The sequence below is a fragment of the Polypterus senegalus genome, chromosome 5, assembly GCF_016835505.1.
Source record: "Polypterus senegalus isolate Bchr_013 chromosome 5, ASM1683550v1, whole genome shotgun sequence".
Lineage (NCBI taxonomy): Eukaryota > Metazoa > Chordata > Cladistia > Polypteriformes > Polypteridae > Polypterus > Polypterus senegalus.
In genome coordinates this window covers 137,236,934-137,309,022 of record NC_053158.1, presented here as the reverse complement: position 1 = coordinate 137,309,022, position 72,089 = coordinate 137,236,934, and the positions used below count along the sequence as shown (strand labels likewise).

The window sequence follows — 72,089 nt, the reverse complement described above, 5'->3', positions numbered from 1 at the left end:
AGCCCGCCAATGTCAGTAAGGTAGCTTATGCACGGTGGATGGCCACGTCCATTGCAGACACTGCATGGCCGCCTCGTGCTCATGACACAAGCATTTAACTTTTGCGAAATTTGTCGCTGCGTTTTTAGCTGTGTTGTTATTTTCTCTTTCTGTTTTATATTCAATATATATTGGCGTAGCCGTCACTGCAGTCAGTGCTTTTCTTTCCCCAAGTAACCGATCGCCACACAATCAGCTCTGTAATAGAAGTTAAGCCATCTGTAAGCTTAGCGCAGATTCTTTAAAACGTTTAAGGAACATTGAAATATCTTCGTAGTACATGTTTAATTATTCTATCCTTAACGACACTCCCAGTGAAGAATATAGATTATTTAAATGAAGTTAAAGTTTTATCTGTATAATTTAATAAACATATTTTGCTAAATTTCACCTTAAAATGATATCGTCATCATATGTAAATACGCGCTTTATAAAGTGGCTCAGGTTGTGCGATATTATAAATGTAGTGCAAGTTTACAGTGGGGTGATTGTACTTATAAGTACAAACAGTTCTACAAGGTGCAATTGATTAAATGCATTTAAAGTTCTTGGGATGAAACTGTTTCTGAACCGCGAGGTCCGTACAGGAAAGGCTTTAAAACATTTTGCAGTGGCTGAGACAGCGTGCCCTTGAAGCTGTATACCGATAATTCTCTTTCCGATCAGCTGCTGCTGTGATTCACACTCAGATACAGTGATATAAATACTCCGAGTGGTGCAGTGAGAGAAATATGGAAAAAGATGATCCGCTGTGGCAACTCCTAACAGGAGGAGCTGAAAGAAGAAGAAGAAGAGGAAGAAGAAGAAGAAGAAGTGAGAGTAACAACGCTAAAGCAGTTATGGTATTTGGAATACTATGGCTGTTCCCTGGACCATTATATTGTTACGAGTTAATTACAATCAGATGCATTACACTAATAAACAATATGCGGTTAGTTTCGGTGTATTTATAAAGCCGCGTCAGGAAAATAATGAGTAACCACACAGGAACAGTAGCACTGCTTTGACGCTGGGTGCCGCCAGTCTGCAAAACCGAGCGGAGAACTTGCGTACAACAAGGTATGAGGTACCGTGGAAAAGTGCGTGGCTTTACGCCAAGTGTAGGTTTTATACATCACGATTTGAGCGTGGAAAAGTTCTTATGCAACGTTTCTGTACGTACACACCGTTTATACATGAGGCCCCAGGACAGTAACTGATGTAGTCCGATGTAGTCTTCAGACTCTTTCAGATGACTGAACCAAAATTAGTCTTGTATATTGGTTCATATCCTGATGCATCATTTCAGACACAAACTGGTTTCTGTCCTGATGCATCATTTCAGACACCCAAACTCGTAGTTTACGCTTCTGGCTCTAAATCCTGCTTTCACTGGAACAGCATTATGGTTATATTTGAGAAAGGTGTTATTTAAATGAAAACTACAACATCATTATTAGACTTCCTGCAACCATGTATTTCAAATAAATTGGTTCTTAAAATGGATACATGCATTATTATCAGATATGCTTAATATATATTGCAATCATTATGTGTTGCCGTGGCCAGAAACGTAAAACGTAAAATCATCTTTTCTTCACTTCTAATACCTATTGGGCTAAAATATATCCAAGGAGTATTTGGTGCAATGAAGGAACCAAATTTAAATGGGCACATTCGCATTCACCAGCCAGTACAGAGTTTTCAATTATCTTAACAAGCACATCTTTGGGATATGTAAGGAATAATGAAATACCCATAGAAATTAGACTTTATAATTCCTATGCTCTTGTCAGTGGTCTGATGTTTCTTGCAAGTATTCTTGGGTCCAAGAATAATAATGGAGGTTATTCATTAAGATGAGCCTTTTTAGGTGGGATATATTTGTTAGTCTAACCTAAAGTGATCTTGCATGAGTAAGTGAGGAAAAGTGCTTGAATGGGCCATGCAGTGGACTGGCACTGCATTCATGGCTGATTCCCACTTTGAGGCGAATGCTCTCAGAAAAGTAGGCAATCTTTCTGCTGTCCTAAAACTGAAATATGGGTGTACTGTACGGTGATTAAAACTTAAAGTTAGTGTTTAAATGATCTAAAAGTGCAGGGTCTAAGCCAAAATGCATTGACCAGAATTTTACAGAACACATTCTTGAGTAATCATGTCTGAGTATCACCTTGCCGACTTCAATCAACTGTTACCACCCTGGTGCGAGATGGGGTGCCAACACTAAATTGTCTTAGCTCAGAAAAGACAGCTCAGGAAACCAATTGACCACATTCCCATCATTCCCACGTATCCCACCCCTTCTGGGCTAAAGCTTATAAAAAGGCCCGTCCCTGGAAAGTGGCATCACACTTGTGACGTGGGGCCTCATGTATAAATGTTGTGTACACCCATTTCCACTCTCACATCATGATGTATAAAAATTAGACTTGGCGTAAAGCCACGCATATTTTCACGCTAGTTCTATCCTTGGCGTACACAAGTTCTCCGCTCGGTTTTGCAAACTGGCGCCACCCAGCATCAAAGCAGCGCTACTTTGCTGTGTGGTTTCCCTTTATTTTTTAGATTCACATCCCTGACGCAGCTTTATCAAATGCACTGAAATTAACCGCATATCATTTATTATTTTAAGGCATCTGATTGTAATCAACCTGTAACCATATAATGGTGCATAGAATGGCCAAACTATTCCAAATAGTATAGCTGCTTTAGCGCTGTTACTGTCAGTGCACCACTCAGAGTATTTAACCCACTGTACATGCATACATTACAGTACGGCAAAAGCTTCAGCACCTTTCCTGTATGGACCTCGCGGTTCAGAAACAGTTTCATCCCAAGAACTATAAACTCACTCAATCAGTTCATCAATTGCTCCTTGCAGAACTGTTTGTACTTATAAGTACAATCACCGCACTGTAAACTTGCACTACAGTTATAATATTGCACAACCTGAGCCATTTTATAAAATGCGTATTTGCATATGATGACGATATCATTTTTAAGATGAAATGCAGCCAAATATGTTTAGTATATTATACAAATAAAACTTTAACTTCATTTAAATAATCTATATTGTTAATAATTAAACATGCTAGGACACGGTGCTGCAGCACTAGCAAGGAGCTTGCGCTCCGTTCACGGATTGTTCCTGCCTCGCGACACTGGAATGATAGATGGATAGAATAGTTAAACACGTACTACAAAGATATTTCAATGTTCCTTAAAAGTTTTGAAGAATCGTTGTTCTAAGCTTACAGATGGCTTAACGTCTATTACAGAGCTGATTGTGTGGCGATTGGGCATTTGGAGAAAGAAAAGTAAGGACAGGAATTAGGGGTTAGTACGTTTGAAAGAGACAGTACTACTACAATAAAGTATTTCATCAAAAGTTGCGCATGGCACAGCAAGCAATTCTTCTATTTTCCCCCATACTTTTCCCATTGTCTTTTCACAGAACACTGAGCTTAAGGGCTATTTATATTGATTTGCATATTCAAAGAGGCATAATTGTGGGAGGACTTGGGACGGGACAGTAGGTGCGTGCACGTGCGTTACTTTTCACGCTGACCGGGATTTATGTAGCGGAAGTTTTTGTACACACAGATTTATGTATCTGGAATATTTTTGTGCGTATGCACATTTCCGCTTTTGTTCGTATGCCATGTTATAGTGTGAATTCTACGCATGGCGTTATACATGAGGCCCCAGGTACGGGATTTGCACCATTGATGCTGGATCTGTGAGTCAGCGTCATTGCCCATTGCCTACATTTTTACTGGGTATGAGTGAATATTGGCCATGAGTAAAATATGATCTTTATTTTAAAACATTAAAAGAAAAAGTACTTTCTTTGGCTTTGCATGCAATTTTAAACCAAACAAAAAAAGAGCTAGTCTTTCTTATATGTTAAAGTCAAATTAGTCTTTTAATGTCCTTTGTAATGAAGATCAAAAAAGCAATACTGCAATCAAAACAAGAGGGGTTTTCTACATCAAAGTGTAACTCCCAAAAAAGTATGTTTACAATCAACCTTTCATTCATGCAAATCGGCTAAAGCCTGGATGGCATACATGCTGTATATAAAAGTTAAGTTACCAAAGTAAACACATCAATTTGTACATTTAGAAAAGCAACTTTAATGTGGATTAAATTTCAATAAATATAGGTTTAAACTGCCAATGCAAGAAAAGAGAATGCCCTGCAGGTCTTGTGTTTTCTTCTAGCTAACATCAAAAACATTTTTTTTTTTCCTACAATTCATGGTTTAAAAAAGGAGCACTTTGTTTGTATTGAGAATAAAGATTCTGATAAATTAAAGCACCACAAATTTATTTCATTACCCAAACGGGATGCTGAATAAACTATGGTAATGTGAGGGAAGTGTACAAACATGACAAAAAATGAAAAATAAACAGTTTTTTAATTTTATTTTATTACAAATGAATGTCTACACCCACTTGTATCTGGTCAGTTTAGAGTCACCAATTAGTCTAACATGCACATCTTTAGGATGTGGGAGAAAAAACAAAACACTTGGAGGAAGCCCACAAAAACACATTGGGAGACTTGAAAATCCCATACACATGGTGACTGGGCTGGGAACTAAACTCATTTCCCTGGAGGTATGAGACAGCCCCTTTAAATGCTGTTCCATGATGCCACTCCAAACCTCAACCATTACAGCATACATGCCTTTGTGGTCAGCCTACAATCAATGTTTATCACACCACTGAGCATGAGTCAAAGTGATGGTAGAGCAGATCAGCTCAGCACACATCTTTTGCCTATAAAACCTTAGCACAAGGAAGATGGTAGCAAAGAGATGCTCCCGGCAATGACCCAGAATGGATTCCATCAGAACCACATTGAAGTGCAGCCTCAGCTACCTAAAGCTCAATTTTAGTAACCTTAAGAAACATCAAGCCTCAATAATACAACAGAAGGCTGGAAAGTTGCACATATATCCTAGAACTTGCCCAAGCCAGGATTCTGGTTCATCACAGGCACTGTCATAAACTGGGAACCATAAAAATCGCAAGCAAAGTTACCTAGCAGCCATCCAGATGGTATAAAGTAAAAAATTTTGCAGTGTAGCTCTCAAGTTCACTAGACAGATGGTATGGACTTTTTAGTTAATACAGTAATCCCTCCTCGATTGCGGGGGTTGCGTTCCAGAACCCCCCGTGATAGATGAAAATCCGCAAAGTAGAAACCATATGTTTGTATGGTTATTTTTATATATTCTAAGCCCTTATAAACTCTCCCACAATGTTAACATTATTAGAGCCCTCTAGACGTGAAATAACACCCTTTAGTCAAAAGTTTAAACTGTGCTCCATGACAAGACAGAGATGACAGTTCTTTCTCACAATTAAAAGAATGCAAACATACCTTCCTCTTCAAAGGATCACGTCAGGAGCAGAGAATGTCAGAGAGAGAGAGCGAGAGTGAGAGAAAAGCAAACAATCAAAAAATCAATACCTGCTTTTGGGCTTTTAAGTATGCCAAAGCACCACGATAAAGCGGCATTTTTTAGAGGAGCATCTGTATCCTCTAGGCAAACAGCCTCTGTGCAAACAGCCCCTCTGCTCACACCCCTCCGTGAGGCGCAGAGAATGTCAGAGAGAGAGAAACAGAGAAAAGCAAACAATCAAGCACCGCGCGATGTGCATATCGTATATCATTGAGGAGTTTTATTTAATACGTAATATATGCTCTGATTGGGTAGCTTCTAAGCCATCTGCCAATAGCGTCCCTTGTATGAAATCAACTGGGCAAACAAACTGAGGAAGCATGTACCATAAATTAAAAGACCCATTGTCCGCAGAAATCCATGAACCAGCGAAAAATCCATGATATATATTTAGATATGCTTACATTTAAAATCCACGATGGAGTGAAGCCACGAAAGTCGAAGCGCAATATAGCGAGGGATTATTGTATATATTTCTCAATCTATTACAAGTATATATTTAAATGATGTTGTAAGAATGAATTATTGAAACATAAGGAAAGAATTAAATGTAACTAAAGGGTTTACCAAATGTGGTTTTCAGCCTAGGTTTTTTGCCTCATCTTGGAGGAGTCACCAAAGGAATTACTAAGGTTAAAATGAAGTAAATGAGTAATGAACACCCCTTTAAAAAGCATGGACAAACTACTGAGAAAGCCCAAACACCCCTTTTATGAAGCAGTGATAAGATCAATGGGAAAACTCATAGGACACCCCTATTAACAAAGCAATGTTTGGAATATATCGGAAGTATCGACATGTATACAAAATTACTGGAGGCTGTAGTCAATTGGTTAAGATGATTGTGCATATCTATGTGCAAATAAAGAATCATTCTGCATCCTCATCTGGTCTCCGTGAGTGACTTCTTTGAAAATGGAGGAAAGTTTTAACTACAACGATAGATAGATAGATAGATAGATAGATAGATAGATAGATAGATAGATAGATAGATAGATACTCATGTTTAAGTTCTCCTGTGGATAAGTCGGGGCTTGATTTTACCATATAAAATTACATTATTTTATAATGTCGGGTGTATAAGTAGATTGCGGAAAACTCACACAATTGGTCCAAGAGATTATAATATGCTAAAGCCCACCTGAGAGAGTAACCATGGAGCACACTGCCTTTTGTTTCTATGTATTATACCTAAGTGACCACATGGTAATATCTAAATTATTCTGAAGCGACGTTTGCCTGTTTTGTGTTTTTTGTACCTCACACCCTCATACACCTTTATCGTAAGAGCATCCCTTATCTACGATGAAGCGTTTGATCAGAAGAAAATATGAAGCTTGGTTTAAATTAAAAGTCGTTGAGGTGGCAAAAGAAATTGGTAACTGCGCTGCTGCAACAAAATTTGATGTGTCTGAGAATATACGGCAGATTGTGCGCTGAATTACTTTAATTTTAATACGCTTGAAAGAAGAATTCCAAAAACACTAAACGCAGGTGCAGAAACATCAACCTACAAAAATATTTAATATTTTTTATAGAAGACAACAACAAAAACAATTTATAGTATTTCTTGTATAGCTCAAGATCACAAAAAGGAATGACTCAGTGAGCTTTAACATGCCCTGTTTTTTGGCAACCCCCCCAGCCTTGACACCCCAAGAAGACAAGAAGAAACTCCAAAAGAAAAAACAAACCTTTGTGGGGGAAAAAATCAATGCTGGTAGGTTGTTGGTGTCAAAAAAATACAGTAAATACAACACACAAAACAGAACAGAAGAGCTAGATGGCCAATTTATCACTGCCACCTCAAAAATACAATTCAAAATTACAAAATACTTTGTTCTTGCACAATGTTCATTATCAAGGCATAATGCAAGAAAAGATTCTACAACTCACTAAATACAGAACTGTCACATATGAGGATACAGATTTGTTCAAATATATCAAAAACAAATTACAAACTAATTAGCATAAATTAAAAACAACATCTGCCCAATTGTAGAACCATGGCCAGATTTTAGAAAACGAGACAGGGGCAGCCAAACACAGTCAAAGTCTTTGAGTCTTTGACCAAAAAGCTGCCTCCCACCCTATTGGCCATACTACAGCTGAGTCAGTACTGGACCTGCTAGACTGATGAAAGGGCCCTTTTACTTGATGATTCTAGTGCTCTTTTATCTGAGAAGACTTTTCCACATGCAAGCAAATAACTTGGAAATAGAGCAGTGGCACCAAGTGCCACATGAAGAAACCTAGAAGAGAAACAGAATAGGGGAGGATTAGTAACACTAATCAGCAGCTCTACTTAGGGTATGCTTAACTGAAGTAGTGAGTCTTCAGCCTGGTTTTAAAAGCTGAGACTGAAGGGGCATCGCTTATAGTAGCAGGCAGACCAGTCAGGGAGCTGTGACTAAAAGCTGGACCTCCCACTGTTATTTTGTTAATCATTGGAATCATGAGTGAACTGGCATCTTCAGACTTTAATGTGCACTCAGGTTTGTAAGTAATGATACGTTCAGATAAGTAAGAAGGGCTTTGACCATTTAAGGCTTTATATATTAAAAGGAAGATTTTGAAATCTGCCCTAAACTTAATTGAGAGCCAGTGTAAGGACTTAAGAACAGGAGTTCTTTGTTGTTCCTGTAATAATTTTTGCAGCAGCATTTTAAGTTAACTGAAAGTCGTATATAAAACAATTTGAACAGCCAATGAACTCCGCATTACAGTAGCCAATCATACTACAGTAGATATAAATGCACAAATTAATTTCTCATTCTGCATATTTAGAAAATGTTTTAATTTTCCAACATTTTTAATACAGAAAAAAACATGCTTTGGACAGTTTTGTAAAGTTTGCTTTAAATAACATGCTACTTTCAAAGCTAATGCCTAGATTACAGGCTGATTCGATAAAACTAATGGTGATTCCAACTGAATTAAATAATGACAAAATACTGTTGCAATCAGCATCATTCCCTCCGATAATTAACAATTATGCTTTATCTGTGTTCCAAGACAAGTAGTTCTTATCCATCCACTGCTTTAATTCACTAACACATTTTATTAAGGACAATATTGGAGAAATGTCATTTGATCTTAAAGAAAGGTGTAACTGGGTGTCACCTGCATATGAGTGAAAATTAACGTTATGTTTTCTAATGATAGACCCCAGTGGAAGAATGCAAACTGAAAACAGTGAAGGTCCCAGTACTGAGCCCTGCGGGACACCATATTTCACTTCTGTGTATAATGATGGAGTACTATCAGCACATTTTTGTACATACTGTAATCAGTTTGATAAATAAGAACTAAACCAGACAAGGACATTCCCTGTAAGCCCAATTTTAGTTTTCAGCCTGTGAAGTAAAATAGAATGGTCGGTGGTGTCAAATGCTGCGCTTAAATCTAACGACATAATTACAGTGGAATTTCCTTCATCAGAGGATATCGGAAAGACCTCAGCTATTTTTTTCCTCTAGAATGCCCAATCACTATAAAAAGACACTACAAATATATCAGCATGGTGATGAGGGATGCACGTGAGCAGGAGGACAACTTCATTATATCTCACCCAGTGATGTTCTCTTGCTTTTTGACTACAATGTAATTTGATGCCACACAGTTTCAAACAATCATGTAAACTTTTCATTTCATTTGCATGGCAAATCAACTGTTCTTCATTTGCATGGCAAACCAACAGTTCTGCGCACTTAAAACTAACACTTTCCTTAGCCAAAGCAAGTTCTTCAAATGTCAGGTTCAGCATTTTTCAACTCAAAGCTCATTTTTCATAAGCATGGTATATATCAGCTTGCTAAATAAAACTGCATTCTAAAGTGAATTATTTTTAAGATATTTTAAAACATACCTAGTCTGTTTTTATGTTTTAAAATGGAGGTGAAGGGGTCAGTGAGTGAGTTTGTATGAACTTGACTAATGGATGAGGGGAAGAGGTGGGTGCTCAATTTGAAAGCACGTCTCTGTTTGTGGGCTACTTTTGTTTTCCAGAGTTATTTTTTCCCTTTTATTAAATTTACTAAAAGCATATAACTTTCTATACAATCAAGTCAAACTTAACAAAACTAAATTCAATTCAACCACCAGAAAGAGAGGAAGGCCAACAGCCAAAGTAAAACTTTTGAGAGTAGTAAAGAGGGAAAGAAGTCCTTCTCCACAATATAAGTGCTTATTCTAAAATATTATTGAAGAGATCCTGCCAGGTTTTAAAAAATTCTGTACAGATCCTCTAAGTGAGAATTACATTTTTTCCAATTTCAAATAGTATATAACATCATTTACTCACTGAGTTCACAGTGGTGGGTTAGGATTCTTCCAGTTGAGCAAGATAAGCCTATGTGCTAATAGTGAAGTAAAGGCAATTACAGTTTGTTTCTCCATCTCCACTTAAAGCCCATCTGGGAATACACCAAGCAGAGCTGTTAATGGATTAGGAGGGACTGTGACACCAAGGCTGTCTAATAGGCATTAAAAACTTTGTCCAAAATGATGTTAATATGGCACATGCCCAAAACATGTGCCCTAGTGAAGCTGGAGATTGATTGCAACGCTCACAGGTGGATCTTGCCCTGGAAACATTTTGGACAATTTTAAACGAGATAGATGTGCTCGATAAAAAGTTGAATAATTGAATGCTTTGCGCATATAGAACTCGAGTGAATTCTGTGCGTGGCTGCCTTCCACTCCTTTTCTGAAATGTTGAGTAAGAGATTCTTTTCCCACTGTACCTTGGGATCTTTAAAAGGAAGGGACTTTAAAATGCTTTTATATATTATAGAAATGTTGTCCGAGTCTTCACAACTGATCAATATCTCTTCTGGTGAGGAAAATTTTGTAGATTTTGTTTAGCAGTTTCTAATTTGGAGACGAATACAAAAATTATGTTGATGGGAAACTAAACGAGTGCAATTGTTCATAGGATGCAAACACATTATTTATATACAAATCTCTAAATGATTAATCCCATATGTTTTCCAAACATTAAAAACAGTGTAACTTTGAGAGGGTGAAAAAAGGTGGTTGTCATGTAGAGGTGCCACAGATAAAATATTCTCTAACTTGAAATCTCTACATTGCTTTCATATTCTGAGTGAATGAAAGACAATTGGGTTGTTAGTATATTGTCGATATCTTGTATTTACTGGTGTGCAAAACAAGGAATATAAAGAAGTGCTGCAGTATTTCATTTCTATTGTAGACCAAGCTAGTGTGTGTTCAACTATTTGTGTCAATGTCCAGGTTTTTACACCTAGAATGTTTGCCGCCCAGTAATGAAATTGAAAATTAGGTAGTGTCATGCCGCCTTCTGATTTAGATCATTATATAGTCGCCCTTTGAATGTGTGGATATTTTGAATTCCAAATAAATGAGGTTATAATTGAATCTAATTTCTTAAAAAAATATTTGTTTATGTATATAGGGATGTTTTGAAATAGAAACAAGAGCTTAGGGAGGATATTCATCTTGATAATGTTAATTCTCCCTGCTAAAGTAAGATGGAGGGTAGACCACCTATGCACATCTTGTTTAATTTTGTCCATGCAAACAACAAACTTTTCTTGAAAAAGAGTTTTATATTTACTTATAAAGTTTTCCCCTAGATATTTACACTGATTTGCGATGATAAAAGGGAAGGTGTTCAAGTTAATACTGTTCGCAAGAGAATTCACAAGAAAAAGCACACTTTTGTTCAAATTAATTTTTAGTCCAGATATCTTTTGAAATTCTGCTAGTGCAGTTAGGGCTGCAGGCACTGAACTTTGTGGATCTGATATATACAGTATCATATCATCTGCATATAGAGATATGTTCTGTTCAAGTCCTTCTCTGAAAATCCCTTTTATGTCTTAAGTGCATTTTTCAAAAGTGAACAGCTAATTTGATTGCAAATAGTAGTGGTGACAAGAGGCATCCGTGTTTAGAACCGCAATTTAGTTTGAAGTAGTCTAAAATAGTGTTGTTAATATAAACTGAAGCTTTTGGACTGGTATACAGTAGTTTCGCATATTTGCACATATGTTTGGGCCAAACAAAAATTTATGCAAAGTGGCGAATAGGTAATCCCATTCCTCCATATCAAATGCTTTTTCTGCATCCAAAGATAATAAGAGCTCTGAAGTGTTAGACTTTATGGGTTAATATATTACATTAAATAGGCATTGAAGATTAGAAGTCAAAAGTCTACCTTTAATAAATCTGGCTTGGTCTTGTGATATTACTGAGGGGAGCACTTTCTCAATCCTTCAGGATAGGACTTTGGAGAGTACCTTAACATCTAGCTTGTCTCTAGCTTCTCTAAATGTTGCTAATTAAAGGGGAGCTAACTTAAATTAATTTTTTTTATACAATTCAGCAGGGCAGCCATCAGGGCCTGCTGCTTTCCCATTCTGAAGTGAGTTTACAGCATCTAGTAATTCTGAGAGTGTCAGAAGTTTATGCAGTTCCTCTGCACTGAGAACATCTAGCTGTGGTATCTGTAATGAATCAAAATACACATTAGATTGTGTCTTGTATTCTTTATACTGAATAGAATATAAGGACTTATAGCAGTCTTTAAATGTGTGCATTACATTTTTATGGTCAATGATTCAATCTCTGTCTGTGTTGGTGATATTGTATTGTGAACTTCCTACTGTAGATTTTTTATTTTTTTTGCACATAAGGCCTTTTGTGCTACTGAAACTCTAGCAAAATTGGGAAATGTCCATTTACGTCCTAGTGTGAAGTGCCCAAGACAAGAGAAACCATGAAAGAAAGTATTATGTTGACCTTTCTGAAGCAAAGGGTTACTTGAGTAGTAATCCTGGTCAGTTTTTGTGTTTACTGTATTAAGTTTAAAGGTTGTATTGCAATAACTAGGTTGTTAGCTGTAATACTTCCGCTTAATCAAATCATAAAAAATACTCACTCCTTCATTTAGACAGCAAAGAATAAACCCAGGGTATGATGTTAAACATTACCCATGGAGATTCAGATAAAGTAGGATAGTACAATCCTAATACAATAAACCAGGGGTGTGAGGTTAAACAGTCCCATTTGGAAAACAAAAAAAAAAGTATACATATATATTGTGAAGGATTAGACTGGACACACTTTAAAAGGTTTGAGGCAGCCACCCATATATTATCCCTGGCTGCAAAGCATTGATTTGGTAGACAGAAGTGTCTTGGTTGGAGTCCAGACATGAACTGAGTTAGGTTTGAGAAGATGGCGGATTTAAGGAGAAAAACCTTTAGAGGCGTTGGGGAACCAGACGTGACCCTCTTGTGACACATCATTTCAGGTGCCGGAACCGGAAGTGACCTCAGCCTAGGCGCCAGAACTGGAAATGACATCATCTTAGGCGCTGGAGCTGGAAGTTATGTCTTCAAAGATGGGTCAGACATGTTTTCCCATGGCTGGTCTGCTAAGACAACAGAAGAAGGTTTAGTGCAACCCGCCACACCCTGGCCTGACGTGGAATTACCTTCACTTGGTCTATACAACATCCTCCTACTCGCACGTGCATTACAATATATATAATATATGTATATACATATACATATGCACACACACACATGTAAATATATATACGCATATACATACACACACATACAAATAGAATTAAAAGTAATTAAAATGGTAAAGTAGCAGGGAAGAAAAATAAAATGTATTATTATGGCAAAAGTCTCACTGCAGATAAGCCAAATTGCAGGTACAGTCTTTGCCTTGTAAAGACATGATGTGACTCACAATAGTATTTAAAAAGAGTCAGGATCAATTTTTTAGCTATTTTTTTTTTTGCTTCATCCGGAGAACTAAAAATGTAGGACTTGCCTTGAATATCCACTCTTATATTTGCAGCATAGAAGAAGCTATACATAAATTCGGCTTTGTGTAAGCGCTGTTTAATGCTGTAAAAGGCAGCACGTTTAGCAGCTTTTGAAGGTGAAATATCAGAGAAAATGTGAATGCGGTTATTTTCAAATATAATCTTTTGTTTCATTCTTAGAAGAGACATCAGATTCATTTTAGATTGTAATTCATTGAAATGTACAAAAAGGTCTCTAGGTTTCGAGGCGTTCAATCCAGGTATGTGGTAAACTGCTGATATCCCGGTGTCTGATTAGAAGTCCTCTCCAATTATTTGACAGAATAGTTCAGCAATGAATTCCACTGGGTTTGGGCTTTCACGTTTTCAGGGAGACCTTCAATTCTGATATTATTTCTTTTATATCCTTCTTCCAGCACAGTTAGTCTGTCTCCATGCATTTTGTATTCGGATTTAGTAGCAATTTTTTTTCATCAACAGTGGAAGCCAACTGTTCAACTATTTCAACTTGAATTGTGAACATTTGCTTAAGCATCAAGTGCTCTAAATTTATTTTCAAAACTACTCGGATTTTTCTGTATTTTTTCATCAATTTTTTTGAGTATATCTTTAAAGGTTGCCTCAAAGCGATTATTTAAGTGTTTCTGCAAGTATTTAATATCCTTAAACAGCTTCAAATATATCATGTTTATGTCCTTTATATCTTTCCTTATATCATTTGTGATCTTCTTCATGTTCTTTATCTCATTTATGTCCTCCCTGAGTGTGGTAGTTATTGCAGTGATCATTGCGGTGATTGCTACCTTCAGCTCATACTGTTCATTTCAGTTTTCTCCGAGCTCCACAGGTGGAGAACAAGTCCAGTTGGAGTCAGTGCTTCTGGCTTGCGGTGGAGAGTTGACAGCATGGAAAGTAAGGCCATCTTCAGTTTCAATGAACCTTCTGGAATCAACGAGGTCTCCTGGCCCGACTTACTTGCACTTTCGCACCCACTTCCATTCTCAGCTGGAGGCAACGCTGCAGTGTCAGGTGCTGGGAGATCCATTCTTTCACCTATATGTTCCAGGTCAGTCTCTGCCAGGCTGTATCTTAAACTTGAACTTGAGGCCTCTTTAGACTTAGATGAAGCTTTATCTGTCTTTTCTGTTTCCTTATGAGCTTTTTTCTGCCATTCATGCTTATATACTGTATACTTGCATATGCTGTAATCAAAATCCCTCAGGTTGAGTAAATACAGGACACCTCGGGATGATAAAAAAGGTAAAATAACACAGCTTCTAACAGAGTTCTGTCTCAGACGTTCATCTCCCAAAACAGATGAGACCAATACCAATATTTGACAATATTTTAGTAGAAACTATTTACATTTTTTATGCTGTTAGCATATGACTGGATGACATGATTATGCAACACTAGTAACATGCGCGTTTTGTTTGTGGATATTTTTATATTGCATTCTACTGTACAGCTTTGGTCACCATTGGCTCCCCTTTTATCTGAAATGTTGTTATGTCCACTCTCCACAAAAACATCACTACATAGTACATGGGGTAAAAAAAACATGAAAAATCTATCACTTTTAAGTAGAGTATTTCTTTAAGCTAAGAGGAGTGAATCTTAAAACTAAAAGGCTTAATGGAGATTAGCTTCTCTGCCCAAAAAAAGCACTTTTTCCCTAGAGGGTGGAACAGCTTCATTCTCCAAAGACAAAGAAGAGGTACCTATAAGGGAAGATGTACACTCTGGTGATTGGTTCAAGATTCGTTAAAGTTAAAGAACCAGTGCCTGTGTATAAGTGAAAAGGGGTCATCTTGTGGTTACAAACTTGAAATGAATTGTCCTTTTATAGCCTTTTTGTCAAAAGAAGTCTCCGCAGACATGTCAACTCATCCTTGATTAATACCTCTTATTATCACAGAAAGCAGACTGATCAAATGTTGATAAGAGCTATAAGATTGTTCAGCAACTTAAAAAGAACGCAGGTGGGAACAAGGAATGGCTTTTCTGTAACTCTGTTAAGGCTGTTCTTTTTCTTTGCACATAAGGCCTTTTGTGCTACTGAAACTCTAGCAAAATGGGGCAATGTCCACTTACTTCCTAGTGTGATGTGCCCAAGGCAAGAGAAACCATGAAAGAAAGTACTATGTTGACCTTTGTGAAGCAAAGGGTTACTTTAGTAGTAATCCTGGTCAGTTTTTGTGTTTATTGTATTAAGTTTAAAGATTGTATTACAATAACTAGGTTGTTAACTGTAATACAGCTTATTCAGATAATAAAAAATACACACTCTCATTTAGATAAAGAAGAAAAGAAAGAAAATTAAGCAATCAAACAAAAATGCTGAAAAAGCCAAAGAGTTAGCAATTCATTGAGGACAATCTTTATACATTCCTGCCTAATTCTAAGATGATCTTTTCTTTCTAATTTAAAATATAATGGGACAACTATTTCCAAATTGTACTGTGGTAGTTGGGTAAGCTGAGCTGAGCAAAATAAGGTGACATGCTGGCAGCACAGTGTACATTATCCCAGTAGATTGTACATTAATCAGTAATGTCCCATCTAGTATTACCAATGTTGTTAGAGGATTAGAGATTGTTATAAATCCAAAACTGATAAACAAAGAGTTTACTTTGACAGTGTCTAAATTATGAGTAAGATGATCAGTTATACCGGATGAAATTCTTCTAGCAGTATGAATTTCAAAAACAAGTTTGATTAGTATGCAGAAAGTACTTCAAATCTTGTAAGCACATTTAAATTTAAAACGGATTAAATCAAAAAACATACCGAATGCACAAGCAAAAGAAAATGTAAAGTGTGTTACCCCTTTAAGAGTATCACCCAAAGTGATGTGCACTCGAACCCGATTGGTGAGCTGATGCTCACTCCAGTCCTCAGTGATTCTGCATTGGATTCAGCAGATTTGATGTGTGTATGTGTGTATGTAATTATGTATGCATGTTTAAAATCTGTGGTTTGAAGCACGGATAAGAGACAGTAAAATACTGCATCTTGTCCCTTGTTTGTTCAGTGGTAGTACAAGTGAGTGTGAATGTATGAGAAAGAAGCTATACTTTTATCAGAACAAGCTCGAGCATTGAATACCCGTTATAATATGTTTTTAAGTAGCAAAGTATTAACAAGTGTTTCTTTGGATATGTGTTTTAATAATCATTATTTGTGAAAAGAAGTTCCAGTCAGAAAAATACATAAAAATACATTATACCAGTATATAGTTTTTAATTACACCTTGATATGGATTTTTGGCCATACAGCCCACACCTAGTATTTTATGCTAGAAAGAAAGGATTATAATATGAGATCTCACACACTATTAATGCAGTACAGATGGCCATTGCAATATACATTGCAACCTAGAGAAAAGAACATAAAGTGTACTTTCCTCCCAAATGTACCAAAGAAATCTCACTCTGGGACCTTAATCTTTCAGGGCAATGACTAAATATCATTACTGTGTTGTACTTATTGTTCAGAGACTACTGCAGTATGTAACCTCAAAGCAAATGTATTAGTAGGTGTTATTTGTAGACAGTGCTGTAACTTAATCTGTGTCGGCTAGATCTTTAGTCTTTCTAAGTTCTTCATTTTCCAAAACTAATATTAAAGGTAAGCTTATAAAATGAAAAGCTCCTTCAAATATAACTTACAACTGACAAACAGACTTCACCTCTCAGCTGTCTGTGTTACCAGACACATGGACTTTGAGAGGAAGAAGGCCGCCACTGCCTATAAAAAAATGAAGAACTGTAGAACCTATCAGTCAAGGCAAAGCTTTACTCCTGTTACTGTCTAACAGAATAGATATTTTATAACAACATTTAAAACTCAAAATCAGGAACTATATTTTCTGTTAATATCACACTATGTTATACAATAATAATACAGGAAGCCCTCATATTTGTCAGAGTATATGAAAAGTCCCTATCCTCTCAGATCTGCCTGAACTCACATAACAGTTTTCACAAATCTGTATTTCTCCAGACTTAAAAATGCTGATTTTCAGGGCACATCAGGGAAAGATTTTTGAAAGAACACTGAACTATTTGTTGTCTTCCTCTACAGAAGGGACAACCTTTAAGTTCACCTCTAAGCTGCCAATAACGTCACCTCTTACAGTCTCTGGGATATTAAGTCCAGGTTACTGAAGACAATAGAGGCATACCAATGTTGCCAAACCACAATCTGTTTCCTCGATTGTTGTTAACCTTACCACAATGACAACACGCAAGGTAAACCTTTCTGTAAAACCTGGCTTTTCTATGTCTTCTTTCATTCTTTTCACACGATGCTTTTCTAAATGACAGACACACTAAATTATTGTTTGACCAAAAGTTCTACGAATGTCTATAAAGTGCCCAAAACCAATCACACAGTCATGCCAGTTTGCATCACACTATACTTTGTCTTATATTTTGACTATACTTTATTCTTACATCTTTGATAATAAAAGTATCCTTTACATATCTTTTACCCACGTTGGTGTTCTCTGAAGGTGGATTCAAATGCATTAAGCCCAAAAAAAGTGACAGTGGCAGAATTCCAACACTACATGGAATTTACATACATACTGCTGATTTATGCAAAAGGAAATGGTTAACACACACAGTAGCCAAGCTTGCTTCAAAGAGAAGACAATAAAACAACATGAGATCAAGGATAGACTGGCATAATATTAACCACTTTAGTATAACCCCTATGATTGATTAAGATTGAGGCAGGCAGCTGGGGGCAGTACCCAACCAGGATGCCTGGAAGGCCCGGGAGAGGGACTACCCCTCCTCCGGACCATGAGAGGGCAGCCACCCTGGTTGGTATGGGGGCCATGGGAATGGAGCTTGGAAGCTCAACCCTATAGGGGCCTGTGGTCACTGCCAGGGGGCGCCCAAATGCCAAAAAAGCCCTGGACGTCAGCACTTCCACCACACCCGGAGGTGCTGGCGGAAGGATTAGCTGGGACACCCGGAGTGCTTAAAAGGGGCTGCCTCCCTCCATTCAGTAGCTGGTGTCGGGTGGAAGAGGACGTTGCTCGGAGGAGAGGAGGGGAGGCGGTGAAGAGAGGACAGGAGCTTAAGAGGCCTGGACTAAGGATGTGTGGTGTTGGGCACTGGATTATGTGCGGAATACTTTATTGTAAATATCTATATATATAATTCACTAAGGGCACGCAAGACAGTGAGCGCAAACAAGACAGTGAGCGCAAGCAAGAAAGAGAGCGCACGCAAGACAGACAGCCACGCCCGCCAACTCTAAGACCATGAGATATGCTTGACAGAGCCCCACCCGCCAACTCTAACTAAGGGCAAGCAAGACAGAGAGCGCACGCAAGACAGAGAGAGCACGCAAGACAGAGAGCCCCGCCCACCACCTCTAAGACCATGGGATACGCACGACGCCTGCCATCTCTAATCCTACTTCCGCGTCCACAGTCACTCTCGATCAAACAGCAATAATTAGCAAACAAACAAAGATAACTGGCAGTAACAGTGCAAAATTCACAATTGGTATGCCAGTTTGAAAAGATAAGTTTTGAGGGTAGTTTTAAAATGTGTTATTGAATCAATTGAATATTGAGAAGACAGGGGGGCGAGCGGTCCCGTATGATGTTTCAATTTGGGGGGCATGGAAGCCTCGGAGGGGGTTCCGAAGTGGCAAATGCTGGGGTGCCGGTTGGAGGAGGAATCGTTGCCTGTGTGCGACACGGAAGGACACCAGATGGTGGTGTCCAGGCAGAGTCCCCGCCCCTGTCTCTGCTTTCTGTGTTACAAGACCGGAACCTGGAGGTGCGCAAATAGGACCCGCTTCGTGGCAGACCTGTCCTCGTGGGACGGGCCGCTGGCTCCTATGGGTCTCAGCTGGTGATTGGGCAGTGTGGCAGGCGGCTGGGGTCTGTACCCAGTCAGGACACCTGGAAGGACCAGTAGAGGGACTACACCTCCTCCAGACCACAAGAGGGCAGCTGTCCTGGTTGGTATGGGGGGCCACAGGAATGGAGCATGGAAGCTCAACCATATAGGGGCCCGTGGTCACCGACAGGGGGCGCCCGAACTCCGAAAAAGCCCTGAACGTCAGCACTTCCGCCACATCTGGAGGCGCTGCCGAAAGGATTACCAGGGACACCTGGAGTGCTTCCGGGTGCTCGTGCGGCACTTTCGCCACACCAGGAAGTGCCGCCGGAAGCTCGCCAGGAGGCAGCTGGAGCACAGCCAAATGGCCTTAAAAGGGGCCACCTCCCTCCATTCAGTAGCTGGAGTTGGGTGCAAGAGGACAAAGCTCAGAGGAGAGAAGTGGAGGCGGTGAAGAGAGGACAGGAGCTTACATGTATGGTGAACTGAGAACGATGTCTGTCTGTCTGTCTGTGTTGAGGCTGGCTCCCACAAGATATTTCATTCTGAGCAAGCCTCCTTTTGCGTTTGTCTTACATTGAGAAGAGCTGCAGCAGAAACACAGAACTAAACAGTAGTAAAATTAAATGTATAGTATATATTTCATTGCCTATCATGTGTTTGTTCTATAAAGTACTAGTAGTTGAGGTTAGGGTTTGTTCCTGCCTCACTCCTGGTTCTACAAGATTGGGTGCAGTTTGGATTAAGTAGATTCAAAAATTAATGAATGGATATTATTGTCTGCAAGGTCAGTAGAAGGCAAGAGCTCAAGTTCCACCATGAGACACTAATGACACAAAAGGCAAAAATGCAGAAATTATGACCAAAAAAAAAAAAATCTGAGCTTCAAAGTCAACTAAGAACCAGAACCAGAGTCACATTAAGTGTTTCTGAGCATCAACATTTCTGGTGACCCCATCCCCACACATCTATATAGTCACATAAGTCATGGGTTGGCTGCCATCCCACTGAGATGAATGGCTAGTTACTTGGCTAGAAGGCCTTGAAAATGAAAGGGTGGAAAGAATTTGCCTCCCAGGGCCATGTGTTCCCCTGGTACTATAAGGTGGCAACAACTCTTTGCCAGGTCTCCCATCTACACTCCTGCAGGACTGCATGGGATGTGTTGTTCCAATAGGTGTCCGTGTTGCACCAGGGAGAGCTGGTGAGAGAAGCTGTCCTCAGTTTAGGGAGGTTCTTCCTAACCTAGATTGTTTCTGGGATGCAGTGTGGTGGCACTGGAAAAACTTCTCAGTCTGATATAAAGGAGACTGATCACTTAACCTGGTTGAGCTGGAGTTGTGTATGAAGGAAGAACAAAACTTGCAGAGTGGAGTGGATGGGAGAAGTTTGAAGAGAAAGTTTATTGTAACATGTAGTGGAGAAGGAAGAAACCTTATAATGCCTTTATTAATTATTTATATTATTTATTTGGGTATCACACCTTTTAATTGATTTAACTGAAAAATATTAAAAACAAAAAAAAAAAAAATGCTATATTTGCCAGGATTTTTTGCTTTCTCTATCATGTATCAGTTCTTCTCCCTCCAGCTGGTCTTTCAGATCGAATGCCCTCTGGAGCTAAACTTATAGCAGTTGGCCCTGAATAGGACGGGGCTTTCAGAGCCCAGGGCATGGTCAGAAACCCTCCAGGTTTTGCCCTTCAGAGCTACAACCATAATGGGACAAGTGGTTAGTGACAACGTCACCCCTTGTCTTGGAATAGAATTTCTCACTTCTACAGAGGTTTGAACATGTCCCTTAAGTGCACATGAATGTATATATGTCATCAATTGACATTGATGATGCAAAGTTGTATGGCGGATGGGACTACACCCTAAAAGGTCCTCACCATGGCACTGATGGTGTTTCACTGTCATTTTATTGATACATTTTAAATATTCTTCTGTAAAATAAAGAATAAAATGCTATGCATTTTCCTCAGACATATTTCGGTGCAAGTTCTGGTTTACGTACAAAATCAGCTTATGAACATCTGCAGAAATAGTACTGGTTCATAACCTGAGAAATTCAGGATCATGAGGGTCCAGAGACCACCCCAGCAGCATCTTCTTGCAAGGCAAGAACAAACTGTAGATGTAGCAGCAATATATCGCAGGGCCTACTCGCACACACATACAATCTCACTCACACAGGACCATTACAGATTCACAAGTTTATAGTACTTGAATGGGTTTCGTTAGGAAGTGGGAATAACACAAGAGAAAAACTCATGCAACATAGACAGCAACTGGGTGCAGTCATCAATAAATATTTTTAATGAAAAAGGCCTATTGAATTCTTTAGTTTGTGTGCAATTTAAATTTAAAAATATATATTCATAAAATAAAGAAATATGACAAAATAAAACTTGGGTCGGATGGATATTAATGAATGAAACTTAACTACATAATCTAACTATGTTGAAAGAAACCAAAGTTGCTGTTATTTTATGACAAATACTAGCAGATGTTAGGTAAAGATTAAAAAGAATAAGGTAGCCTTCTATAAAATATTTTTTTTTACAGAACCTGAACAGAACTTTGGAAATGTATTTACTCAGTATTTTATGTGGAGAGTACATCATTGGAAAATTTCATAACCAAAACACAAGCTATCTTTGATCACTTTTACTCTTTGTAAACAAAATTTGCAATAAAATTACATTTTTGGTCTGTTACATATTTACTGTCTTTGTAAGCATTTCCTAAGTTTCTATTGTTGAACAGGATGTTTTCATATTTCTAAGAAAAATGAACAAGAGAAAACTTTAAAGCTTCACAGACATCTGTGATTTGTCATAAGCGTATGGGTGAAGCTCATTTGCAAAAATGTCCTTACTTCGGTAATATGAAAAATAGTTTCTCTTCCATTCACTAAAACAACTGTAAGGAAAATATCAATGAATTAGAGGAGCTATGATCATCCAATGATTTGGATCTAGTCAAATTCAACAGCCACTGAAAATGAATATAAGACCTTGCTCTGTTTGAAGATAAATAATATTAATGCACAACAGTGTTACTATTCATCTTTATCCCATATATCCTAGATGCTCTTAAAGCTACATTGAAAATATTAAAAAACATATATATTAAACATATATATACTGGGTATATACTGCTCTAAAAAATTAAGGAAACACTTAATCATCACAGTTCAACATCAAGTCAATTAAGCTTCAGGGATATCAAGCTGTCCAGTTAGGAAGAACAAGCGATTGTCAATCAACATCACCTGCTTTGGTGCAAATGAAAGTGAAAACGGGTGCACTGGAGAGGCAAAAGCAAGAAAACCCCCAAAACGTTAATGGTAATGCATGTGGTGACCACAGACAATTGTTCTCTCCTCTTTGCTCTTTTGGTAAAAGGCAAGCAGACCTTTTAAGGATAGAGAGTCACCTCAAAGAGCCATATAAAGAGCAGAGCATCGATCCGTTGTTGCACTTGGTGCCAACACTACACTAGCTGGACAGACTGATATCCTTGAAGCTTAACTAACGTGGTGTTAGACTGTGACGATCAGGTGTTCCCTTAATTATTTGAGCAACAGATAAAGAATTTATTAATAGGTTGAATCACGTTTACCTTATAAAATAGACAGACATTAAATGAAGTGGTGCTCATTTATCCAAATACTCCGCTTGATAAAAATAATACTGCAGATACATAAGTTATGCTAGTAGCAGATTTTGTGAATGGTTGGCCTTATGATGTTTGGAGGGCAAAGACAAAGCAAGTGTTTTTTTTTTTTTTTGTTTGTGTTTCTATTGAATCATCTCTCAGTGAGTCATGGCTGGTAAACCCACCATGGGAGATATGTAGGGCTCATTCTTACTGCTAACCAATTCATTTCTTTCAATCCTGAAAATCAGTAAGCAGTGGTCCTACTCTGATGTTCTTGCATGTTGATAAACTTCTCAACCCAGCATGGAACATCATATCAAATAATTAAACTTGTAATCTTATTCTGTCAGCCACCACCCAGTGTTGTGACCATGAGTAGGAATGAGGATATAGACTGACCACTATATCTTGAGACCTCTACCACCATGCAAAACTAAAGGGGTATGTTAACAAAAAACTGTCCCACAATATCCGCTGCTTTCAGAACTTCTCGTCAAGTATTATCCTTGTTATTACAGAGCTTTTCAATTGTTACTGTCACCTAGCTATAGAAATTGACCTAATCAAAGCTTGTGGCATTGCCTCCTCAGAGTGGGGTATGGCCTCCAGATTTAAGAGCTCCTCAAAGTAATCTGTCCATCTCTTGACAACATCTCCAGTTGTTGTCATACTTTTTGTGCCTTTGCCAAGAATGGCCTCATTCTGTTTAAGATAGAAAATGTGGGGACAAACAAGTGAAAAGGAGACTAGAAGATGTAACATGGTCATAAAATGGGCCAAAAGTCCAAAACTGAGAGATCAATTCTGCTTAAGACAAAATGCTCAGTTAAATCACAGTCAAAAATCAAAAACAAATAGGATAGAGAACAAGAAACTAATTATGAAAGCACAATAAACATTTTTGGCAGAACATATCCACAATCTTGGACATTGGGGAAGTGCACAACGCTTTATACCAAAACAAAGGTAACATTACACATTGTTTACTTCTGGTCACACCTACTTGGTAAAGCATAGCAACGATAATCAAATTGGAAAACAAAATATCAGCACCCACAGAAAAAAACAGTGTCATGTAAGACATTAAAAACATATATTTCAAAACAAACACAAAAGTAAAGTTATGTAACAAACATTCTGCTTTATGAAAAACCCTAAAAGGGAAGGAAAATATAAAAAGCAGAGTTGGGCAAGTTAACACATTATCATTGCATCAATTAATTAACACCGGCAATTATTTTATCACACATTAATGCAGTTTGTTTTTATTTTGAAAGCCTCAGTCTCACTAGCGATCAACAAAGATCAGTGATCTTCTTGTTACAGCGTCTTTCAATACACTTTTGCTAGAAGGAAAGTTAGCTTTGTTGATTTGACTTCAATTCCGTGTGCGTGCATGAGTAGCAAAGAGCAAGCAGTTTCTAAAATGGCACGTGGAGAGATACTGTACCAAAGTGAATGCTCAAAGCATAATAATCCGTGGATGACTTATTTTTGTATTATTGCTAAATCAGACTCCGATTTGTCGGACTCTGATTTTGATGCAAGTGATCTGGAGATACAAATCGAAAATGTAAGTGAGATACCAGCATCAGCTGATCGTGGTGCTGAACACTTTTGTGTAACTGATGCACCTATGTCAATGTTCGCTTGGGTGCACAGACACTTAGCATGACAGGAGGTACAATCATATTACGTCTCACTGCAACTGCCACCCCCACGCACCTGCCCACCGTGCACTCCTGCTGGCCTTCGAGCCACCCCCTGCGCAGCCGCAAACTGCAAACAGGCGCAGACAGTAGGCACAAAAGGCAGCAAGAGACGTTTTATGTTGATTTATGTGTGAAACCATTGCTGTGTGCTTTTCAGAAAACTGAGCTTTTTGGAAAAAATATTAGCCCTCAAAGAGTTGCTGGTATCTGTTCAGATAAAAAAGAAAACAGATTTAGAAATGTTAACTTGCTGTTGTTCGAAAGTTGCCTGTTATGATCGTGGCTCTGGTCTTTGAGGATAATTTGTTTTTCTATAACAATCTAGATAAAACTTTAATGCCCTGGCAGTGGCAAATAGCTTTTATAAGTTTTATATTTGATTTGATTACATTAATATTAAAGTTGTGATTTACAAGAAATATCTTAACTGCTACTATGTAAATGGATTACTGCTGTTAAAAAGCACCTTATTTGTTTAAAGTGTTTGCAAACCAAATACACGCAATACACTAATTTTGCGTTCATTATTGAATTTTGCGCAGAACAATGTGATTGTTGTGATTGCGATTAATTGCAGACAATCATGCTATTAACCGCAATTAAAAATTTTAATTGTTGCCCAGAATTAGTAAAGAGTAACAGAGTCCAGTAAAAATTTAAAATGAAATCAGATCATAACAAGCCTGCAAAATGTCCCATTTATCCCTTCGAAGTCATTGAAAGATGTGTCAGAACATTTTAGGGAGCCATTGGTCATATCCTCACCATACGTCTCCACATAATAGCCTTAGTTCTGGTCCCTGGTGCAGGTGCTGCTATGTGAACACTTAAGTCTCTCAGTGGATCGTACCATTATGGAATGGTCTGCTTGCTACTATAAGAAATACCCCTTCTGTCTCAGCTTTCAAATCCAGGTTGAAGACTTGCTACTTCAGTTTAGCATCTCCTGAGCAGGGAGCTGATTAAATGTGCATACTGAATCTTTGTTTTTAGTCATCCTTCTGGCAGTGCCTGGGCATTACCCAGGAGGAACTGGAAACAGTTGCCAAGTGTAGTGTGGCCTGGTCTGTCCAAATTTGCAAGTTGCAACCACAATACACACCAGGAAAAACGGATCAAAACTGAGGTGTCAAACCAGGTAAGTGGCTTACCTAAGGTCAAACTGTTAGTCACTTTGCAACCTTGTGGTGTCAATCCATCGTCGTTCCTTAGCTACCCTTCCTGCCAGAAAACTGCCCTGGCATTATCTAAACAAGACTTACTCATCTGGTATGCCATTTCTCACCATTTCGCTGCCACATTTTAAACAATAATGTGTATGCTTGTGTGGTAATGTTACAATTGTTTTTTTGTAAATAAAGATTACAATTTGTCAGCATAACTTAAGCAATTATTTTATTTATATAATTTAAGGGACTGCAGATATTCAAGTTTACTACTAATAAATTCTACACTGATCAATGGTCCTTTAACTTTTACACACAGAATTCCATGGGGCATTTACTACTGATTTGCACCATCACCCAATGAAATCTATGACATGACCTCACTTAAGTAATTTATAACTTCTTCCAAAAGTATCATATGTACCATGTACAATCTGTGGCATACATTAGGGTAAGCTGATTAAGAAAATTTTGATCTACATACATATTGGTGCTGTACTTGGCTTAATGATCTCTATTGTAAGTTAAATATCACCCCAAATATTGTACTTGGCACCACAGTAGGAACATTAATGTTACCACCTCAGAACCCTCGATCTTCTGGAAAACATCATTTGAGCTAGTTTGATGTATGAAAATGTTCCATATAAATAAATGCTGTTATTTGCAGCAAAGCTATATTTATATGACAAGACACGTGTCCCTATCAGGTGTCAATACTGTTACATTTTCAGTACATGATAACTATTTTATACATACTGAACCTTCTGTTCCCATGTAATTGGCAGCTCAGTGACTGACAATGTCATACCTAGATATTCTTATACCATATACACAGAAAATACTTTTTAAAACAGGGAATAATTGATTCTTGGTGATTCTAAATTGGCCCTAGTGTGATAGATAGATAGATAGATAGATAGATAGATAGATAGATAGATAGATAGATAGATATTTTATTAATCCCAAGGGGAAATTGTGTGCTTGGTGTGTGGGTGTGTTTGTGTGTGTCCTGCGGTGGGTTGGCACCCTGCCTGGGATTGGTTCCTGCTTTGTGCCCTGTGTTGGCTGGGATTGGCTTCAGCAGACCCCCGTGACCCTGTGTTCAGATTCAGCGGGTTGGAAAATGGATGGATGGATGAAAACTAAAATCAAAACTAAAACTATTGTTAAAAGATCATTTTTGTTAACTGAAATAAAATAATTAACAAAACCAAAATGAAAGACTAAAACTAAATGAAACTATTAAAGAAGCTGGAAAGACTAACTGAAATAAAATAATAATTTACTAAAATAATTTTAGTTTTCATTTTTGAATGAAATTTCTTGCTGTTAGTTTTTAACCCTTATAACTTTTAACTCTAAAACTGAAAGTCATCTACCACAAGCTGCCCGCACATATTGTATTCATCCAGTGAACAGTGGCTGGTGACGAAGAGCAGGTATTCACACGGCATTTGCAAGCAGAATACACGCATAAAGCACGTGGAAACGAAAGCGATTTACGCACCTCCTTTCTTTGCACTTGTTGTATATCAAGATGTAATTCAAACACCTGAAACTGGAATGTGGTGATCAACAAAACTTTTACCGCATGGACAGAAAAATCATGAGTGAGTAACGTTTCAGTTTATTTCTCAGGTTCCTGCTTTTTGTTGACAGCAATTTACCTGCCACATCACACACGAAGTATAGAGAAAGTATAGTAATCATGAAAAAAATTTGACCTTGAGATTTTGATGAATCATGACGTTTTAGACGTCCCAGAGTCCGAAAATACAGTTTTTTTGGAATTATGTATGTGTGTGTGTGTGTGTATGTGTGTAAACATGATAACTGAAAAACGTAATGAGATAGATGGATGAAATTTGGCATGTGGTTGTTACATCAGAATTGTATATCTGTATTAAATTTTGGGCCAAATCCATCAACTGGAAGTGGTACTTTACCTGAACACAAACTTGATTTTTTTTTTTTATCCATGCAGCTGTCGAGTCCGATTTATTAAACTTTACTTTTATAATAATTGTTCAGTATATTATTAATTTGATTTGTTGTTGATGGCTATTTAATGTACATAATACATGTACATTGTCTTGAGGTTTACTCCTCAAATATCCATCCCCATTTCGGAGTACATGAGAAAGTCTAGGGGAGACCACTCCCGATTTTTGAAAGTAAAACGGCACTGATCGAGAGACTGACTAGGTCATCATAAAAGAGCAGCATATTGTTACTGACCAATCACTTTTGCTTTAATAATGTTTAACAACAAAGCAATACAAACAAAAGGTAGGTAGGCGAAAAGAGTCGGCCAAGTAATGAAAAACTAAACATACTAATGTGTTTTTGTATTTATCTTTTTTAGTTTATATTCACAGCTCAAAGCCAGCCACAAGAGATGCACAAACCAGTGTGTTTCATCGTGCCAGTCCTAAGCCCAGATAAATGGGGAGGGTTATGTCAGGAAGGGCATTCGGTGTAAACTTTTGCCAAATCAATATGCGGACAACAATACAAATTTCCATACTGGATCGGTCGAACCCCGGGTTAACAACAACCACCACCAGTACTGTTAGGTAACAGGGTGCTGACGGAAATTGGGCTACTGTTGGCCGAAGAAGAGGGGAGAGACGTGTCCGGAGGCAGGAGGAGAGGAGAAAAGTAAAGAGAGTGGAACTCAGGGTAGGAACTTTGAATGTTGGCAAAATGACTGGTAAGGGGAGAGAGTTAGCAGATATGATGGAGAGAAGGAAGGTGGATATTTTGTGCGTACAAGAGACTAAATGGAAGGGGAGTAAGGCCAGGTGGATTGGAGGTGGATTCAAATTGTTCTATCATGGTGTGGATGGGAGGAGAAATGGGGTAGGAGTTATTCTGAAGGAACAGTATGTCAAGAGTATTTTGGAGGTGAAAACAGTGTCAGGCAGAGTAATGATTATGAAGCTGGAAATTGGAGATGTGATGATGAATGATGTTAGTGCATATGCACCGCAAGTTGGGTGTGCAATTGGCGAGAAAGATGATTTTTGGAGTGAGTTGGATGAAGTGATAAACAGTGTACCCAAGGGACAGAAAGTGGTGATTGGAGTGGATTTCAATGGGCATGTTGGTGAAGGAAGCAGTGGAGATGAGGAGGTGATAGGTAGGTATTGTGTCAAGGAGAGGAATGAAGAAGGTCAGAGGATAGTGGATTTTGCCAAAAGGATGAACATGGCTGTGGTGAATACATATTTTAAGAAGAGGGAGGCACATAGGGCTAAGCACAAGAGTGGAGGAAGATGCACACAGGTAGATTACATCCTATGCAAAAGAGCTGATCTGAAGGAAATTGAAGACTGCAAAGTGGTGGCAGGGGAAACTGTAGTTAAGCAGCATAGGATGGTGGTCTGTAGGATGACGTTGGAGATCAAGAAGAGGAAGAGAGTGAGGGCAGAGTGGATCAAATGGTAGAAATTGAAAAAAGAAGACTGCAAGGTTGAGTTTAGGGAGGAGGTGAGACAGGCACTGGGTGGTAGTGAAGAGTTACCAGACAGATGGGAAACTACAGCAGATGTAGTAAAGATGACAGCAAAAAGGGTGCTTGGCATGACATCTGGAAAGAGGAAGGAGGAAAAGGAAACCTGGTGGTGGAATGAAGAAATACAGGAGAGTATACAGAGGAAGAGGATGGTAAAGAAGAAGAGGGATAGTCAGAGAGATGCAGAAAGTAGACAAGAGTACAAGGAGATAAGGCACAATGTGAAGAGTGAAGAGGATAAGGCTAAAGAAAAGGCGTATGATGAGTTTTATGAGAGGTTGGACACTAAGGAGGGAGAAAAAGGCCTGTACCGATTGGCTAGACAGAGGGAACAAGTTGGGAAAGATGCGCAGCAAGTTAGGGTGATAAAGGATAAAGATGGAAACATACAAGTGAGGCAAGTGTGTTGAGCAGATGGAAAGAGTACTTTGAGAGGCTGATGAATGAAGAGAACGAGAGAGAGAAGAGGTTAGATGATGTGGAGACAGTGAATCAGTAAGTGCAAAGGATTAGCAAGGAGGAAGTAAGGACAGCTATGAAGAGGATGAAAAATGGAAAGGCCGTTGGTCCAGATGACATACCTGTTGAAGCATGGAGGTGTCTAAGAGAGATAGCAGTGGAGTTTTTAACCAGATTGTTTAATGGAATCTTGGAAAGTGAGAGGATGCCTGAGGAGTGGAGAAGTATACTGGTGCTGATATTTCAGAATAAGGGGGATGTGCAGGATTGCAGTAACTACAGGGGAATAAAATTGATGAGCCACAACATGAAGTTATGGGAAAGAGTAGTGGATGCTAGGTTAAGGAGTGAGGTGATGATTAGTGAACAGCAGTATGGTTTCTTGGCAAGAAAGAGCACCACAGATGCAATGTTTGCTCTGAGGATATTGATGGAGAAGTTTAGAGAAGGCCAGGAGTTGCACTGCATCTTTGTGGACCTTGAGAAAGCATATGAGAGGTGCCTCGAGAGGAGCTGTGGTATTGTATGAGGAAGTCAGGAGTGGCAGAGAAGTATATAAGAGTTGTACAGGATATGTATGAGGGAAGTGTAACAGTGGTGAGGTCTGTGGTAGGAGTGATGGATGCATGCAATTTGGAGGTGGGATTACATAAGGGATCGGCTCGGAGCTCTGAGTGCTTATTTGCAATGGTGATGGACAGGTTGACAGATGAGATTAGACAGGAGACCCCGTGGACTACGATGTTTGCTGACATTGTGATATGTAGCGATAGTGGGGAGCAGGTTGAGGAGACTGTGGAGAGGTGGAAATATGCTCTTGAGAGGAGAGAAATGAAGGTCAGTAGGAAGAAGACAGAATATATTTATGTAAATGAGAGGGAGGTCAGTGGAATGGTGAGGATGCAGGAGGTAGAGTTGGCGAATGTGGAGGAGTTTAAATACTTGGGATCAACAGTAGTGTAACAAGGACTGTGGAAGAGAGGTAAAAAAAAAAAAAGAGTGCAGGCAGGGTGAAATGGGTGGAGAAGAGTGTCAGGAGTAATTTGTAACAGACGGGTATCAGCAAGAGTGAAAGGGAAGGTCTACAGGATGGTAGTGAGACCAGCTATGTTATATGGGTTGGAGACAGTGGCACTGACCAGAAAGCAGGAGACAGAGCTGGAGGTGGCAGAGTTAAAGATGCTAAGATTTTTTACTGGGTATGACGAGGATGGATAGGATTAGAAATGAGTACATTAGAGGGTCAGCTCAAGTTGGATGGTTGGGAGATAAAGACAGAGAGGCAAGATTGCACTGGTTTGGACATGTGCAGAGGAGAGATGCTGGGTATATTGGGAGAAGGATGCTAAGGATAGAGCTGCCAGAGAAAAGGAAAAGAGGAAGGCCTAAGCGAAAGTTTATGGATGTGGTGAGAGAAGACATGCAGTTGATCAGTGTAACAGAACAACATGCAGAGAACAGAAAGTTATGGAAGAAGATGAGCCGCTGTGGCAACCCCCAACGGGAGCAGCCGAAAGAAGAAGAGTTTATATTCACAGCTCACGTTACCTGATGTTGTGAAAATAATCCAATAGCAGAATTATGTTTTAAAATAGGTCCCCATTTTTTCCATATCATATCATATTCTTTTTGTTCTTAACATCAGCCATCTCATACATATTGTATACCAGGGATTTTTCCTGCCTTGCCTCCAAACCTGCTTGGGTAGGCTCCAGGTTCCTGTGAGCCTGCCCTGATAAACATGTTTAGATAATGTATATATTGTTCTTAATCTCAGATGCTGTCTCTGTCGTTATGTGCCTCTCCATACTCCTATTACCTATTCTTACTCTGCTCATTATGGGTTTACTTTTTTTATGGTGGGTTATTCAAATCTCACTGCCCCTAACCTTCACACTACATGCTTGTTTTTCTTTGTTTTCCTCAATACAGCTAGGTGGGGTCTGCACACTGATTCAAGCCTAAGAGCCTTGTTCTGCCTTAGGCCCCATGATTTTCATGGTCACAACTATCAGAACACAATAGAATCTGTTTTCTCATTTTTTTATATCTTTTCTGGCCTGCAGGGGGCAAAATTCTGTCTATAAATTGTTTTTACCTGAGATGGAATCAGAGATCAATATGGCTTTTAGAAAATAAAGTCCAGTGTTTGAGATTTTTGAATGCAGTATTGAAGGCACTCATTATAAGCACATTGTCACTGGAGCGGTATATTTTATTTTGAGTAAAAAACCCTCACACCTTAAAATTCATCTAGTTTTTATTAGAAATTGGCCCATTCTGGGTAATAAAAGGAAAAGAAAAAAGTGCCAACAGTCAGCTCAGATGTCTTCAGCACAAATGACATAAAATATTTAAAAAATTATAAAATTGTGTAAAATTGTTCATATTCAGTACCTGTTTTTGATTATGCTTGTTTTTATCGGACAAAAACAAAAATAATAGTAAAATATGTTGTGTAGTCTAGTGTATGCCAACCCTTAAAAGTGTAGATCTTGCTTTTGGAGAAATTGCAAAGAAAGGCAAGGTGTCAGTGAGTACAGTTTGATAAACTGTCAAATGGAATTTGGAAACTGGAGGAAACTCTGACAAGAACATGTGTGGCAGACAAAAAGCCACAACAGAATCAGAAGAAACATTTCTTAGAGTCAGCAGCGCACATGAAAGGCAACTCACAGGACAGTGATCGAAGTAATCAAATGTCGCTTTTAACTGTGAAGAGATTCTTTTTTTTTTCTTTTTACCTCTGGCATTTTACCACTTACCTTTGTACTATTTCAGGTTATTCACTGGGCTTGAACGGCTTAAACTCCAATAAAACCTAGGGTGTTTCAAAACTTTTCAGTGGTAGTGTAAAGTTTAACTGAAATTGTCTAAATATGTACCTAAGGAAGCATTCGCTAAATTTTAATTGGGGATATCACATGATTATTTTATAAATAATAATAATAATTTTTTATATTTATATAGCGCTTTTGTCAACACTCAAAGCGCTCTCCACACACGGAGAACCCAAAACATACTTGCTGCAAAGCAGCATCTCAATTCTCATTCACCCAGGGTCCAGAAGTCAGGTTTAGATATCCAAAGGAGCTCCCTTCAGCTAAGTCCTTCACTTTCCAAATTTATCACTAACATTTCAAAACCTTTTGTACATCTTTTATAATGTTGTTCACAATAAACAGTGCAAAAAATATATTACTAATTACTGAATATAAGTTACTACTTCACTTCTTTTTATTGTCCAGTACATTCCAACAGTGCTAGTACCTGCAAGTTTATTTAAGATACCATCCTGTCTCTAGGATGTGAGGCTTTTCCTATTTGTACACTTATGTTTAGAAATTGAGGAAGGGTTACTTTTATTATCTCTACTAAGGGGTATCTGTTATTTAATTAATGCTGTTTTTATACAAACATGATGCTCCTCACACATAGGTATAGTAAGTCAAGATTTATTTCAACAGGCTAAGTTATGTTAATACTGTTAAATATAAGCACTAATTAGAATAAAGCCATAAAGATAGACAAAACTAATGGCAAAAATGGTCCCCTCTCATTTGTCAAATTTTTTATGTTCTTACATAAGACTAATAACCTTTGTCTTTTGTTTGCTAACCGCAAAACAAACGGCAACATGAGACATAAAAGAAAGTCTGTATGTTAAATATGACTGTTCTATGCATACATTAGGTAAACCAATGCAAAAAATATAGTAAATCAGACCAAAAAATGCAACAATTTGAAAATCTGTATTTGTTAGTGATTTTTTTTTTTTATAAAATTAAACATTCCAGATACTCTATTTTTTTCTTACAAGCAGAAATGCTATAGATATTTGATAAATATCACACCTTGAAATGCAGCACTTCACTATGACGAAGATGATCTTAAGATGTGTACTTTTAATACTTGTGATAAATTCTTTGGTAGTTATCCATAAGCATTCCACTTAGCCATTAGCTCACAAATTAAAGACTTTTCTTTTCAAAGCAATTTGCTTTCTGTTGGCATGAACAATTAAAAATGGATCTTTTTCTTGCACTGAAAGTAGCACATAACATTTACTTCCTTAGCATATTATCAACTGGTGGTTTTACACAGAGGCACACATTTCAATTTTCATCTGGGTATTCGCTGTGTTCTCATTAACATGCTCATGTGAGATTAACTCCTATGACACTTCACCTGAAGTTTCCATTTGAATTTTCAGAAGTTTCAATTCAACTGCACATAGTAAGGTTTCAGTCCCTACTCTGAGCAGACTGTGTGCTGAAGTACAGAAGTGCATTTTAAAGGCTGTCCAATACTCTGAATGTTATTCTGACGTGTTGTACATTCTATTATTAACAATTATAAGAAATTTTCAGATAACAGAAGAAAAATGACCACTGTATGATGAAATATTCATATAGGAGTTGCTTTGCTTTCCTTGCTTTCTGTTAGGGCCCTGGGATGATGAATAAATACACTAAATTTCACCCCTTGGTTTGCAGCCGCTCTGACAAATCCACTATTAGCAGTCATTGTAATGGCTTTAAGAGAATCTCCTGTTCCAAAAATTGTGACAGAGCGACTATTAACTTTGGAGCTTGCCACCAGTTTTAAGGCACGTTCAGAAGGTTCATCGGGTACCATATGGATTCTCTGCAGAAGGTCTGCACCCCGTGCCTTTTCCCCAGGTCCACCTAATGTGTTGAGGATTGTCTGAAAATCTTTAAGAGCTGACTGGCATGCAAAAAGCTCTTTTCCTTTCATGAAGTCCTCTAATTTAGGAAATACTCTTTCATGTCTTTCTTGAGAGGCTTGTTCCGTTAACACTTTTTCTTTAAATACATAATGGCATCCACCATGGCTGAGTGCAGAAACATACGTGATTAAAGTTGTAATGTCCAGATTGACCCTGTTACAGACATCAACTTTGAGGTCAATAGGAAAAGCCAAGCTAGCTACAATGGTGTCTCTATCAACTTTTGTTACAGGAACTGTGCTGTTTTCATCATCCTCTTCATCCTCCTCACTGCTGCTATCACTTGACTGCAATTCTATCACATCACTCATTATGCTGTTCACAGCAACTATATCACCTCGAACGGAAATGCCCATTTGTTTTAACCGCTCTGCCATGGGGCTAGAGATTCCATTATAAAAAGCAAAGATTATATGAGGATTGTTATACTGCACAGGTTGCTGTCTGCTTGCTTGAATGTAATCTTCAGCTTGCTCAATAATACTCTTATCACCATATTGTCCTCTTCCTTGCCAAATGTTATGCAGTGCCTCTGCTTTCCTCCCAATGGCTTTCACCCATGTATGACCACCATTAGCTACAACATCCACTACTAGTGTCTGCTTCTCCCCAAAACGATCAATATATGTAAATACATGTAATACACTTACAATATCTTCCAGGCTTTCAGCCGTTTCCACAATTGCTTTAAGATGAGTCAGATTTGTACTCTGGAGGTGGGACTCCTTAACTGCCACTTTACCTGTCTCCACCTTTTGTAAAAACTTTAATTCAGCTCTTAATTTGCTACAAAGTTTAGTTCTTCCTTCTATGCTCCCTTTTTGTGAACATGAGAGATGTTCTGATCTTTCTAAAAGTTCTTTTGCAACTGCAATTCTTTCAGCAAGCATTGATTGTGCAGACATGGTGACATTCTTCCTGAAATGGAAAAAAGTTACAAGGTTACATATTCAGAAAAAGTTCTCATTTTCAAAGAAACAATTTTGCACTAAATAAAAAAACTGACCCTCTCATTTCAATTTTGCAATAAAAAACACAGTATATAAAAAATATTACAGGAGTAAGAAATGCCTAAACATCTAGACATGGCAGCAATTTTAAAGTATTCTTCACAGAGGAAATCAACTAAAAAAACATTTTACATCTCTGACATATTTCAACTAGGATCTTCTGGATATCATCATAGTTTTGGCAACTAGTTTATTATGCAACTTTGCACTAACCTCTATAGACATCAAAGGACTTTCCTATTAATTTTCACTAAATAACAGATAGAAAGTGTTGGGTAATCTCAAAACAATGACAATTACCACAGTTGTCTTACCAGGTGCACATTTTCAAATAGATGGGGGACTTGTCTTACATGGCAAATATGCCCTTGTAACCTAAAACACAGGACCTGCAACATTTAAAAGGAGTCTTAACACCCATAACAGTCTATTCTGGTACAGGAACACTTCTCCAATATAAAGTCTCCAGTCCCATACAAAACAGAAAAGTAATTAATGCAGAAAAGTAAAGGAGTTAATGCAATCCAAATTAAACTATAAAAGGCATCACAACTAGTAAACAAAACAAAGCAATAATGAAACTAATGAGATGGTCCCTGTTCAAAAATTTGCATACTCTTAGTTCTTAATACTGTGTATTGCCCCCTTTAGCATCAATGATGGCATGTAGTCTTTTGTGATAGTTGTGGATTAGGCCCTTGATTTCCTCAGGTGGCAGCACTACCTGTTCTTCTTGGCAAAAAGCCTCCAGGTCCCATAAATTCTTGGGTTGTTTTGCATGAACTGAACATCTGAGATCTCCCCATAGTGTATAAACGATATGAAGGTCAGGAGACTGTGAAGACCACTCCAGCACCTTCAAATCCTGCTGTAGCCAATGATGGGTCAACTTGGTCTTGTATTTTGGATCACTGTCATGTTGGACGATCCAAGTGTGTCTCAAGCGCAGCTGCTGGACTGATGAATGAAAGTTGTCATCCAATATTTTCTAGTAACATGGTGCATTCATCTTTCCATCAATTTTCACTGTTACCTGGGCCGCTGTAGCTCACACACCCCCAGGAACATCAGAGATCCACCTCCGTGCTTCGCAGTAGGGATGGTGTACTTTTCAGAAGGGGTCTTGTTGCGTCCTCTCCAAACATTGCATTTATGGCTGTGACCATAAAGTTCAGTTTTGGTCTAATCACTCCAAAGGACTTTGTTCCAGAAGTTTTGAAGCTTGTCTAGTTGCTGTTCGGCATACTGTAATCAGCCTGTTTTGTGGTGTACTTTCTCCGGTCCTGTTCAATCTATATACATCAGACTTCCAATATGACTCGGAGTCCTGCCACGTGCAAAAGTTCGCTGATGACACTGCTATTGTGGGCTGCATCAGGAGTGGGCAGGAGGAGGAGTATAGGAAACTAATCAAGGACTTTGTTAAATGGTGCGACTCAAACCACTTACACCTTAACACCAGCAAGACCAAGGAGCTGGTGGTGGATTTTAGGAGGCCCAGGCCCCTCATGGACCCTGTGACCATCAGAGGTGACTGTGTGCAGAGGGTGCAGACCTATAAATATCTGGGAGTGCAGCTGGATGACAAATTGGACTGGACTGCCAATACTGATGCTCTATGTAAGAAAGCTCAGAGCAGACTATACTTTCTGAGAAGGTTGGCATCCTTCAACATCTGCAGTAAGATGCTGCAGATGTTCTACCAGACGGTTGTGGCGAGTGCCCTCTTCTACGCGGTGGTGTGCTGGGGTGGCAGCATAAAGATGAAAGACGCCTCACGCCTGGACAAACTTGTTAAGAAGGCAGGCTCCATTGTAGGATTAAAGTTGGACAGTTTAACATCTGTGGCAGAGCGACGGGCACTAAGCAAACTCCTGTCAATCATGAAGAATCCACTGCATCCACTTAACAGTGTCATCTCCAGGCAGAGGAGTAGCTTCAGTGACAGACTTTTGTCACTGTCCTGTTCCACTGAGACTGAGGAGATTGTTCCTCCCCCACACTATGCGACTCTTCAATTCCACCCGGGGGAATAAATGCGAACATTAATTTTATTTTAATTCTTTTCATTTTTATTACTATTTAATTTAATATTGTTTCTTTGTATCAGTATACTGCTGCTGGATTATGTGAATTTCCCCTTGGGATTAATAAAGTATCTATCTAAAGGCTTTTTTCTTGCAACTTAACTGTGAAGACCATTTTTGTTCAAGTACCTCCTTATTGTGCATCTTGAAACTTTCCAGTCTTCTTTTTTTAAATCAGAGTTTGAACATCACTGACAGCCATTTTCAGATCTCTGGATATCTCTTTATATCCTTTTCCAGATTTATACAATTCAACAACTTTTTCTCAGAGGTTCTTTGACAGTTCTTTTGTTTTCCCCATGGCTCTGTATCTAGCCAAGTCATTGCAGTTCTGCAAGAATTTAAATTGACTATTTATACAAGGATACTGATTACAATCAAAGACGTTACAGGTGTGGACATTCTCCCTTAATTACCCTTAGTTTTATGCTGTTTGAACTGTTTCATTTTGCAAAAGAGATTAAAAATACTAATTGGAAAATCAGAAGAGTTGTGATAAGAACAGGCTACTCAGCCCATCAAGCTTGTCCATCCTTTTTACCTAGGTTTTCCCAAAGTAACAAACAAATCAAGATTTGAAAGTTCCTAAATTCCTGCTTTCTAGCACACTACTTGGTACGTTCTGTGGTGGTTTGCTTGATGAAAACACTTGTGCAAAATCTTCACTTAACAAATTTCCAACTGTGGCTTGGTGTTCTTGCTGAAGAACGCGCTTTAGAGTAATAGCTGGAATCCACTGTGCTAAGTTCTTTTCACTTTGATCATGTCACTGCTTAATCTCCATTTGCTTAAACTGAAAATGTTAAACCCCTTTAATCTCTATTCAAAGCTTTAATCTCTCAGTCCTAGAATCTCAATAGTTGCTCTTCTTTGGACTTTCTGTAGCACTGCTCAAGTATTTTTTGTAATATGGAGACTAAGACTATACACAATATCACAAATGAGGTCTTAGTAGTGCATTGTACAGCATAAGCCATACTTCCAAACATCACAAAGACAACACAGAATGCGTGTTCAGATGGATAAGAACTACTGGGGGAAAAAAAAGTTATGAAATGCTAACAACCAGCTTGTATTGTTTTACTGTTATGAAGAAGTAAAAATAAAGATTTGCTTACACCACCTTTACTGTTTTCAAATAAATCAGCATAAAGAATTTTCCTTACTTAAAAGCATATATTCTACATACAGTATCCAAGTGAGAAGTCTTATACGGAGTTCCATTCAAGTCACTGTGTCACAAGCAACTGGGGTGGGGAGTTTCACCTTCTGACTTGTTCACGGTATAATCCCCTGCCAACAAAACCAATCCCCCCACCTAAGTGATAAACAAGACATTAAAGTATATTTTTTATCCTGTTTCTAATTATGGCTGCTTCACCCCTAGCTCTCCCAACAATGCCACTCAAACCCAGGAAGGGAGAAAGAAGTGTGAATACAAAATGAGAAATAAAACAGTGGCCACGAGGTTAGTGAGACTGAATGAAGCTCAATTAGAAATGTAACAAAATGGCTGTGTTTATCCCCTTGGTGGTGCTGTGAAAAAAAAGTGGGGGTAGGCCTATAGTGTGAACAAGCCTCATATATTTGCAAGTTGGCAATGGCCTGCAACTCAAAAGTAGCTGAGAAACACTGGTTTAGCAATATGTGCCTGTATAACTAGCTCTGTGTTTAGGGTTACCAACAAAGGCATTGTCCTCGTAACCCAACACTGAAAAAAACTGGTACGAAAAACGTATACGCTTACTTATTATTTTCCAGATATGTAATGCATGGAAAAAGCAACAACAAGAAGGAAAAAAAATAAATAACACATTGAACCTCTGTAGGGCAACTGCAATAGAAGGCACAAGATGATGGATGAATTGCAGCACAAAAACCCCAAACAGGTGTACAAAATGAAAGCTATGAATAGGAATATGTCTAGTGGTAAAGTAAATTGTTTAAAAAACTGGCACAAAAAATAAATTTGAAATGAAAGGTTTGGAAGAGTGCATAATTATTCAAATATAGTTTGTGCTTACCTGTAGATTTTTCCTAAAAAAAAAAAAAAATTGGCTGAGAGATTGTTTAGATGCAAGAGACTAAACAGAGGACACCTTGTGCCACACAGTATAACTTGCTATTGGATAGGACAGGGGTCCTCAATCACGGTCCTGGAGAGCCGCAGTGGCTGCAGGTTTTTGCTCCAACTCAGTTGCTTAATAAAAAGCACTTATTGCTAAAGTAACACTTCTGCTTCACTTTAGTGATTTTGAGCCCTTATTGCCTAATTTTGTCTTAAACAGCTATTTTAATTGCTCCTTATTATCAATAACATGCAAATGACAAGAGAGAGCAGCATTTCTCTATTTAGCTTATTTACATTTACACCTGTGTGTATTTATCTGCACTATTGGATTTAATTAAATACTTGGAAGAAAAATGAAGAGAAAAAAGTGAAGGACTGAGAATTACTCGTCCATTTTAGCCTTCAAATCATTTGCATGATAGAAAGGGAAAGAAAATCTAGGATATGAGAATGACCTGACATAGCAGAGTTAATTTAATTTCATAGATTGTTAGTGCTTTATTGGCAAGAATTGCTTTCTAATTAAGCAACCAGGTCAGAACAAAAACCTGCAGCCACTGCGGCTCTCCAGGACTGGGATCGAGGACCCCTGGGATAGGACATCCAAACTGATCAAGGCAAAAAAGAAACTTAACTCCAGGGTTGTGCATCATACAATGTCTTGGTTATATACTGCAAAATGTAGTTTTGTTGGGATAGAAATTCCCTAAAGCACCATTTTTTGTGTTTTAATGTTGATATTCATCTAAAAAAGGTTTTTAATCATACACATATTATAGAATTTAAAGTGTCATGCTTGCTACTCTTCAGCCATTTTGAGTTCTTTTATTTGAGCGAAGGAGTAACAGTCTTTTATTTCTGGATATTCAATAATGACAAAAACCCCTTAGTGCATAACAGGTTAACTGGAGCTAGTTATATACAATATATTTTTTATCAAGACCATAACTAAAAAAAAAAAAAAATCAATCACCATTCAAACTTCTGTATATAAAAACTAGATTGCGTTAATAGATATTAAAATTATATATTTCAGCTATTCACTAATTCAGTTCTTCTTTTCTTTACATATTTTAATTTGTGCCAGGATGTAATGAGATTTTTGATTGCACAGCTCACTGAGCCAGTTATGGGTGGTGCTTACAGTGTTTATTACGATTTATTGCGTTTTCATTTTCTGTACTATTTTATGATTGTATTTTGTTTTATAAACAAATGCTGTTCTTAAGCTCAATAAAATTAACACAATACTGATGAAACATTGAGAAAAACTTAATAAAATAAATGGCATTAAATATTCGTCACTTTTCAGGGACTGTTTAATCTTTTTTGATGCCTTCTATACTCATCTTTCTCAAGGAAGACTACTCATTTTAGCTAGCTTCATTTTTTTCTAATCCTCTCCGTCCCCGCTTATTTGTGCAGCTTAAAAAGAAGCAGAAGAAAAGCACCACACACAGAGCATAACCTCTCTGAGAAACTCGCAAAACAAAAACCACAAAAGGCAAATTAATATTTTGATATTATTGATTATTATATCTACGGTGGGCTGGCGCCCTGCCTGGGTTTGTTCTTGCCTTGCGCCCTGTTTTGGCTGTGATTGGCTCCAGCAGACCCCCGTGACCCTGTGTTAGGATGTAGCAGGTTGGACAATGACTGACTGATTATTATATTTACTTACCAAAATACTGTTGAGGATATTTTTTGCTGAAAAAAGCAAATTAATCCATATTCCTGCTACAGTGAACTTCTATCATAACATTTGTTTGTTGAAATTACCAGTGGCACAGCAAAGTGTTATATTTAAACATGTAAGCTACTAAACTGTTACACCTACCAGTGATGTTTGAAATAAATTCATAATTTAAGCCAGCCTGTGAAATAACAGCACACTTTTAAGATTATCTAAAATGTCAAAAAACCATACCAATCTGTAAGAAAATTTTTAGAAAATTAAAACCAAATGCTGCAATGTGTACTGTTGAATTAAGAAAGATCAAAAAGGAAGCATTTTAGAGACATGCAAGCTGCAAAGCAGGAAATGTCAAGTAAAATCTATAGATGCTGGTGTATTCCATGGCCTTATTTTCATACACAGATTAGAGGAAATGATATAGTGTAGTGGTAAGATTCCAAGGAAATCTGTCTTCTAATATAAAACAAAAATGAACAATTAAGTTTCCGTAAGCATTTTTAAAAGGAATTTTTCAGAAACGATTAACAGCAAATGACCCTCTGAAAAGAGCTCCGGAATCAAAGAATATAAACAAGCTGCCTGTCACATATGGGATGTAATGCAAAAGAATCATACCACTATGAGCACATATTGTGAAAAGGAAGCCAAGACATTATTAATAACTTATAATAAAAAAAAAAAAAACATGAACGTGCAACAAAATTCGAGTATTTATCAATCATCATTGTGATGTTTATAAAAAACAAAAAAAAAAAAACATACACACAAACAATTTTACAAGGATGTCCCTCCTTCCGCACTACAAAGGACATTTAAGACATATACCAATTGGGTCTAACTTGCTTTAAGATGTTCAAGTCGCTCTGCTCTCATACAGAATCTCTATGTAACTCTACTGAAATACACTACATGACCATTACACCTATAGCAGCTTGTTGGATGTTCTGTTCCAAAACCATGGGCAAGAATATGGAGTTAGGCCACCATTTACGCTACAATAGCCTCCACTATTCTAGGGAGGCTTTCCACAAGATTTTGGAGTGTGTCTGTAGGGACCAGTGACCCAACAGGTAAAAAAGCATTTGTGAGGTCGGGTACTGATGTCAGATAAGAAATCCTGATGTAAAACTGGCATTCCATTTCATCCCTAAGGCATTCAATAGGGTTAAGGTCAGGGCTTTGTGCAGGCCACTCAAGGTAATTGACACCAAACTCATCAAACCCTGTCTTTATGACCCTGTGCACAAAGCCAGATCGGTAGTCATACTGGAAGTGAAAAGGGCCTTCTCCAAAATGTTGCCACAACACTGGAAGCACACAATTGTCTAAAATGTCTTTGTATGCATTTGTGTTAATATTTCCCTGCACTGCAACCAAGGGCCCTACTACCAACACCTGAAAAATAGCCCCTGACCATGATTCTTCCTCTACCAAACTTTATCATAGGTACTGTGCTGTCCAGGACGTAGCATTCTTCTGGAACCCACCAAACCCAGATTCTTCCATCACATTGCCAGTTAGTGAAGAATGATTCATCACTCTGGAGAATATGTTTCCACTGCTCCAGAGTCAAATGTCAGAGTTCTTTATACCACAGTTCTTGGGTGGATATTAATTCAAGGGACAGTTTGGCAGGCTGTTGTAAATGACAAATACCTTGCAGTCTGTGTGTGGATCCTAATACCCTTGTGCAGCGACAGGGGCACTGTGCTGAAGAAAAGGAAAAATATATATATTAAAAAAAAAAAAAAAAAGTTAAAATCCTTGGGATGACACTCTGTAATAATAAAAGTTCCTTGGGCATCTTTATAAACAAAACAAAACAAAAAAAAAAAGGAACAGAGTGTACCTCAATGTCTGGGCTAAATTGCCTATCATAGCCTCATCCATTCTGGCCCTCTACTCACCCCCTGTCCCAAATGGTCTCTTTCTGTCTCTCTCTCTCTCTCATATTCCTTCATCACCTAACTGCTAATGTGTGGTGAGCATACTGGTACAATTATTGCCGCTATTGCATCTTTCCAGGTTGATTCCGCAACATTTCTGATGGTTGAAGTTGCTCCCAATGTCTATTTAAAGCACTTTGGGTATCTTGAAAAACAAATTATTATTACTATTGATGCAACAGAGCACAGGTGATTTTAACATGCTATGCACTTCTGGACTGGGAGACCATGCTGACTGGGGAAGGTACCATCCTATGAATTTGCCATGATTAAAATCACTGACCTTTTCAGTATGACCGGTTCTATTACCAATATTTGTCACTGGAGACTGCAATGCTTTTTACTTGCTTTTATGCACCTTTTAACAACGGAGGTGGTTGAAACTCCTTAACTCAATTTGGAGGGGTGTGCAAATATTTTTGGCCATATAATGTACTTTATATTTGCACTTGAAGGAAGGAAATTAGTAATTATGTGCCGATTGATGGAAAATATACGAAAATTATGCTGGTGATAATTGTATACTACTTTTACATTTTAAGATTAAGTAAAATCCCATGTATAGTGCCACAAAAGTAGTATAAATCAGAAAAATGCAAATGTTTCAGAAACATTTAAAGAAAGAAATTCAAAAAAGTGCTTTGGTTATTACAACTTTAAAATAGACTCAATGTAGCTTTTGATTATTTGACACTGGATTTTAATCTTCCACCTACTTAAAAAGATCTCTCCTGTAAAAGACCAATTAAATGATTATGCAAAGTGTATAATCGATGTGTTTTAAATCCAGACCTGCTACAGTAACAAAAAACATAATACTACAAAAATAATTACACAGCTTGTAATGGATCAGAACTTATCAGACCCATGGAGCTTTTTAAATCCTAACCTCAGAGCATATTCCTTCATTTCACAAGTTCAACATTGTTACTCAAGAATTGATTATTTCTTCACAGACAATTTTTTTGCTCATTATCAAATTGTGTAATTATGATGCCACTGTTATCTCCAACCACGCAATTCTGATTATAGTGCTTAACTTACTATTTCCTACACACTTACCTTGTAGGTGGCATTTAACCCCTTGTCATTAGCGGATGAACACTGTAAAGTACTGATAGCCAAGCAAATTGATTCTTTTCTGGAGACAAATGCATCCCCAGAGGTCTCTGCAGGTATAATCTGGGAAACGCTGAAGGCATTTTAAAGAGGACAGATTATTTCATATCTTTCTCAGAAAAATAAATTGGAAACCAAGAAGGTGTCCGAGCTAATCAACAAAATTACCAGAACAGATCTAGAATATGCCATATCTCCAAATGAGGCACTTAATAGGCAAAGTTAGGTTTTATAATCAGAACTTAACCTCCTGACTACAAAAGAAACTGAAAAGCTCAGCTTTAAATCACAACATCATTATTATGAACATGGTGAGAAAGCCAATAAGACTTTGGGCTCAACAAATCCACAAGCAGGAAGTCTGCAATACAATAACAGCAATTACCAACACAGACGGAGAAAAACAGACCACACAAATATAATCCACACATTTACACAGTACTACATATTATACTATAACCCTATTCCACTAAGTCTAAAAAAAGATAAGGCACAATCTAATTAGTTTTTTGAATCATTACAGACACTCTTAGTGCTGTGGAACTGGATAAACCTCTGACACTCTCAGAATAACTAGATGCTATAAATTTACTTCAAAGTGGGAAAGCAGCTGGCCTTGATAGCTACCCAGTGAAATTTTGTAAATCATTTTCAAATAAGTTAGCTCCACTATTTGTAACATTTACAGAAGCTAAAGACAATAAAATTCTCCCTCAAACGTTTCACCAAGCATTAATTTGCCTTTCCTAAGAAATATAAGGACTTACTACAATATGCATCATAGAGATCAATCTCACTCCTGAATAATGACATTAACATACTCTCCAAAGTTCTACCTTGGATTGAAAAAGTGCTTCCATCTGTAATATGCACGAGACCAAAACCGAATTTATTAAAGGCAAACACTTAGCTTCTAATCTTCAATGTTTAATATAAAATATTAACCTGGTAAATTTAGCACCGCAGAGATCTTACTACCTTTACATGCAGAAAACGCATTTTACTTGGTAGAATTGGACTAACTATTCACCACATTGAACAAATTTGGGTTCTGCCCAAACATATGTCTATGGAACAAACTACTTTATACTAGTCCAGAAGCCTCAGTTTGTAATAACATTATTTCAGACTACTTCAAACTAGAACACGGTATTTGACAAGGATGTCCCGTCACCACTGCTATTTGCAAACGCAATTGAGCCATTTGCGGTTTACTTTTGAAATGCATCAGAGATAAAGGGGATTTTCCAATAAGGACTTGAATATAAAACATCTTACTATATGCATGATATGATACTGTATATATCAGACCCACAAAATTCTGTGCCAGCAGTCCAAAAAGAACTAGCAGATTTTCAAGAGTTATCTGGACTCAAAATTTATTTGAATGGAAGTATGCTTTTTCCAGTGAACTCTCTAGCTCAGACTACTTGACTGCACATCTTCCCATTTCTCTCAGCAGATCAATTTAAATATCTAGAGGCAAATATCACAAGTAAAGCTCATTTTCAACAAAGGTCTGCACTCTGCACAGACAAAATTAAACAAGATGTGAATAGATGGTCCACCCTTCATCTCAAATTAAGCTCAAATGAACATCCTTACCAATCTTCTTTTTCTATTTCAAACCATCCCTGTTTACATTAACAAATCTTTAAGATCTTATATTCAATCATAACCTAATTTATTTGGAATTCTAAACATCCATACATCCAAGACTATCTATAAAGACTAAAACCATAATGGGGCATGGCACTACCCAACTTTCAATGTTATTACTGGGAGGCAAATATACAGGCCATAAAGACCTGTATAAAAAGTAACGCATGTGCTTGTACCTGTTGCCCTGCCCTGACCCCTCCCATAATTTTGCATATTTTAATATGCAAATCAATATAACTATCACCTTCCCTGCTTAATGTTTAGTTAAAAGACAATGGCAAAAGCATGTGAAGAAAAGAATTTCAGCGAATGCGAAGTGAAAGCAAGGAAAAACATACTATTTGTCGGCTAAGCAGTGGTATAAACAAGAAAAGGAAGTTGATCGAGTGATACAGAGTGACAGAGACACTCAATAATTCAAGTTCAGAAAGTCGCACAGTGCCCAAAATAAACAAGTGGTAAGATATCAAAGTCGCCATGAAAAGGTGAGTCGTAGCCATCCGTCCAAGTGTCTTACGAAACCGTATTAGGGTACAGAGAAAAGAAAAAAAAATAGGAACACAGGGGGGAAAAAAAAAAAAGGTTCAAATGTCCACTTTAATTTCGTAGTTTATTGTCATTAAAGTAGAATGTCATAAACGTAATCTTAAAATCAATGTTAAATTGAATTAAAGTTTCTCAGATTCCATCGTAACTGAAGTAGCACCTCAAATGCTTCATATTGTATGTGTTCTTCTATGTGTGTTAATCACTACGTGCTTCTTAAACTGGCTTTCTCTTATGCCGACAGAACACAATATATTACATTCATGATATTACAGCTCTCTGAACAATTTAAATACTAAGATGTAGAACTTGATTATCATTTTCATGATAAAATGAATTAAGCATGTATTAAACATGGGGGGCACAGTGGTAGTGATGAGTTGTTGCCCTGTCCAGAGATTGTTTCTGCCTCCTGCAAGATGCTTACTGGGACATGCGTGACCCTCGATGAAATAATATAAAGCAGCAGGACTGTCTCTTTCAAACATACCAACTCCCAATTCCTGTCCTTTCTTTTCTTTCTTCACGTAACCAATCGCCACACAATAAGCTCTTGAATAGAAGTCTGTAAGCTTAGAACATCAATTCTTCAAAAAAACTTGGAACAATGATATGTCTTCGTACCACATATTTAATTATTCCATCCATCTATCCATCCACTCCCAGCAAGCATACAGAATGAGACAGGACCAATCCGTGGACGGAGTGACAGCTCATCGCTACCACTGTGCCACCATGCCCACCTATTTAATTATTAACAGTATACATTATGTAATGTAATATACATACTTCAATGCATTTCATCTAAAAAATGATATCAAGAGCTCCAAGAACATAAATCTTGGAAATCTAAATCGACTTAGAAGACAGTCATCAAGCCAGCCATTACAATTGTAGTGCAAGTTTACAGTGAGGTAATTGTAATTCTAAGTACAAACAGTTCTACCGGGATGAAGCTGTTTCTGAACCTCGATGTTTGTGCAGGAAAGGCTCTGAAGCAGTTGGCGAATGGGTGATGTTCAAATAGACTGTACTCATGGCTGAGGCATCGAGTGCTATAAATGATCTCCAGAGTAGATGCTGTATCCTGAATCCTCTGTGCTCTAGACACATATCGCTGTAGAGCTTTCTGAACAGCTGTGATTCCACACTCATATTCAATGGGTTAAAATACTCGGAGTAAAGCACTGACAGTAACAACGCTAAAACATCTATGGTATTTGGAATAGTTTGGCCATTCCGTGGACCAATATATCGTTACAAGCTGATTACATCAGATGCCTTATATTTATAAAACGATATGCGGTTAATTTCAGTGTATTTGATAAAGCCGCATCAGGGATGTGAATCTAGAAAAGAAACCACACAGGAAAAGTAGCACTGCTTTGATGCTAGGTGCTGCCAGTTTGCAAAACCGAGTAGAAACTTGTGTAAGCACAGGGTAAGGCTGGCGTGAGTATGCAGGTAGCTTTACACCAAGTTTAGTTTTTATACATCTTGAAGTGAGTGTGAAAATGGGCATACGCAACATTTTTGTGTATATGCACCATTTTTACATGAGGCCCCTGGAAATCCAATCAAATCAATGAATATACACAAGCCTGATCTGCAATAGAATTAAAATCTTGCAGTATTTCTTTATAGTCTCTGCTCTGTGTCCCAGTAAACACAAATTATCGTCAATACACTAATAATCCAATTGCCCTTCAGTCACTCAGAATATGGAACCAAAAAATGACTTCACTACTAGCACGTAGACTTATGTTGCTCAACTGGAAGAATCCCAACCCACCATTTTTTAAGTCAGTGGGAAACTGATGTCCTATACTATCTGAAATAGCTAAAAATCAAACTCTCATTCAGAGGATTCTGTTCAAAACTTTTTTTTTTTTTTAAAATATGGCAGGATCTAATCAATAAAACTTTAGAATAATCTTCTATAATCGGGAAAAGGAAACTCTTCCTTCCTTGCTGCCTCAAAGATTTGCTTTGTTGGCTAGCTCTACTCTCTCTTTCTTTTGGGTTGAAGTTTGGTTTTGATAAGTTTGATTTGGGCAGAGTGGTGGCTCTGAGGCTAGGAATCTGTGCCGGCAATCAAAGAGTTGCCAGTTTGAATCCCGTAAATACCAGAAGTGACTCTACTCTGTTGGGCAAGGCCCTTAACCTGCAATTGCGTCGTCCTGGGTATGACATTAATCTGCATCCAGCACTGCAAGCAGGTCATACAACTTACAGGGAAAACTTGGGGGTTGTTGGCAGAATTGGCACTCCAGCCTCCATAAAAAACCTCACACTGTTCCAGTGTGGCGCCGAGGTGTCATAATCCTAGTCGTTCGTTTTGTGGTGGGTACAGAAACGGCTATCAGTGCATAATCTCAATCTCTCTATAAATCTAATTATTTATATTATACTGATAAACAATATTATCAATATCTATATATTATTTGCTTTTAATTAAAATTAATAAAGTTTAAGTTTCCAAGTCAGCTTCAAATGTATAAAGTATAGTTAAATAACAGTGAATATTACATGAGTGTTTTAAAATAAGTGAATACCGCATACAAGGTAAGGTTTGCATTGGTGTGCAAATGGAAGGACAAAAATCTGCGATACCCACTAAGGATTTCAAAATGAATCTAATGTTGCAATATCACATTTTTAAATATGAATTTAAGAAAGGATTCATAATGGACATTCTTAAACGTGTCTACTTCTCTTTAAATGATTATACAGCAGTACAGTCATCCCTCACCTATCGCAGGGGTTATGTTTATATAGTTATTTTTATATATTTTAAGCCCTTATAAACTCTACCACACTCTTATAAACATGTTCCGCACAGTTATACAGCATAAACCCTTTGTATTCTCCTAGATATTAGGCAAGATCTGTTGAAATTCTGTATGTAAACATACTGTTTATATACAATAAAACAAATATTATAGATAAGATATCGAGCATCTCCGATATCACGTTATGTCACAGCCATTACGATAGACAGGCCACCAGCAATAAATATGTACAATGCAAGAAAAATTGTATACAGTAAAATGTGTGTACAGTGACACTAAACGTACATACAGTGGGTACAGAAAGTATTCAGACCCCCTTCAATTTTTCACTCTGTTATATTGCAGCCATTTGCTAAAATCATTTAAATTAATTTATTCCCTCATTAATGTACACACAGCACCCCATATTGACAGACAAAAAAATTTTGAAATTGTTGCAGATTTATTAAAAAAGAAAAACTGAAATATCACATGGTCCTAAGTATTCAGACCCTTTGCTCAGTATTTAGTAGAAGCACCCTTTTGAGCTAATACAGCCATGAGTCTTCTTGGGAAAGTTGCAACAAGTTTTTCATACCTAGATTTGGGGATCCTCAGATTCCTCCTTGCAGATCCTTTCTAGTTCTGTCAGGTTGGATGGTAAACATTGGTGGACAGCCATTTTTAGGTCTCTCCAGAGATGCTCAATAGGGTTTAAGTCAGGGCTCTGGCTGGGCCATTCAAGAACAGTCACAGAGTTGTTGTAAAGCCACTCCGTTATTTTAGCTGTGTGCTTAGGGTCATTGTCTTGTTGGAAGGTAAACCTTTGGCCCAGTCTGAGGTCTTTAGCACTCTGGAGAAGGTTTTTGTCCAGGATATCTCAGTACTTGGCCGCATTCATCTTTCCCTCGATTGCAACCAGTCATCCTGTCCCTGCAGCTGAAAAACACCCCCACAGCATGATGCTGCCACCGCCATGCTTCACTGTGGGGACTGTATTGGACAAGTGATGAGCAGTGCCTGGTTGTCTCCACACATACCGCTTAGAATTAAGGCCAAAACGTTCTATCTAAAGTACTAAGTACTGTACGTAGAAAATTAATTATGATTACTCACCAACAATGACATGATGACTTGTCCGGTAACAATGAGTTTAATTTTACTGCACAACAAAGGAGAGCGTTACAGCTCTTCTAGAGGAGCCTCTTCAGGCGACTGTGTAGCACCACCGTTGTTCTTCTTCCTGCAGTCTTCAATCCAAATTCCTAAAGCAGATTCCATCTGGACTATCGCCTTACTACATCCACTTACAACTCGTTTTGTGCCCTGGTTAAAGGACACTGCGGCTGTAGATCTTATATTCTTTTCCTCCTTTTTAAATACATATAGTGGTCTCATTGTAATGGTGTCCTACAGCTGTGTAGCTGTTCCCTTCCTTCAACATATCCAAAACGTTTACCTTTTCGCCAATCGTTAGTATCTTCCGTTGGCGCTTGGGCTTGGCCTCCAGTAGCAGTAGCAAGAGCAGATCGTTTTGGAGCCGTAATGAATGGCTTGACTACGCACAAAGATAAACACAAAAGAGCACAAAAGTTAACTCTTTACACAGCGAAACACATTGATGCTGAATGAGCAAGATGAGACTTCCTGGTTAACGCAGCGGAATCGAATTTGGTGCTCCTTCGCTGAGCCAATCGGCACACAGGAACTTAACTGCGTGCTCTGATTAGGTAGCTTCTCAGCCATCCGCCAATAGCATCTCTTGTATGAAATCAACTGGGCAAACCAACAGAGGAAGTATGTACCAGAAGTAAAAAGACCCATTGTCCAAGCAAAAAATCCGCGTTATATATTTAGATATGCTTAACATATAAAATCCACAATACAATGAAGCTGCGAAAGTCGAAGCGTGATATAGCGAGGGATTACTGTAGTGGAAGATTACTTTTTTCCCCCATTACAAATCTGTCACTTCAGTAGCAACTTAAAAGTAAACTTTGCTGCTGATAAGAATTATAAAGGCCTTGTTGTTTCCTTTATAAACAATGTTCAATTGGTCTTATTGTCTTAAATGCTGTTTGCACCATTTTACACATTTATTTCATGAGTATGAAAAACTCTCTCTCTTCTTCCTACCTCTGATAAAAAGACCTATTGGATTCCAATTTAACTAATTAAGCCTCACTCTTGATGTGTGAATACTCCTTTCACCTCAGTGTCTCCAAAAAAAAAAAAAACAGACTAGTTTTTAATGCATCATGTTCTTTATATTACCATAAAAACCAACAACATTTCCAGAATCTGAGAAATGTCCATACTTAAAATCACTTTAGAAGATGAAATCATTGACTCTGTCCTACAAGTTTAACATTTAAAAGATTTACACAACCTAACCACATCCTGAAGAATCTTTCTTCACAAAATATACTTTACACCCGTGGCAAGCTATTTCACTTTTTTAAAGTTGTATTGACACCTTTAGGTGCACCTGGTTAAATGGCATATTTCACTAAATCTCACAGTAAAAATCAGTTAAATACACCATCTGAAGGGTTTATATGTAACATGATATTACTGCATAATTTAATGATAGTTACAATATATTTGTTGATTTTAAAATATAAAAAAATTAAACAGTGACTGTAACAAGTGAAAACATTTGGGCACCCTGCTTTTTATTAACATTTTAAGCCCTCAAAATCTGATTCACTCATCAGTTTTTTAATTAAGGCCATGTGACTACAGTATCAAATTTAACTACATATTCTAGCAATTCTAACCTCTCAAGAAACTGAATCTCCTGTCATCCATGGGCAACTGAGAACGGACTTGAAAACAGAGATAATTGACTCTACAATCAGAGAAAAGCTGTCAGAGGTATCTAAAAATGCTTACATCTTATCAAAAACATCACCATGAAATTGAAGTTAAGGAAAGCTGTCAAGTTAAGACAAACTCTGGAAGGCTTATCAACTGGTTAGACATGAAAAGTAAAATTCACTTATCACTTCAAAAGGAGTAAAGAAAGCTTTGGCTGACATAGGGGTAATGGACAACAGTTCCATAGTATATCCTTAAAAATAGGCTTTGCAAAGAAAATTTGTCTGAAGGAAAATATATATCTCGTACAAGATAGGGACTGTAGGTTGGTTCTTAAGTTGAATTTGTGTGTAAGTCGGAACAGGTACATTATTTTAATAAATGCAATTGTTGACCGACTGAAACCAAGTGCTTTGCCAATGAATAATAAAGCTTCACCTCCCTCTGACCTTTTTATTATTTCTACTTTATTTTCCATAGTGATGGTTTTTCTCTTCTTTATTCTATCACCAGCACTTGCATCAGATTTGTGTTTCAGAGACATTCTTGAAGGGTGAAGACAAAAGGTTAAGATGAGCTCTTCTGCACAGCACTGTACACGCTATTACAGCAGGAAGGCACCCCTTGTCAGCACGTCTGGTGTACTGACGAGAGACAACTTCCTGCTATGTACATAACAGTACAACCAGGCTTGCTATTGAGAATGAATGGGGGCGGCGAGGGGTGGTTCACCACCCGCTCACCACACAGTCACCTCCACTACAGTATGCTGCCTGCAGCATCCGCCCACCAAGAACGAACAGGGTGCAGGCAAAGGCAGGTAATGAATCGTCAACCACTGCCCACATTCAACAGGCAGCCACCCGAGGCACACTAAAATGCTGCCCCCTGCCGTCCCATTCACCCTCAATGGCCTCAATTCAGTCACAACCGGGTCACTGGTTGCATCACCACCAGCTGCCCACCGAGAATAAACGGAGCAGGCATTCAAGGGACACTGCAAGGCTATGTGGTGGGCGGGCAGTGAAACGCCCCATCAAGCCTCTGTCCTGCACACGAGCGGTAGCTGTGGCGCCACTAACAATGGATCCCGGGTCATTGCTTGCTGCGCACCCAGCTGCTCACTGAGAATGAATGAAGTGCGGCCCCCAACCACCCCAGTCATCAACCGGAGCGACCCGAGGGACATTACACTGCGCGAGCAGCGAAATCGTCCCCCCCTCCAGCCACCGCTTGCAGCATCCACAGGCCGAAGATGACAGAGCGGCATTTACTGAGGAGCCTGCGTCGCGTCCCCCAGACAGATGAAGGAGCAGCTGTGGTCCCATTTGTAAGTTGTATGTGGGATGCCCGTAACTTGGGGACTACCTGTAATATGTGCAAAACACAACTTGCATACGCCAAAATCTTCTGGAACATAGTGCTATGGACTCCTAAAACAAGAAAATCAGACATTTTGCAACAAAAAGGGACAAAAGAAGTGATTCAAAAACCACTGTCAATCAGTACACACGCGGCGAATTTCTAATGATTTGCAGCTACTATTTTCAGAAAATATTGTGGGGATGAAAAGAAAAGTTAATTCAACGAAATCTCAACTACTCCTTAAAGAAGATGCCCTAGGGTCAGTTAAGAAACTAAAGGTGAAATGTTAGTTAATTCAAAATGACAAAACTCCGAATAATACCTTAAAATCAACCATGAAGTGCTTATATATATATATATATATATATATATATATATATATATATATATATATAAAAAAAAAACCATCAAGGTTTTATAGTGACCTTTACAGTCCTCATAATTAAATATTATTGGATTTCTGAAACTCTCAAGCAAGAAGACTCAAGAATATTCCTGGGCCAAAACAGCTGTGCAAGGAACACTGCAGAAAAAGTCCAAAAGCAAGAAAAGAATACTAGTTATTTGGCTACAGAAACAGAAAACGTTGGAAGCTGTGATTTCTGGATTAAAAAAAAAAAAAAAAAAAAGCTAATACTAAGAATCGATATATATATAGTCATTTTAAAATGTATTCCATGCAGCAGTTGTGTTAACTTCTTTCCGCACAAGAAACTCTGGGAAGCATTCAGTTTGAACAGGAGGCCCAAAGAATTTCAGATTACTATATATCCTTTATATAATAATATAAACTTTGAGCTTAAGTAAACATTAAATACATAAATTCAGAAATTAAATAAGGTTTTAATACAAAATTAATTGATTTTTTTTTTTTTAACTCCCGACTACAATAAGCGAACCAATCTGAGGAGTTTATCCTTTGTGGTTTTGCTCACTTCTAGATCACTGTCACGGATAAGCAGAGATGTAAAATAAAGTACAACTACATCGTTACTTTAGTTAAGTACATTTTTCAGATATTATACTTTAAGTGAGTAAATGTTTTTCAATTAGGGCTCTTTTTACTTTTACCCCATTACATTTTTAAGTCAAATAACATACTTTTTACTTCATTACATTTTCCAGTAAGTCCTCGTTACTCTTTACACAGACAAAATTATATAAAAGAGACCTATCAAGTGTGTTGTCAGCTTACTTTATAGTTCAGTGTTGCTCAGACAAAACCAATAGATTGCCATATATTATTAAAAAAAAAAAAAAAAGCTCCTTACACTGCTTATAGGTTGTTCCTATGCTTCATGCTAACTGTTTAGAAATGGAAACCAAATGTGCACTTTCCTCATGGTTGTATTTGTCTGAAAAATATCCATATGTTGTATACACAAGATATTGTGGTGGATTTTTAACAAGTCCAACTATTGAAACACTAGAGTGAGTGCAGTCATAAAAGTCACAGATTAACTGGAGAACACAGACTCAAGGTTCCAGGGAGATCTCCAGGCCTGCGAGGGATGAAGGCAGTGATGCCAAGGTCTTGCTGACCCTTGTTATGCAAGAGCTAATAAAATGGGCACCAGCTTTCCTCCAAACAGAGAAGAATTTCTATTGCGACCTTATGGAACTTGAGCTCAGGAAAAAGCTTACAGAACACTAGCCTACTAGCCAGAATCTACTAGAGCTACAATAACAAAGAGAAATAAAGGTGCCTTATCAAAGTGAATATTCTTGTGTTGTGGGCATTAGTGAACTGTGTAGTATTACAGAGTATATTTTATCACAGTAAACCTGCATAGCCGTGTCGTGCACAAGCGTTTTGCCAAAATTTCCCGCTGCGTTTTTAGCTGTGTCGTTATTTTCTCCGTTTTATATTCAATATACATTGGCGTCCCAGCCCCTGGGATTTGGCAGCCCTGTGCAGGTGCACAGTTTGCACATGTCTAAGGCCGCCCCTGCAGTACTGTCTCTTTCAAATGTACTAACCTCCAATTCCTGTTCTTCCTTTTGTTTCTCCAAGTAGCCGATCGCCACACAATCAGCTCTGTAACAGATGTTAAGCCATCTGTAAGCTTATAATGTGGTTTCTTCAAAACTTTTAAGGAACACTGAAATATCTTTGTAGCACATGTTTAACTATTCTATCCTTCACACCAGTCCCAGTGAAGCATGCAGTGCGAGGCAGGGTGAACGGAGCGCCAGATCCTCGCTGGCGTAGCGACACCGTGTCCTTTAATTATTAACAATATAGATCATTTAAATGAAGTTAAAGTTTTATCTGTATAATATAATAAACATATTTTGCTGCATTTCATCTTAAAAATGATATTATCATCATATGTAAATACGCGCTTAATAAAGTGGCTCAGGTTGTGGAATATTATAACTGTAGGTGCAAGTTTACTGTGAGGTGATTGCACTAATAAATCCAAACAGTTCTACAAGGAGCAGTTGATGGACTGATTCAGTGCGTTTAGAGCTCTTGGGATGAAACTCTTTCTGAACCGCGAGGTCCGTACAGGAAAGGTTTGAAGCGTTTGCCATGTGAGAAGCAGTTCAAATAGGAAGCATGGCTGAGGCAGAATGTGCTTGATGCTGTATATCGATAATTCTCTTTCTGATCAGTTGCTCCGAGTGGTGCTGTGAGAGTAATATGGAAAAAGATGATTAGCTGTGGCGGCCCCTAATGGGAGCAGCTGAAAGGAGAAGAAGGTGCAGTGAGATTAACAACGTTAAATCAGTTATGGTATTTGGAATAGTTTGACCATTCCATGTACCATTATATTGTTACTGGTTAATTACAATCAGATAAATTAAATTAATAAACAATATGAGGTTAATTTCAAGGTATTTAAAAAGCTGAAAAATAAAGATAAACCACACAAGAACAGTAGCACTGCATTGACACTGGGTGCCGCCAAGTTTGCAAGACCGAGCGAAGAACTTGCATACGACAGAATATGAGGTACCGTGGAAATGTGCGTGGCTTTACGCCAAGTTTAGGTTTTATACATCGCAATTTGAATGAGGAAACGTTCTTATGCAACATTTCTGTGCATACGCACTGTTTATACATGAGGCCCCAGGTGGCATGGATCTTGGACTATCTTACAGACAGACTTTAATATGTGCGTCTTAGGAACTGCAGGTCTGACATTGTAGTCAGCAACACATTAGCGCCGCAGGGGACTGTACTTTCTCCGGTCCTGTTCAGCCTATATACATCGGACTTCCAATACAACTCGGAGTCCTGCCACTTGCAAAAGTTCGCCGTTTACAATGCTATCGTGGGCTGCATCAGGAGTGGACAGGAGGAGGAGTATAGGAACCTAATCAAGGAATTTGTTAAATGGTTAGACTCAAACCACTTACACCTGAACACCAGAAAACCAGAAAAACCAAGGAGCTGGTGGTGGATTTTAGGAAGACCAGGCTCCTCCTGGACCCCGTGATCATCAGAGGTGACTGTGTGCATAGGGTACAGACCTAAAAATACCTGGGAGTGCAGCTGGATGATAAATTGGACTGGACTGCCAATACTGATGCTCTATGCAAGACAGGACAGAGTCAACTATACTTCCTTAGAAGACTGGCATTCTTCAACATCTGCAATAAGATGCTGCATATGTTCTATCAGACGGTTGTGGCGAGTGTCCTCTTCTACACGGTGGTGTGCTGGGGAGGCAGGATAAAGGAGGATGCCTCATGCTTGGACAAACTGGTGAGAAAGGCAGGCTCTATTATAGGCATGGAGCTGGACAGTTTGACATGTGTGGCAGAGCGACGGGCGGCAAGGAGGCTCCTGTCAATCATGGAGAATCCACTCCATCCACTGAATCATCTCCAGACAGAGGAGCAGCTTCAGTGACAGACTACTGTCACTGTCCTGCTCCATTGACAGACTGAGGAGATCGTTCCTCCACCACACTATGCGACTCTTCAATTATACCCGGGGGGTAACCGTTAACATTATACAAAGTTATTGTCTGTTTTACCTGCATTTTTATCACTCTTTAATTTAATATTGTTTTTTTTATCAGAATGCTGCTGCTGGAGTATGTGAATTTCCCCTTGGGATTAATATCTATTTATCTATCTACTGTTAGTTGAACTACTGGTGTGTAATATTAATGCAAGTTGGTGTAATGCTTATGTGTGTCAGAAAATGTTATTCTGTAGAATTTAAAAAGTGCATTCAAATATGAATCTATATTATGGGACAGCCAACTGGTATACATCTGGTTAAACTGGAGAGTTAACAATATGCCTGGAGTTTAATTGTGATTCATTCTACAGTTTACACGAGTACTCAATCAGGTAATTTAAAGATAAAATTGGATATCAATCTGAGCAAACAAAACCAAAGCTTTCTTAAGGGAAATCTTGTTAAAGACAAACAATAATTCTGAAATTGTTGTACTACTATTTAATGAAATGATTGCTCTTCTAAAAACCACCTATCCTGAGGGTGAAGTATAATAAAACCAATCAGTGTTTATTTTCACTTATTTTTATATTGCGTTCTCATTGGAGCAGGGGTGCCTCATTCACTGCTGCTCTGAATCCCAACATGGGAGCCACAATGCATGTCACATTTCACTAGTTACCATGCTGCAGGTCATCACTGTGACATTGACTGCAGTTATGTACTGATCAATGGCTCAACTGCACTGGCAGGATACATTATTCTGTACTGCATTTCCACAGCAAAAACACTGTGTGAGTGTAGCTTTATAAAAAAATAAATGTGTTCACTAGACAAAGGCTTGCACCTTCTCATCGTAATATGTATTTTTTGTACTTGAGCACTTTTGAAAGAAGATATTGTTTATTTCTTTTCAAATTTTTTTAAAGTGAAACACTTCTTACTTCCACGAAAATAAAAATACAGTACTTTAATTCAAGTATCTAATAGGTTTTCAAAATAAACCAAACAATATTAAGAACTTCCCTGTTTGTGCATACTAAAATCTAAAGTCTCATACTTTCCATTACAGATAAAAAAAACTTTGAAACATCACACAAGTTACACTTGCCAAACAAAAAGCTATGATTGCGGAGCTAAAATTTTACAGATCAATTATGTTATTATGTGAAATCAAATGGACAAATCATATATTGTTTAAAAAGATAAAATAATAATGCTCTGCTGTTGGCTCAAATGTGCACACAAAAGCTGTAAAGCAAAATCTGCTGCAGTGATTTTAAGGCACGGATGAATTTTACCGTTTCAGCGTACCGATAATTTCCAAGTTTAACTCGGACTAAGTAACTGGTTTTCGAGTTACTGTTAACGAGCTCTTTAAACTGTCAATACATCAAACACTGTGAAATGTCTTAATTAGTACATATAACGTTATACTTCGTACTACATTTTTTAATCCGTATTGCTCAGAAGTAGCCTATATTTATTTTAAAAAAAATCGGCCAAAATGTACGGCTACAACTGGGATTTCCAATCATGATGCAGGACACGCCAGCTTATTTCTCAGCAGTAATGGTTTACTATATACATTTGATTCAGTTAAAATGGGAAGATTCAATAATCCCTCACGAATGCCAGGCGCAAACAAGGAGTCCCGTCATTATGCTGTGGAAGTAACCCTGGTCCGTTCATATTGGCGACAATAGTGACCACCGTGCCACCCTACAGCCCATAGACTTTCAAAACATTAAGTTAACTCTATTAACAAGGCCCGTTTTCTACTTGCATTAAACTTTGTTCTAATTATATAATGAAATATATACGTTATGAACTTTAAAAGTAATCCGGCTGTCATTCCAGTTACCATACGCACTCGGAGGACAGATAAAGCGTATGCACTCTTGATTAACATACTGAAAGTGACAAAGACTTTTTTCATAGGACTAAAATGCTAGAACATTTACTAAATGGCACTTAACGCTACAACAACCGCACGTACTTACGTATTTTGCCGTGTATGAACTACACACTAAATACTTTCCAGCTAATTCAAACAGGAGTAGACTAAGGTCGTCTCGTCTTCTAACATCACAAATATAGAGGACTTTCGTGGCACGGAAGGGGGCAGTACTTCCGGTTGTACGATAACCTCCGCTTTACTCCCGTTTCTTTTACTGTTAAATAAGATACTAATCACTAAGTGTTACAATCGTATATATAGAAAAGATTCTAGCACTAATATTAAATTAATATTGAAGCGTTTTGTATTATAAATTTAAATTGACATTATAGTTTTAAGTTAATATTTAAATTAAATAATCAAATGGCCCTCCCCTACAGCTCCCCTCCAGTACGCTCTGTGCCAAGAGTAGTGTTTGTAGAGGCACGCGAAGCCCTGCTAATTTGCAGACCTGCTCTGTTGCTGCCCGATCTGCACTGCCTGCATTTTGTTACACACTTTTAAACCCATGCTCGGTTTATTGTTTCACCGATTGATTAAAAATAATCCTATCGTTTATTCGTTTCCATAGCTACAGTGTGGCAGGACTGCATAAACAAAATGCGTGTGTATGCACAATAGGCAATGTTAACTGACTGCTGAGGCGCCGCATCGTACGAAGGAATTTAGAAAGGACGAAACAGAGGCATTTTTGTTTCGTAGTAACTATAGTTTAATTAACTGTCCGAAAGTAATATCGAAAGTTATTAACTGACAATATGTTGAAGCTTTGTAAGACCTGTATATATTACATTTAGAGGTAGGTGGTCGTTTTTCTGTTAATTTCTGTAACACGCAGGCATTTTGTTATTAGCAATTATGATTTATTTATGGGCTGCATTTCCCTAGAAAAAAAAAAAAAAGTCCGAATTAGCGTAAACCGCCCTAATTTAGGCGTTAATAAGAAATACTATTATTTACTTCTTGAGGTAGAAGTACATAATAAACCAGAACAGTTGTGTCAAATATTTGAAATATTAAAATGTAGGCCTTAATTTAAAAGACTAAATATTCTAGATTGTAATAGAAAATTGTCATTTTTAACCAGATATAGGTCCATATGGATAAAAAAATCCAAGATAACATCTTATTTGTAATCACTGACCTTGAAGTAGTCTAAAATGACACCCCACATGCTTATATTTGAAATGTGTCCCTTTTAACCTCCTGGGAGTGGCTCTTAAAGGGCTAGGACTGCCATATTCTATATGATTGTTGATCAATCTTGAAACAGAATAAAATGACACTCTATATGCCAATATTACCAATCCCTATTTTTTGAAAGTTTTATGAAAAGGCCTGCATGAGGTAAAAGATCATACGGTCAGATGAGGCAAAAATTTAACTTTTTTGGCAGAACTGCAAGCACCATGTCTTCTGAAAACCAGGCTCTGCTCATCCCTGGCTCTGGTAGGCTTCGCCAGACCGTGACATGGGCTCCCCAGCGACCAGGGCGCTCACGCTGGGGCTTTCACATCCAAAGTCCCGACTCCCGCTGCCTTCCCTTCCTTATGCGGCGAGCCATCCTCCTTCTGGTCACTCCCGCTCCTCAATAATGCTCAGCGGGAGCGACCAGTACTCACTGCTCCCGGGGTGCCAGCCAAACACCCCATGAGGGCTCACTGTCCAGCTGCTTTTCTCTCTCCACAGAGAGCACATTCACTCACTCACACACCAGCTTTCTTCTTCCTGCTTCCTGCCTTCTTCTTCTCCTATAACCTCTGTTCATTCCCTTCTTTCTCTCTGTTCTCTCTTCTTAGCTGCCTCGCGCTTCTGTTTATTACGGAGACGTGGATCAGATGTGCCAATTAGCAGCTCCCAGTGCCAGTTACGGATGCGGATGACTCCTCACCTGTGTACTTAAGTGAGGACCGTCCACATCATGAATCATGCGGGAACCGCTACGGCCACACATACCACTCCCCCTCTCTAAGCCACAGGTGCAGCAATTATCTATTTTACAAAGTGGCCTTTTTGACATGAGCTATAGACCCGCTACACCACATTCCACCCCCCATAAGCCCCAGTTGCATGGGAAGGCTCCACGCCATTGCCAAACCTGTGCAACTGGCGGTCCTAGTCCACAGCTTGGCCACACTACCACTGCACTACAGTAAAATAATTAATAAAAGCACTAAAATAACCCCGCACTAAAACCAACCCAAGCCCCCCTTGTAAAAAAATGAACATTAAAAGAATAAGAACTTTAAAATGACAATAAAAGCAAACAATAAATGAATGCCCATTAAAACGCTCTGTCCTTTAAAATGTCCTCCAGGCTTTTTAACTGCAAAATGTCCTTCTGCCAGTACATGGTGGTAGGGAACCAGCACTATATCAATTACACTCCATCTCTTTGGTAGTTTAGAACAGAATGGGGCAGTGTTGCGTGCAGAAATGTGAAGTAAGCCTGACAATTAAACAGTCTAGCAAACTTCAAAATCTTACTGAACATCTCACATTGTTCTGTACATGTGAATTGTTGTTCTGCAGGTCTACAGAAGAGTGTGCTCATTACTGAATCACTGCTGTATCTGCACATAAACATTATGCATTAGTTCATCATCATCATCATCATCATCATTATTATTATTATTGAAAATAAAAAGTACCTAAACTTATTAGTGTGTACCATGTTGTTCCATATTCCGTGCACCAGAAAAAATACTTAAACAAAGATTTATATATACAGCATGATGTGATAAAAGTAACTCGGAGACACAGCTTCTTCTACAATATAGTCTTATGTGTACCCACTCACTGAACATGCCATTTAGAATCTTTACCATTTAGAATGTACAACATTAATGGCCATATACATACACTTCATTTGAAGAAGGTATTTAGATTAATTGTACCTGAGTGAGTTTTTAATAAGAAAGCTGTGGTGCAATTCTGACAACTAAACAACAACAACATTTATTTATATAGCACATTTTCATACAAAAAATGTAGCTCAAAGTGCTTTACAAAATGAAGAATAGAAACATAGAAGACACAATAAAAAATAAAAATAAGTCAACATTAATTAACATAGAATAAGTAAGGTCCGATGGCCAGGGTGGACAGAAAAAACAAAAAAAACTCCAGAGGCTGGAGAAAAAAAATCAAATCTGTAGGGATTCCAGACCAAGAGACGCCCAGTTCCCTCTGGGTAATCTACCTAACATAAATCAAACAGTCCTCTTTGTATTTAGGGTTTTCATGGAAGGACCTGATGATGATGGTCACGTAGACTTCTGGCTTTCAGTCCATCAATGTTGGAGCATCATGATGCTTTGAGTAGGTGGTGGTGGTGCAGGCCGCCACCACAAAGAAACCGGAAAAAGAAACAGAAGAGAGAGTTGGGGTCAGTACGGATTTTAGAGCCACTATGAATAGTTATTATGATGAATTGAACATACAGAGTATCAGTATCAAGTTAAAGTGAAGTTATAAAAAGGCCATGTTAAAGTAATGTGTTTTCAGCAGTGTTTTAAAGTGCTCTACTGTATTTGCCTGGCGAATTCCTATTGGCAGGCTATTCCAGATTTTAGGTGCATAACAGCAGAAGGCCGCCTCACCACTTCTTTTAAGTTTAGCTTTTGGAATTATAAGGAGACACTCATTTGAAGATCTAAGGTTACGATTTGGAATATAAGGTGTCAGACATTTTGATATATAAGATGGAGCGAGATTATTTAAGGCTTTGTAAACCATAAGCAGTATTTTAAAGTCAATCCTGAATGACACAGGTAACCAGTGTAGTGACATCAAAACTGGAGAAATTTGTTCGGATTTTCTTTTCCCAGTTAGGATTCTAGTAGCTGCATTCTGCACTCGTTGCAAATGATTTATGTCTTTTTTGGGTAGTCCTGAGAGGAGTGCGTTACAGTAATCTAGTCGACTGAAAACAAAAGCGTGAATTAATTTCTCATCATCTTTCAATGATATAAGAGGTCTAACTTTTACTATGTTTCTTAAGTGAAAAAATGCTGTCCTAGTGGTCTGATGAATATGCGATTTAAAATTCAGATTACAGTCAACCCTAAATTTTTTACTTCCGTCTTAACTTTTAATCCTAATGCATCAAGTTTCTGACCTAACAGAAGCATATAGATTGAGAACAGCAGCGGACCCAGGATAGAGCCTTATGGAACACCATATCGGATATCTTCATGAATGCTCCCATATTGTTTTGATACTTGTAGTTACAATTGGCCTAGATAGATATCCATCCATCTTCCAACCCGCTGAATCCAAACACAGGGTCACGTGGGTCTGCTGGAGCCAATCCCAGCCAACACAGGGCACAAGGCAGGAACCAATCCCGGGCAGGGTGCCAACCCACCACAGTACACACACACAAACACCAGGGCCAATGTAGAATCGCCAGTCCTCCTAACCTGCATATCTTTGGACTGTGGGAGGAAACCCACGCAGACACGGGGAGAACATGCAAACTCCACGCAGGAAGTGAACCTGGGTCTCCTAACTGCGAGGCAGCAGCACTACCACTGCGCCACCATGCCGCCCGATAGATAGATTATTGCAATTCACAGTTAAATGAGCAAGCAATGTCATTGGTATTACACATTTATACAGCAGCTACTGTATATGCAAAAAATTTACTAAAAATTCTTAAACAACATTTATTTATATAGAACATTTTCATACAAAAAATATCTCAAAGTGCTTCCCTAGTAATCACTTCGATCTTATGCAAAATAAATTACATTCAATGGTGAATAAATATAACACCAAATGGGACGTTTTAATGTTTTAGCTTCCAATTTTCAGTCTATTGCTCGGGCCAGTTAGTGCTTTTGGCACCAATTACTGTTCTCTGCATTTTCTCACCCCACTAAAAAAGTGTGTGTCTCAACAACATGTTTTGCACATTTGTCTTTTTTATATGTTGGCTGGTTGAGAACAAAGACAAAGTGCTCAAGATAGGAGTCATCAAGGTCAAGGCAGCCCTAAATAATAAACCCATGTTGTATGTCGCCAGCAATATTGCAAACCATCAACTCTTGCTCAGTCTCCTTCTGATAACCACTCTGATAGCTCACTGTCACAAGTTCCACATATTAGAACATTAGAACCATCTAGACGAGAAAAGATCTTATCAACTTAATTCTTCTAAAAAACAAGTCTAGTTTTGAAAGTCCCTAAAGTCTTATTGTCTATCGAGCTACTTTGTAGCTTATTCCAAGTGTCTATGATTCTATGTGTAAAGAAAAACTTCCTAATGTTTGTGCACAATTTACCCTTATATAGCTTCCAACTATATCCCTCTGTTTTTGATGAACTCATTTAAAAATAACAGTCTCAATCCACTTTACTGTTCATAATTTTAAACACTTTAGTCATGTCACCTCTTAATCTTCTATTCCTTAAACTGAAAAGGATCAGCTCTTTTAATCTTCCTTCATAATTCATCCCCTTTAGACCTGGAATGAGCCTAGTCACTCCTCTCTGGACATTTTCTAGTGCTGCTATGTCATTTTTATAGGCTGGAGATCAAACCTGTACACAGTACTCCAGATGACACCTCACCAGTGCATTATAAAGCTTGAGCATAACCTCCTTGAACTTGTAATCTACACACTGTGCTATATACTGTAACCTAACATTCTGTTAGCCTTCTTAATGGCTTCTGAACACTGTCTGGAAGTTGATAGCACAGAGTCCACTACGAATCCTTCTCATAAGGTGTACTCCCAAATTTCAGACCTACCATTGCGTATTCACACCTAACATTTTTACTTCCTATGTGTAATACTTTACATTTACTGACATTAAACTTCATCTGCCACAGATTTTGCCAAACCTGTATGATGTCCAATTCCCTCTGTAACGATTTAACAGATTCCAGATTATCTGCCAATCCACCTATTTTGGTATCATCTGCAAACTTAACCAGCTTGTTACTTATATTCCTATCCAAATCATGAGGTTCCTCATACCATCACTATCTGCGTTTATATTTTTCAGCTAAAATGTAAACAGTGGCAGATCCTAGTAAATCATTTCTGGTCTTGTTTTATGTAAAAATTACGATATTCAACATATTTCCAGCCATGAAACAAGTATTACATTGCCGGTTGAACTCTGTCATTATTTACATCTGGTAATACTTGTTAATCTCCATGTAGCATGAGTAATTTTGGAGGCTGGTCAAATTGCAATGTTATTCCCAGCAGACTAATTAGGGCAACAAACATTAAAGTGAGAAACCATATCACATTAAGACTTATGGATGGTTTAATTATGTTTTCCAGAATTTAAAACAGTGACTCAATTGATTACACCTTGAACTATGCTTTAGGTCTATACCTTTGAAGGCTCAAATGGCAGGTGCCTACGATGGAAAGGAATAGTTAAACTAAATATTGATTGTGGTGTCACTATGCATTGCGAAGCATTCCTGGGAAGAAATAAGAATGGAAAATGATCATAACTTTAAGCTCCTACAATGTATTAAGGGCTAGTGGGGCATAGCCTCCCCAAATAGTGTGCAAAATAAAAATATTTTTGTATCCTCTTGAATTAAATAATAGTGTTCTGATTGTTTATGGTAATTCATTCAAGTGAATGTGACAACCAAGAGTGTAATACATATTAAGGTGTTAATAGGGTTATTTCTCCCTTTAATAGAAAAGTTTGTTCTATGAGGCTACTAAATTCTATTGTAAGCTACCATTGCCATCTAGTGGTTATTTAATAATGTTACACTTTGATATCAGATTATTGAAGATTTGCTTTAGGCTTAGGCACTGTGCAACCCTGAATTAAATGAAGCATAATGTTTACGAACGTTAGATAATGTTGAAACTGATTTTATATTTAAAGTAACTTCTATTTATTTATAGTATTTAATTACAGTAGTTTTTTTAATCTCAGTCAATAATATAAAATTAAAAACATCCTAGTCAATTAGAATTTTGTATTTAGAGTGACTTGATACACTTTACAATGCATTTACTTTGTGCTTTACATTCACATGAAAAATATGTTTATCTTGAAATGCACTTTGTACAGAACAAGAAACAAATCGACAGAGTCTACTCACAAAATTCCTACTGTAAATACATGTGAACTCCAAAAACTCATTCAGCACATGAACACAGCAAAACAATAAATACATAAAGATAATGTCTGTGGATTGCACTATATTGTATATTTAACAAGAAAAGACTGAGTCTTCTCATGACTTTTCTTGTCAACACACAGTTGTGAATGCCAGTTTATAGAAAATAGTATATATACTGTATATGGGCTTACTAGCTTAGTAAATCAGTCTGCAGAACACAATTTGGCAGTGGAAATTGTCTTCATAGTCTTTCAACTAGAATTTTATACCAAATATCAACTTTACCAATACACAGTAGTCCAAGAAAACGATAGCACATTGGTGACATAATAACACATTCCCTTCTCATCTCAATCCAATTAAGATGCCATCCATTTGTCACACTGTCAGTAATTCGTGCTTTCTTATTTTACACAAATGGCTTGACTAATGTGTTAAGCAGGTGTTGAATCCATTAGTTATTTTTCCACTTCTCTAGAGATGGGAATATGGGAACACCTAATATATCAGTCCCCTTTTCCATACACAGGGTATGAGAGTCTACAGGCAGTGGTGACTTTGAGCTCCTTGGGGTTCACCTTACTTTTTCAGACCTCTGGATCTAGCACCTTATGAAGTATGGTTATCTATTTTAGGCCTGAAGACCGTGGCATCTTGAAATCAAGTCCCTCACCCTGATTTATCCCTGCAATGAAACCCCTAGGTTGATACACACCCACCTGGATCACTGATATCATAAAAATGCAAGAATATAGACCAAGTAGTACTAAAAAAAATTGCTTTATTTATTAAAGTACAAGGCACCTTTAACCTTCTTTAATGTATATATACTGCTCAAAAAATTAAAGGAACACTTTGAAAAAACATTAGATCTCAATGAGAAAAAAATCATGCTGGATATCTGTATTGATATGGACTGGGTAATGTGTTAGGAATGAAAGGATGCCACATTGTTTGATGGAAATGAAAATGATCAACAGAGGGCTGAATTCAAAGACACCCTGAAAATTAAAATAGTGAAAAAATCATGCGGCAGACTAGTCCATATTTCCGAAATTTCATTGCAGTAACTCAAAATCATACTCAGTAGTTTGTGTAGCCCCCATGTGCTTCTATGCATGCCTGACAACGTCGAGGCATACTCCTAATGAGACGACGGATGGTGTCCTGGGAGATCTTCTCCCAGATTTGGACCAGGGCATCACTGAGCTCCTGGACAGTCTGAGGTGCAACCTGGTGGCATCGGATGGACCGAAACATAATGTCCCAGAGGTGTTCTATTGGATTTAAGTCAGGTGAGTGCGGAGGTCAGTCAATTGTATCAATTCCTTCATCCTCCACGAACTGCCTGTATTCTCTCCACATGAGGCTGGATATTGTCATGCACCAGGAGGAACCTAGGGCCCACTGCACCAGCATAGGGTCTGAGAATGGGTCCAAGGATTTCATCCCGATACCAAATGGCAGTCAAGGTGCCGTTGTCTAGCCTGTAGAGGTCTGTGCGTTTCTCCATGGATATGCCTTCCCAGACCATCACTGACCCACCACCAAACCAGTCATGCTGAATGATGTTACAGGCAGCATAACGTTCTCCACAACTTCTCCAGGCTCTTTCACGTCTGTCACATGTGCTCAGGCTGAACCTGCTCCCATCTGTGAAAAGCACAGGGCATCAGTGGTGGACATGCCAATTCTGGTATTCTATGGCAAATACCAGTCGAGCTCCACAGTGCCTGGTTGTGAGCACAGGGACCACTAGAGGACTTTGGGCCCTGAAGCCACCCTCATGAAGTCTGTTTCTGATTGTTTGGTCAGAGACATTCACACCTGTGGCCTGCTGAAGGTCATTTTGTAGTGCTCTGGCAGTGCTCAGCCTGTTCCTTCTTTCCCAAAGGAGCAGATACTGGTCCTGCGGTTGGGTTAAGGACCTTATACGGCCCTGTCCAGCTCTCCTAGAGTGACTGCCTGTCGCCTGGAATCTCCTCCATGCCGTTGAGACTGTGCTGAGCAGGAATCCTTTAACTGAGCAGGAAGTGTTAACTTTAATTTCTAAAATGAAGCCCACTACTTGTTCCTTAGATCCAGTGCCAACAAAACTAGTGAAAAGTGCAATGGATGTTCTTGCAGCGGCTGTTCTAAATATTATCAATAGTTCATTATTGCATGGCACAGTACCTGATGCATTGAAAGTGTCAGTCATTAAACCATTACTTAAAAAGTCAGACCTAGACATACATATACTAAATAATTATAGACCTATTTCAAATTTACCCTCACTTGAAAAAGTAGTCGCCAACCAGCTTCAGTCATACCTTACACATTACAATTTATTTGAGAAATTCCAGTCTGGTTTCCGCACTGGTCAAAGTACAGAAACGGCACTAACACGGGTTGTAAACGACATTCTGATATCCTCTGATAAAGGAAACCCCACTGTAATTATGTTGTTAGACTTAGCAGTATTTGACACCATTGACATTTCTATTTTACTGCACTCCTCTCAGGACTACCCAAAAAAGACATAAATTGGTTTGCAACTAGTGCAGAATGCAGCTGCTGGAATCCTAACTAGGAAAAGAATATCCAAGCACATTTCTCCAGTTTTGATGTCACTACTGTACATTGGTTACCTGTGTCATTCAGGATTGACTTTAAAATTCTGCTTATGGTTTATAAAGCCTTTAATAATCTCACCACATCTTGTATATCGGAATGTCTGACACCTTATATTCCAAATCGTAACCTCAGATCCTCAAATGAGTATCTCCTTAGAATTCCAAGAACAAAACTTAAAAGAAGTGGGGAGGCGGCCTTCTGCTGCTATGCACCTAAAATCTGGAATAGCCTGCCAATAGGAATTCGCCAGGCTAATACAGTAGAGCACTTTAAAACACTGCTGAAAACACATTACTTTAACATGGCCTTTTCATAACTTCACTTTAACTTAATCCTGATACTCTATGTTCAATTCATCATAATAACTATTAATGGTGGCTCTTAAATCCATACTGACCCCTACTCTCTCTTCTGTTTATTTTTCCGGCCTGCGCCACCAACACCTACTCAAAGCATCATGATGCTCCAACAATGATGGATGGATTAAAAGCCAGAAGTCTATGTGACCATCATCATCAAGTCCTTCTGTGAGAACCTAAAATCCAAAGAGGACTGTTTCATTTATGTTAGGTAGAATGCCCAGAGGGGACTGGGCAGTCTAATGGTCTGGAATCCCTACAGATTTTATTTTTTTCTCCAGCCGTCTGGAGTTTTTTTTTTTCTGTCCACCCTGGCTATTGGACCTTACTCTTATTCTATGTTAATTAATGTTGACTTATTTTATTTTCTTATTGTGTCTTTTATTTTTCTATTCTTCATTATGTAAAGCACTTTGAGCTACTGTTTGTATGAAAATGTGCTATATAAATAAATGTTGTTGTTGTTGTTGCACAGGCTAGAAAATGATGTTGGGCTAACAGGCACCGTGCTCTCTTGGTTTAGTTTTTATTTATCAAATCGATTCCAATATGTACAGAAATGGGCTGACAGTACTCCATCATTATACACAGAAGTTCAATATGGTGTCTCGCAGGGCTCAGTACTGGGACCTTTACTGTTTTCACTTTACATGCTTCCACTGGGATCTCTCATTAGAAAACATAATATTAATTTTCACTCGTATGCAGATGACACGCAGTTATACCTTTCAGTTAGATCAAATGAAGTTTCTCTGATGTTGTCTTTAATTAGTTGGGTTAGTGAATTAAAGGATTGGATGGATGAGAACTACTTGTCTTTAAACACAGATAAAACAGAGATGTTAATTGTTGGAGTGAATGACGCTGATCACAGGAATATTCAGTCATCATTTAATTCAGTTCAAATCCACATTAATTTTACTGAATCAGCCCGCACTCTAGGAGTTATCTTTGACTCTAGAATTTCATTTAAAGCACATTTTACAAACTTGTCCAAATCATGTTTCTTCCATCTTAAAAATGTTGGGAAATGAAGACACTTTCTAAATAAACAGGATTGTGAGAAATTAATTCATGTATTTATTTCTAATAGGATTGACTACTGCAATGCTGTGTTCACTGGATGTTCAAAGTGTTCTTTATACAGCCTCCTGTTAATCCAAAATGCTGCTGCAAGAATTATTACAAGAAAATATAAAACACATAACTCCAGTTCTTAAATCCTTACACTGGCTCCCGGTTAAGTTTAGGGCAGATTTCAGAATCCTCCTTTTAACATATAAAGCATTAAATTGCCAAGGTCTGGCTTACTTGTCTGAACTTATCATGACTTACAAACCTGAGCGCACATTAAGATCTCAAGACGCCGGTCTGCTTATGATTCCAAGGATTAATAAAATAACAGTGGGAGGTTGAGCTTTTAGTTACAGGCCCCCTAAACTGTTGAATGGTCTGCCTGCCAATATAAGAGAAGCCCCTTCGGTCTCAGCCTTTAAATCCCGGCTGAAGACTTACTACTTCAGTTTAGCATATCCTGACTAGAGCTGCTGATTAACTGTACAGACCGCATCTCTGTTGTTAGTCATTAGCACTAAAACATAAGTAACATGATAGTTATAATTTGTTACTAACCCTCACCCATTCTGTTTCTCTTCTCGGTACTGAAATTCGGCACTTGGTGCCACGGCCCACCTGCCAAGTTGTTTTGCCTGCCTAAGGTAAAGTCATCCCTGATGGAGGATCACAGGAATCGTGTGAAAGATGGGTCTTTTCATCAGATTGGCTGGCCTAGTGCTGTTTCAGCTGTGGAATGGCCAAATGGGGAGGCAGCTTGATGGATGAGGTCTCCAGGACTCTAAACAAATCCAAATCATATTATGTGATATCATCTACTATTAAATTCTGCTCCGTACTTCTAACATTTTTATTTTTATACTGTATTGAGGATTTGTTCTGTTCTGTGTATTGTATTGTATTGATCCCCTTCCTTTTGACACCCACTGTACGCCCAACCTACTTGGAAAGGGGGTTTCTCTTTGAACTGCCTTTCTCAAGGTTTCTTCCATTTTCTCCCTAAAAGGGTTTTTTTTTCTTTAGGAGTTTTTTCTTGTCTTCTTAAAGAGTCAAGGCTGGGGGGCTGTCAAAAGGCAGGGCCTGTTAAAGCCCATTGCGACACCTTTTGTGTGATTTTGGGCTCTACAAAAATACATTGTATTGTATTGTATTGTATTGTACAGCAAACCTTTTGGCAATGACACATATTGATGTGCCATCCTGGAGAAGTTGTACTACAGTACTTGTTCAACCTTTGTAAGATCCAGGGGCCTCCTGTATATATGGTACGTATGCACAAAAATATTACATACAACCATTTCCACGCTAACATCGCGATGTATAAAAACTAAACTTGGTATAAAGCCACGCTCATTCTTACTCCATGTCAAACCATAGCGTATGCAAGTTTTTGGCTCTTTTTTGCAAACTGTTACTGTTCCTGGGTGGCTTCCTTTTATTTTTTAGAGTCACATCCCTGATACGGCTTTATCAAATACACTGACATTAAGCTC

General features: G+C 38.2%; 1 protein-coding gene across 1 annotated transcript; it reads right to left on the bottom strand.

Annotated features, from left to right (window-relative positions):
• Positions 1–33,150: 33,150 nt before the first annotated feature.
• Positions 33,151–59,610, bottom strand: c5h7orf25 (chromosome 5 C7orf25 homolog). Its single transcript, XM_039753391.1, has 2 exons — positions 59,477–59,610; positions 33,151–35,379 (listed from the first exon to the last, which is right to left on the bottom strand). Exon 2 carries the CDS (start codon positions 35,364–35,366, stop codon positions 34,119–34,121), a length of 1,248 nt encoding a protein of 415 aa, XP_039609325.1. The 5' UTR covers positions 35,367–35,379; positions 59,477–59,610; the 3' UTR covers positions 33,151–34,118.
• Positions 59,611–72,089: the final 12,479 nt, after the last annotated feature.

Bases quoted from the DNA above. Each gene is read 5' to 3' on its own strand.
- c5h7orf25 (XM_039753391.1), bottom strand. From the start codon at position 35,366: ATGTCTGCACAATCAATGCTTGCTGAAAGAATTGCAGTTGCAAAAGAA.